The 72089-nt window shown below is 45.6% G+C and overlaps 1 protein-coding gene across 1 annotated transcript; it reads right to left on the bottom strand.

Annotated features, from left to right (window-relative positions):
• Positions 1-39075: 39075 nt before the first annotated feature.
• LOC100284615 (phospholipase C) lies at positions 39076-41973 on the bottom strand. Its single transcript, NM_001372207.1, has 7 exons — positions 41641-41973; positions 41400-41537; positions 40416-40514; positions 39988-40291; positions 39655-39878; positions 39469-39555; positions 39076-39356 (listed from the first exon to the last, which is right to left on the bottom strand). The coding sequence occupies exons 1-7, from the start codon at positions 41896-41898 to the stop codon at positions 39201-39203; spliced, it is 1266 nt and encodes a 421-aa protein (NP_001359136.1). The 5' UTR covers positions 41899-41973; the 3' UTR covers positions 39076-39200.
• Between the last annotated feature and the right edge of the window lie 30116 nt (positions 41974-72089).

Genomic DNA, 72089 nt, shown 5'->3' with positions numbered 1-72089 from the left:
ATGTCGTGGATTTTCTCATTTGTGAGATCGAGGACACCGTACTGGATGGTCTCCGTGCTCGTCGACAACTGCCTTATGCTCACTATCTGTGTCACATATTTGCTTAGCTGATTCGGCCCCCACAGTTCTAGGGTACTCTTGAGGCCTCTCGCCTCATCTTTGGGTCATACCGTCCAGCTCCAGAGGATCCTGCGCCGGCACCTGCTCCAGTGATTGATACTCAGGCCGAGGATACCACTTTTCACCAGTTTGAGACTCAGGACGCAGCAGTCCATGATGATGATGATGATGATGATGATGATAACTTTGGGGTTCCACCTCCGCCTCCGCCTCCTATGCCTCCACGCACATGATCATGAGGCTGGGAGTTCCAGTGGTGCTGCCCCTCCTGCCATTGACCCTGCTCTTGTGGTGATCCTCCAGACTCTCACTCAGCAGCAGGCTCACTTGGCAGCGGTCCAACAGCAGATGTCCGAGAGAATGCTCTCGATGTTTCAGACGATTCAGGATAGGCAGGATACTCTACAGCAGCAGCTTCTCCAGGACCGGGCTGAGAATAGGGCATTCATGACTCTCATGCTTCAGCATACTGGTGTATCAATTCCCCTAGTTCAGTCAGCACCGCCTCCACCTCTTCAGGCTCCTGTTGTGCCAGCTATTCAGGCAGGACCTCCTCTTCCTACATTTGGTCCTTCTTCCTCTCCGCTCTGGCCGGTCACCCTGGTTTTCACGTTGCCGGTCATCAGCTCTGTCAGCCCTCAGCCGCCAGTGCCACCAGCTTCTGCTATTACCACTGCTGCTGTGGTGGTGTCTGTGACTTCTTCGGCTTTGGCAACTCCTGCAGCGCAGCCTCCGTCTGAGTCAGTACCAGCTCCAGCTTCTGCAGCACATCCTGGATCCAAGACTGACTCTGACCCACAGCTGGCGTTCGCTCTACTGCCACGACCGCAACCGGATGCGCCCCCGCCGCCTCCTCTCTCTTCTGATGTGTAGGTTCAGGTTCCCTTTTGGTGTTTGACACCAAAGGGGGAGAGATATGAGTTGTGAGAGCTAGGGGGAGTTAGGGAGTTAGTAGAGAGTTATTTTGATGTAATATATGTGCTTGTTACTCTCTGTACTAGCTTCACTTTTGTATGATGCTTTTGGCTCACAAACTCTATTATATACTGTCGATGCTTATGTTGACTGTGTGTGTATTATGCTTTCACCTTATATGTTATCAACAGTATTCTAGTTCTTGTTCATTGATTTGATTTCTGAAAGGGAAACAGGCTCACACCTTTTCCTAATTGATTTTGGTGGTTGAATTGCCCAACACAAATAATTGGACTAACTAGTTTGCTCTAGATTATAAGTTTTACAGGTGCCAAAAGTTCACAACAACCCAATAAAAGACCAAGAAAGGTTTCAAATAAAGAGAGCAAAAGACAACCGAAGTGTGCCCTGGTCTGGCGCACCGGACAGTCCGGTGTGCCACCGGACAGTGTCAGGTGCACCAGGGAACTCAACTCCGAACTGCTCACCTTCGGGAATTCTGGGAGCCACTCCGCTATAATTCACCGGACTGTCCGCTGTAGCACCGGACTGTCCGGTGCGCCAGTAGAGTAACGGCTACTACAGCGCCAACGGTCATCTGCCAAAGCAGTTAAAGCGCTACAGTGCACAGAAGTGAGGCAGAGCCAGAAGGCGCACCGGAAAGTGAACAGTGACTGTCCGGTGCACCACCGGACTGTTCGGTGACCCAGATATCAGAAGCTCCAACGGTTAGAATCCAACGGCCGGGTGACGTGGCTGGCGCACCGGACAGTGTCCGGTGGCGCACCGGACTGTCCGGTGCGCCATGCGACAGAAGCCCTCGCCAACGGTTCTTTTGGTGGTTAGGGCTATAAATACCCCCCAACCACCACACTTCAATGGATCCAAGTTTTCAGCCTTCAAACACCTTACAAGAGCTATAGCATTCAATACAAGACACAATCAAAGAGATCAAATCCTCTCCCAAGTCCAAAGATCATTCCAATTAAATAGTGGCTAGTGAGAGAGAGATTCTTGTGTTCATTTGAGCTCTTGCGCTTGGATTGCTTTTCTTCTTCATTCTTTCTTGTGATCAACTCAATTGTAACCAAGGCAAGAGACACCAATTGTGTGGTGGTCCTTGTGGGGACTTAGTGTCCCGTTTGATTGAGAAGAGAAGCTCACTCGGTCTAAGTGACCGTTTGAGAGAGGGAAAGGGTTGAAAGAGACCCGGTCTTTGTGACCACCTCAACGGGGAGTAGGTTTGCAAGAACCGAACCTCGGTAAAACAAATCACCGTGTCATCCGCCTTATTTGCTTGTGATTTGTTTTGGTCCTCTCTTTCGGACTCACATTTAATTCTAACACTAACCCGGCTTGTAGTGTGTGCTTAAGTTTGTAAATTTCAGATTCGCCCTATTCACCCCCCTCTGGGCGACTTTCAATTGGTATCAGAGGTCGGTGCTTCATTAGAGCCTAACCGCTTGAAGTAATGTCGGGAGCATCCGCCAAGAGGGAGATCGGGATCGGCGACAAGTCCGCAAGCTAGGGGAGAACGCACTCAAGGGAGTTCGCCCACAAGCACAAGGAGGAATCCTCTTCCTCCATCAAGTCCCAACGGAAGGGTGACAAGAAGAAAAAGATGAAGAAGGTGGTCTACTACGAAACTGACTCTTTGTCACCCTCCACCTCCGGCTCGGAATCGGCATCCGCCACTTCTATGCGCCATGAGCGCAAGAAGTATAGTAAGATGCCCCTTCGCTACCCTCGCATTTCAAAACACACTCCATTACTTTCCGTTCCATTAGGCAAACCACCTATGCTTGAAGGTGAAGATTATTCTATGTGGAGTGATAAAATGAGGCATCACCTAACCTCACTCCACAAAAGCATATGGGATATTGTTGAGTATGGAGCGCAGGTACCAAAGAAGGGAGACAAGGATTACGACTCGGAGGAGGTCGAACAAATCCAACACTTCAACTCCCAAGCCACTACTATACTCCTCGCCTCTCTAAGTCGAGAGAAGTATAATAAGGTGCAAGGGTTGAAGAGCGCAAAGGAAATTTGGGACGTGCTCAAGACCACACACAAAGGAGATGAGGTGACCAAGATCACCAAACGGGAGACGATCGAGGGGGAGCTCGATCGCTTCATGCTTCACCAAGGGGAGGAGCCACAAGCGATGTACAACCGGCTCAAGACCTTGGTGAACCAAGTGCGTAACCTCGGGAGCACCAAATGGGATGACCATAAAATGGTCAAGGTTATTCTTAGATCACTCGTTTTCTTTAACCCTACACAAGTTTAATTAATTCGTGGTGATCCTAGATACACACTAATGTCTCCTGAGGAAGTAATAGGAAAATTTGTGAGCTTTGAACTAATGATCAAAGGCTCCAAGAAAATCATCGAGCAAGGCTCCTCCTCCACACCCGATGTGCAACCTGTGGCATTCAAGGCAACGGAGGAGAAGAAAGAAAACTCTACACCAAGTAGGGTCCCCATCGACGCCTCCAAACTCGACAATGAGGAGATGGCGCTCATCATCAAGAGTTTCCGCCAAATCCTCAAGCAAAGGAGGGGGAAGGACTACAATCCCCGCTCCAAGAAAGTTTGCTAGAAGTGTGGTAAGCTCGGTCACTTTATTGCAAAATGTCCTTTATCAAGTGATAGTGACAGGGGCGACGACAAGAAGGGAAAGAGAAGAGAAAAGAAGAGGTACTACAAGAAGAAGGGCGGCGATGCCCATGTTTGCCGGGAGTGAGACTCCGATGAGAGCTCCACAGACTCCTCCTCCGACGAGGACGCCACAAACATCGCCATCACCAAAGGGCTTCTCTTCCCCAACGTCGGCCACAAGTGCCTCATGGCAAAGGACGGCAAGAAGAAGAAGGTAAAATCAAGATCCTCCACTAAGTATGCGACATCTAGTGATGAGGCTAGCTCTAGTGATGATGAGGATGATTTATTAACCCTTTTTGCCAACCTAAACATGCAATAAAAGGATAAATTAAATGAGTTAATTAGTGCTATTCATGAGAAGGATGAACTCTTGGACACCCAAGAGGACTTCCTAATTAAAGAAAACAAAAAACATGTTAAGGTTAAAAATGCTTATGCTCTAGAGGTAGAAAAATGTGAAAAATTATCTAGTGAGCTAAGCACTTGCCATGATGTTATTTCCAACCTTAGAAATGAAAATGCCAAATTAATTGCTAAGGTTGAGAAATCAAATGTTTGTGATGATTCGATTGACAATCTTAGAAATGATAATGCTAGTTCAATTGCTAAGATTGAAAATTTGAATGCCTCTCTTACTAGCCTTAGAAATGAGAATGAAAAATTAATTGCTAAGGCTAAGGAATTAAATGTTTGCAATGTTTCCATTTCCAATCTTAGAGATGAGAATGCTATTTTACATGCTAAGATTGTTGAACTAAATTCTTGCAAACCCTCTACATCTACCGTTGAGCATGTTACTATTTGCACTAGATGTAGAGATATTAACATTAATGCTATTCATGATCACATTGCTATGATTAAACAACAAAATGATCATATACCAAAATTAGATGCTAAAATTGTCGAGCATGAGTTAGAAAATGAAAATTTTAAATTTGCTCGTAGTATGCTCTATAGTGGGAGACGCCCTGACATTAAGGATGACATTGGCTTCCAACAGGGAGGCAATGTCAAACTCAATGCCCCTCCTAAAATATTATCTAACTTTGTTAAGGGCAAGGCTCCCATGCCTCAGGATAACGAGGGTTACATTTTGTACCCTGCCGGTTATCCCGAGCACAAAATTAGGAAAATTCACTCTAGGAAGTCTCACTCTGGATCCAATCATGCTTTTATGTATAAGAGTGAGGCATCTAGTTCTAGGCAATCAACCCGTGCTAAATTGCCTAAGAAGAAAACTCTTATTGCATCAAATGAACATAACATTTCATTTAAGACATTTGATGCATCCTATGTGCTTACTAACAAATCAGGCAAAATAGTTGCCAAATATGTTGGGGGCAAACACAAGGGCTCCAAGACTTGTGTTTGGGTACCCAAGGTGCTTGTTTCTAATGTGAAAGGACCCAAGACCGTTTGGGTACCTAAGAACAAGGCCTAAACTTGTTTTGTAGGTTTATGCATCTAGGGGCTTAAGTTGGATCATCAATAGCGGGTGCACAAACCACATGACAGGGGAGAAGAAGATGTTCTCCTCCTACGAGAAAAACCATGATCCCCAAAGAGCTATCACATTTGGGGATGGAAATCAAGGTTTGGTCAAAGGATTGGGTAAAATTGCTATATCACCTGACCATTCTATTTCCAATGTTTTTTCTTGTAAATTCTTTAGATTACAATTTGCTTTCTGTTTCTCAATTATGCAAAATGAGCTACAACTGTCTTTTTACAGATTTAGGTGTTACTGTCTTTAGAAGAAGTGATGATTCAGTACCATTTAAGGGAGTGTTAGAGGGTCAGCTATACTTGGTAGATTTTGATAGAGCTGAACTCGACACTTGCTTAATTGCTAAGACTAACATGGGTTGGCTCTGGCATCGCCGACTAGCCCATGTTGGGATGAAGAATCTTCATAAGCTTCTAAAGGGAGAGCACATTTTGGGACTAACCAATGTTCATTTTCAGAAAGACAGGGTTTGTAGAGCATGTCAAGCAGGAAAGCAAGTTGGTGTTCATCATCCACACAAGAACATCATAATGACCGACAGGCTGCTCGAGCTACTCCACATGGACCTATTCGGCCCGATTGCTTACATAAGCATCGGCGGGGGTAAGTACTGTCTAGTTATTGTGGATGATTATTCTCGCTTCACTTGGGTGTTCTTTTTGCAGGAAAAATCTCAAACCCAAGAGACTTTAAAGGGATTCTTAAGACGGGCTCAAAATGAGTTCGGCTTAATGATCAAAAAGATTAGAAGCGACAACGGGACGGAGTTCAAGAACTCTCAAATTGAAGGCTTTCTTGAGGAGGAGGGCATCAAGCATGAGTTCTCTTCTCCCTACACACCACAACAAAATGGTGTAGTGCAGAGGAAGAATAGAACTCTATTGGACATGGCAAGAACCATGTTTGATGAGTACAGGACTTCGGATCGGTTTTGGGCCGAGGCGGTTAACACCGCTTGCTACGCCATCAACCGGTTATATCTACACCGAATCCTCAAGAAGACATCGTATGAACTCCTCACCGGTAAAAAGCCCAATGTTTCATATTTTAGAGTCTTTGGTAGCAAATGTTTTATTCTTGTTAAAAGAGGTAGAAAATCTAAATTTGCTCCTAAAGTTGTAGAAGGCTTTTTACTTGGTTATGATTCAAACACAAGGGCATATAGAGTCTTTAACAAGTCCACTGGAGTAGTTGAAGTTTCTTATGACATTGTGTTTGATGAGACTAACGGCTCTCAAGTAGAGCAAGTTGATCTTGATGAGCTAGATGATGAGAGGCTCCATGCGTCATGCTAAGGAACATGTCCATTGGGGATGTATGTCCAAAGGAATCCGAAGAGCCTCCACAAACACAAGATCAACCATCTTCCTCAATGCAAGCATGTCTACCAACTCAAGATGAGGATCTAGCTCAAGATAATGATGAAGATCAAGAGGAGCCACCTCAAGAGGAGGACAATGATCAAGGGGGAGATGCTAATGATCAAGACAAGGAAGATGATGAGGACCCAAGGCCGCCACACCCAAGAGTCCACCAAGCAATCCAACGAGATCACCCCGTGAACACCATCCTCGGCGATATTCAAAAGGGGGTAACCACTCGATCTCGTGTTGCTCATTTTTGTGAACATTACTCTTTTGTTTCCTCTATTGAGCCACACAGGGTAGAGGAAGCACTTCAAGATTCGGATTGGGTGTTGGCGATGCAAGAGGAGCTCAACAACTTCACAAGGAATGAGGTATGGCATTTAGTTCCACGTCCTAACCAAAATGTTGTAGGAACCAAGTGGGTCTTCCGCAATAAACAAGATGAGCATGGTGTGATGACAAGGAAAAAAGCCCGACTTGTGGCCAAGGGATATTCACAAGTCGAAGGTTTGGATTTCGGTGAAACCTATGCACCCGTAGCTAGGCTTGAGTCAATTCGTATATTACTTGCCTATGCTACTTACCATGGCTTTAAGCTTTATCAAATGGACATGAAAAGTGCCTTCCTCAATGGACCAATCAAGGAGGAGGTCTATGTTGAGCAACCTCCCAGCTTTGAAGATAGTGAGTACCCTAACCATGTTTATAAACTCTCTAAGGCGCTTTATGGGCTCAAGCAAGCCCCAAGAGCATGGTATGAATGCCTAAGAGATTTTCTTATTGCTAATGACTTCATAGTCGGAAAAGTCGATCCTACTCTCTTTACTAAAACACTTGAAAATGATTTGTTTGTATGCCAAATTTATGTTGATGATATCATATTTGGGTCTACTAACGAATCTACATGTGAAGAGTTTAGTAGGATCATGACTAAAAAATTCGAGATGTCTATGATGGGGGATCCACATTTAGTTTATACTCCTAAGTTTGGCCTTTGGTACCCTAGGGGATCCACATTTGATTTAATTGGTTATTCCGATGCTGATTGGGCAGGGTGTAAAATTAATAGAAAGAGCACATCAGGGACTTGCCAGTTCTTGGGAAGATCTCTGGTGTCTTGGGCTTCAAAGAAGCAAAATTATGTAGCTCTTTCTACCGCCGAAGCCGAGTATATTGCCGCAGGCCATTGTTGCACGCAATTACTTTGGATGAGGCAAACCCTTAGGGACTATGGTTACAAATTGACCAAAGTTCCTCTTCTATGTGATAATGAGAGTGCAATCCGCATGGCGGATAATCCCGTTGAGCATAGCCGCACTAAACACACAACCATTCAGTATCACTTTTTAAGGGATCACCAACAAAAGGGGGATATCAAGATTACATATGTTAACACCAAAGAACAATTAGCCAATATCTTTACCAAGCCATTAGATGAGCAAACTTTTACCAAAATTAGGCATGAGCTAAATATTCTTGATTCTAGGAATTTTGATTGATATTTTGCACCCATAGCTCATTTATATACATTTGATCATATCTCTTTCATGTGCTATGACTAATGTGTTTTCAAGTGAATATTTTTGCTAAGTCATAGATTGAAAGGGAAATGGAGTCTTCGGCGAAGACAAGGCTTCCACTCCACTCCATCGATTATTCATCTTTCGCCGTCGCTCTACACCACTCTCCAATTTGGTATAATCTTCACTCATATGTTATCTACCATAAGGGGAGAAAGTAGTTAAGAAAGGGCTTATATTTCACTCACAAGTATCCGTTTTTGGCGATTCATGCCAAACGGGGAGAAAGTATTAGGCCAAAGCAAAAGGACCGCACCACCACCAATTTCAAAAATTAGTCTTTCAACTTGTATTTAAAAGAGGTGTTTTTCAAATTGGTATCTTATTTATGATATAATTTCAAATTGGTTGACCCTTTTCAAAATTAATATCTAAAACCCTCTTGAACACTAAGAGGAGGATTTTATTAAGGTGGAGTTTTGTTTAGTCAAAGGAAAAGCATTTGAAACAAAAGGAGAGAATTTCATATATTGAAATTGCTTCTCAAAATCTTATTCACATACCTTTGACTATTTGCAAAAGACTTTGAAAAAGAATTTCCTAAAGAGTTTGCAAAAACAAAACATGTGGTGCAAGCGTGGTCCAAAATTTTAAGTAAGAAGAAAATCATTCCATGCATATCTAGTAAAAATAATTATTGGTTTCATTCCAAGCAACCTTTGCACTTACATTATGCAAACTAGTTCAATTCTGCACTTTTATATTTGCTTTGGTTTGTGTTGGCATCAATCACCAAAAAAGGGGAGATTGAAAGGGAAATAGGCCCACACCTTTTCCTAATTGATTTTGGTGGTTGAATTGCCCAACACAAATAATTGGACTAACTAGTTTGCTCTAAATTATAAGTTTTACAGGTGTCAAAGGTTCACAACAAACCAATAAAAGACCAAGAAAGGTTTCAAATAAAAAGAGCAAAAGACAACCGAAGTGTGCCCTGGTCTGGCGCACCGAACAGTCCGGTGTGCCACCGGACAGTGTCCGGTGCACCAGGGAACTCAACTCCGAACTGCTCACCTTCGGGAATTCTGGGAGCCACTCCGCTATAATTCACCGGACTGTCCGGTGTAGCACCGGACTGTCCGGTGTAGCACCGGACTGTCCGGTGTAGCACCGGACTGTCCGGTGCATCGGACTGTCCGGTGTGCCAGCGGAGTAACGGCTACTACAGCGCCAACGGTCGTCTGCCAGATCAATTAATTCGCTACAGTGCGCGCAGAAGTCAGGCAGAGCCAGAAGGCGCACCGGACAATGAACAGTGACTGTCTGGTGCACCACCGGACTGTCCGATGACCCAGATGTCAGAAGCTTCAACGGTCAGAATCCAACGGCCGGGTGACGTGGTTGGCGCACCGGACAGTGTCCGGTGGCGCACCGGACTGTCCGGTGCGCCATGCGACAGAAGCCCTCACCAACGGTTCTTTTGGTGGTTGGGGCTATAAATACCCCCCAACCACCACACTTCAATGGATCCAAGTTTTCAGCCTTCAAACACCTTACAAGAGCTATAGCATTCAATACAAGACACAATCAAAGAGATCAAATCCTCTCCTAAGTCCAAAGATCATTCCAATTAAATAGTGGCTAGTGAGAGAGAGATTCTTGTGTTCATTTGAGAGAGGGAAAGGGTTGAAAGAGACCCGGTCTTTGTGACCACCTCAGCGGGGAGTAGGTTTGCAAGAACCGAACCTCGGTAAAACAAATCACCGTGTCATCCGCCTTATTTGCTTGTGATTTGTTTTGGTCCTCTCTTTCGGACTCACATTTAATTCGAACGCTGTAATACCCAAATCTGTAAATCTTACGATAAGAGAATATTTCCTTTATTTATATGTGTGTACCATCTCTAGTTACTATCACATGTGAATAAACACCATCAACAGTGGATTTAATAACCAATAACACCTAAATAAGTCATGCATCATGCTGAGTTTTTATTTGATTGTGCATTTATAAACAATGGTAATATCAATAAAAATATAATTATGTTAATATTGTGATTTGAGACCTAATTTACAATCCTAGAAATTTGAGAAGCGAAGGAAAACTACTATACAAAATAAAAACAAAAGGTGGGATAAATAAAACCCTGCTATGATGGTTTGACCAAATTGCACAATTAAAATGAGTTTAAATTCGCAAAAAAAAGTTTGAATTCAAATTTGGATTTAAAGGAATTAAGGACAAAAGAAAACAGAAAATAAAACCAAAAGGAAAAGGGAAAGGAAATAGAAAACGCAGTGTGGGCCTAAACCACCGAGCTCGGCCCATTGTTTCATTCCGGGCGGCCCATCCCACTCCAGCGTTTGCGTAGCCAGGCTGGGGATCGGGGTGCCGACAGGTGGGACCCTCGGGTCAGCCTCTCGAGCTCGTCAGTTCTTCCGTTCCTCGCTGACTTGTGGGCCACGGTGGACAGGAGCCTCCGCTTCCCAGCTAGCAACGAAGTCGCTCTCGTTCCGGACTCGCCGCCGTGGATCTCGGCGTTCGTGTAACCGATTAGGGTTGTGTGGCGCAGTTCGGGCCATCGGGTACGATTAAATAGGTTGCCCTCCACTAGTCCGATTGGTCACCACGAAGTGCCCTATATCGTCCGCGCCGCCAAGCTCGGGTACCAGGAGGGGGCAGGATCTCATCGGAGTGGGCTGCTTCATCGACGGGGCAATTGCGGTACCATAAAACACGTCGTCGGCCGCGTGCGGGCACCGGGAGCTTGGGGCGGGCCGAATTGATTGCTGGGACGTCGGGGAGGAGTTCGTCGGCAACAAGAGTCATCGTGCGTCCGCTCGGCGTGGTGAACAACACTTCTGCACGCTCGATTCATGGTGAGTACCTAATCCACCTATTCGCAATGTCTCCCGCACCGCGTATCAGGTCTCGGATTGGAATATAATGCACGTTCGGGCATTGATTGTGTGGCTTCGGCGATGGCTCGCCGTGGCCACTGGGCGGCGCCGCCGTCGGGAGCCCTGGGTTGGCAAGATAGACAGGAACCGTCGATCTCCTGGTGAATGGATGAGATTAGTTCCCGGGGATCGATTCGATCTGGACCGTATATTGGATCGAGCGGTTGAGATGCGTTAGGCTTCATAAAAATCTAGGCCATAGAATCCCGATCCGGCGGTGGCGATCGTGTAACGTTTCGGGCCACTCTAGATCTAATCCGAGGCTCACATTTTTGATCCAACGGCTAGAACCCACTCATACCCCTTCAGCCTTGCACTCTTTCATAAGAGTCCCTGTGGTCTACTAAAATAAACCCGCGATCCGCATGATAGAAACCTGTGTCTTGCGGATTTTTGCGCCAGAGACCCTGCTATTCTCAGATATTGAGGCCCAATCCAGAACATAATAAAATCAGAGAAATTAATTTATAAAAGGATTTTTAATAGAAAAATAATTGCTAGAACTTGTAAAATTCATACTAACTCCAAATTAATCCATTCCAATTCCTATAATTTTGTAATTTTATCCTTTATCACCTAGAGCCTCTGTTATGTCATGAAAACAGTAAGAAATTTATTTATCACTTAATCCTATTTAAAGCACATAAAATCTTTGAAAATGCATAACTTAAATTATATAACTCCAAAAATTATGATTCCTGTTCCTAAAATTTTATGTTATTATGTAGAATATCTCTGTGTATTTTGTTTACATGCTTGGTGTAATGTTAATTTTCCCTGTATCCTGTGCTTGTTTGTATTGTGGCGAGTAGAAGAGCCCGTTGTTGAGGATCCTGGTGAGCAGCAGGTTGAGATAGCTGAGCAGGAGCTCATTGAAGGCAAGTTGTGCCCTTGACCACTTTTTACCCAATAATGTTCTTTAATATCACTTATCCATGCATAGGTTAATTTTGATGGGACCCAATAGGTCACCCTAGATTGTTTATCTCATTACCTTGTTTACCCCTGAATCACTTGGGTAGTTTGCTATTGCTTTATATGGTTTTGGGATAATCATTTATCACCTCTATGTTCCAATTCTTGTTGTTATTCTGTTTATGTTCATGTTGTTATCATTAATGTTAATTGGAACATAGAGCTTAACTTGAGAACCACGTGCCACCACAAGGGTTTAATGGGACGCCCTTGGCTGATTAACTAGGAAAGCTAGTGGAAGACTACCTTACCCGAAAGGGGCAAGGGCAGTAGGGGAGAGGTCAGTGCGGGGAGGTCCCTGGTTGATTTTGCTGCGATGGCGGTCAGCCAGGAACCCTGTACTGGATCTTCCCATAAACTGTAGCGGGTTTTCGGAAGCTAGTGGAACTTTGTAAAGGCCTCGTAGTGTTGCCCTGCCGCGCTTCCTAGGTAGAGGTGTATGGGATTCATGACCCCTTGGCAGATGGGTAACATGACTTGTGGGTAAAGGGTACAACCTCTGCAGAGTGTAAAACTGGTATACTAGCCGAGCTCACGGTCATGAGCAGCTCAGGACTCTCTGATGTTTAAATTATGGAACTTAAATTCAATTTTGTCATTTGCATATGCATGGGTTTATTATTAATTTGTTCAATTACTTTATTTAAGGTTTGGTATTTACTTACACTTAGTAACTGCTAATAAAATTTTGACCAACTACTTAAAAGCAATGCTCAGCTTTAACCCCTATCATTGATCAGCCTTACACTTCACATGAGCTCCCACCTTTGGTGAGTTCATGTCACATTATTCCCCACAACTTGTTGAGCGATGATCATGTGTGAGCTCACCCTTGCTGTCTCACACCCCCCCCCCCCCACAGGAGATGATCAGGTGGTTCAGGAGGAGCCGCCTAACACTGAGGAGTTCGATCTGATCTAGGTGGCGTTTCCCAGTCGACATTGGCGCCAACGATCCTTAGTTCGTTTTATGTTTATTCTTTTATTTTGTAAAAAGTCTTCCGCTATGTAATAAATACTCTGATGTTATTGACGTTTATCTCTATACACTCTGTTATTATATATGTTGTCTTCTTGGCGCATGTATGAGATGCACCTGGCTTTGTTCCTTAAAGCCGGGTGTGACAGAAGTGGTATCAGAGGAAATGTTGACCGTAGGACGAAACCTAGATAGAAATGGACAACCCCTTTTCTACTTACCTTACTCTGACTCATTCTATACTTATCTCATCTTGATCTTGTCTCACCTTTTGCTATTCTACTCTCATTAATCTTATCTTTTCCACTCTAAGACAAGAGGGATTTCACACCTTGGAATCCCTACCCCTATGACATTTTTAAGAGATAGGAAGCCTAAGACAAAATTAAAACTGTTTTCTCTATTAAAAATGTTGGTTGATTGTTCTGATGATCAATGCCTGATTTGCTTCTTTGATTGATTGAAATAGTATAGATGGACATCTTAGCATGTACCACTATAAGGTATTGTATTAGCTTTAGTAGGTGAAACACTAATCTACTTAGGTAATAAATCAACCGCAGTAACATTTCTCGTAATTACTCGCCTTGTCTACAATTCTTCCTTTCTACCCTGTATTTCTAACCCGGATGGACTACCCCTATAGTGTTAGAAGAGAGCACTATAGACGTGATCCTTGGTATGTCATGGTTAAAAAAGGCAAAGGCAGTCTATATACTGTGCTAAAGGAACCATAGAGCTCACTACCACTAAAGGAGAAAGATTTCAAGTTAATATTGCAGTAACCTCCTCATCCATGCGTGCAATGTTCTTTATGCCTGAGGAGTTTGTTGGTGACAACATCCGGGTGGTTAGGGATTTTCCGGATGTCTTTTTAGAGGAGTTACCAGGGATGCCACCTGATAGAGAAGTTGAGTTTGTTATTGATCTCATACCTGGAACCGCCCCTATTTCTAAACGGCCATATAGGATGTCCGTAGAGGAGTTGAAGGAACTTAAGAAGCACTTAATGGAATTACAAGAGGCTGGATACATTCGTTTGAGTTCCTCACCTTGGGGAGCACCGGTCTTGTTTGTACGGAAGAAGGATGGATCGCAGCGGATGTGTGTGGATTATAGATCTCTTAATGATGTTACAGTGAAGAACAAGTATCCGTTGCCCCGTATTGAGGATTTATTTGATCAGATGCGAGGTGCAAGAGTATTTTCGAAGATTGATCTCCGATCGGGATACCATCAGATGAGGATTAGGCCATCGGATATTCCCAAGACGGCTTTCTCGACTCGATATGGATTGTATGAGTTTACTGTTATGTCATTTGGATTAACCAATGCACCAGCTTATTTTATGAACTTGATAAATAAGGTGTTTATGGAGTATTTGGACAGATTCGTCGTGGTATTCATCGACGATATCCTTATTTATTCTCAGAGTGATAGCGATCATGAGGAACATCTGAGATTGGTGCTACAGAAGCTACGAGATCACCAGCTATATGCCAAGTTCAGCAAGTGCGAGTTTTGGATTGGCGAGGTGCCATTTCTTGGTCATATCATTTCTAATGGAGAAATAGCAGTGGATCCTGCTAAGGTTAAGGAGATAATGGAGTGGAGAGTACCCACTACAGTTACCGAGATTCGGAGTTTCTTGGGATTAGCAGGTTATTATCGGAGATTTATTGAAGGATTTTCTAAAATTGCTAAGCCTATGACTTCGCTTTTGGAGAAAGGAAAAGAATTTAAGTGGGACGAGAAGTGTCAAAACAGCTTTGATCTATTGAAGAAGAAGTTGATGCCGCCACCAGTATTGGTTATGCCAGATCTACAGAAAGGATTTGATATCTATTGTGATGCATGTGGCCAAGGCTTAGGATGTGTGCTCATGCAAGAAGGACATGTGATTGCTTATGCTTCTCGTCAGTTACGCAAGCATGAATTGAACTACCCTACTCATGACTTGGAATTGGCAGCTGTTGTGCATGCACTTAAGATTTGGAGACATTATATCATGGGGACCAAGTGCCAAGTGTATACGGATCATAAGAGTTTGAAGTATATATTCACTCAGAAGGATCTCAATCTTAGGCAACGCCGTTGGTTGGAGCTTATTAAGGATTATGATTTGGAGATTCACTATCACCCGGGCAAGGCAAATTTGGTTGCAGATGCCTTGAGTCGCAAGGAGCATGTTCATTCAGCTATTGTTGCCCAGCTACCCGATGAGATTGTTGAGGATTTCAGGAGACTTAACCTGGGGATAGTTGCTCATACTGAAGGAGTTACTATTGATGTGGAACCTACGTTGGAGCAAGAGATCCGCAAAGGACAAATTGGTGATGCTAAAATAAAAGAGATTAAGGACCTGATTACTGAAGGTCGAGTTCCGGAATTTACGGAAGATGAGCAAGGTACTGTATGGTTCAAGGACAGAATGTGTGTTCCTGATATTAAAAGCCTTCGAGAGACTATATTGAAAGAGGCCCATGACTCGGATTATTCTATTCATCCTGGTAGTACCAAGATGTACCAGGATTTGAAGCGAAAGTATTGGTGGTATGGATTGAAAAGAGATGTGGCTGCACATGTGGCTATGTGCGATGTATGTCAAAGAGTTAAGGCTGAACACCAGAGGCCAGCTGGACTATTGCACCCACTGAAGATGCCCGAGTGGAAGTGGGAAGAGATTGGTATGGATTTTATTACTGGATTGCCTCGCACCCAGAAAGGATATGATGCTATATGGGTGATTGTGGATAGATTGACTAAAGTGGCTCACTTTATTCCTGTGAAGACTACTTATAAAGGTTCTCAGCTAGCAGAATTATATATGGCTCGGATTGTGTGCTTACATGGAGTACCAAAGAAGATCGTGTCTGATCGAGGTTCGCAGTTTACCTCAAGGTTTTGGAGAAGCTTTCATGAGAACATGAGTACAAAGTTGAATTTTAGTACAGCTTATCACCCTCAGACTGATGGACAGACTGAAAGGACTAATCAAGTATTGGAAGATATGTTGAGAGCATGTGCCCTTTAGCATGGAGGAAGTTGGGATAAAAGTCTACCTTATGCTGAATTCTCATACAATAATAGTTACCAGGCTAGTCTGAAGATGTCACCGTTCGAGACTCTGTATGGCAGGAAATGCAGGACTCCTCTATATTGGATTAGACTAGAGGAAGACAATTCTTTGGACCTGAACTTATTCAAGAGGTAGAAGAATAAGTCTGTATAATTCGGTAGAATTTGAGGGTAGCTCAGACCAGACAAAAGAGCTATGTGGATAATAGAAGAAGACCACTGGAATTCGAAGAAGGAGATTATGTGTATCTCAAGGGTCACCACTTTGTGGAATGAGGAGATTTAAAGTCAAGGGCGAATTGTTCCCTCGATTTATTGGACCCTTTAGAGTTTTTTTTTGGCAAGTTGGAGAGATGGCCTATCAACTCAAGCTACATGATAATCTATCTGATGTGCATAATGTATTTCATGTATCTCAACTTAAGAAGTGCCTTGGTGTCCCTGAGGAATAGTTACTAATGGATGAGCTCAGTGTTCAGGGTCATTTGACTTACACGGAGTATCCCGTCAAGATTCTTGACACTTTGACTCGAGTTACAAGAAATAAAGTTATTAAGATGTGCCAGGTGCAATGGAGTCATCAGGGAGAAGATGAAGCTACTTGGGAGAGAGAGAAAGAGCTTCGCACGATTTTCCCCATCTTTTCCCTCGTTCCTCCTAAATCTCGAGGACGAGATTCTTTTTAAGGGGGATAGGATTTGTAATACCCAAATCTGTAAATCTTACGATAAGAGAATATTTCCTTTATTTATATGTGTGTACCATCTCTAGTTACTATCACATGTGAATAAACACCATCAACAGTGGATTTAATAACCAATAACACCTAAATAAGTCATGCATCATGCTGAGTTTTTATTTGATTGTGCATTTATAAACAATGGTAATATCAATAAAAATATAATTATGTTAATATTGTGATTTGAGACCTAATTTACAATCCTAGAAATTTGAGAAGCGAAGGAAAACTACTATACAAAATAAAAACAAAAGGTGGGATAAATAAAACCCTGCTATGATGGTTTGACCAAATTGCACAATTAAAATGAGTTTAAATTCGCAAAAAAAAGTTTGAATTCAAATTTGGATTTAAAGGAATTAAGGACAAAAGAAAACAGAAAATAAAACCAAAAGGAAAAGGGAAAGGAAATAGAAAACGCAGTGTGGGCCTAAACCACCGAGCTCGGCCCATTGTTTCATTCCGGGCGGCCCATCCCACTCCAGCGTTTGCGTAGCCAGGCTGGGGATCGGGGTGCCGACAGGTGGGACCCTCGGGTCAGCCTCTCGAGCTCGTCAGTTCTTCCGTTCCTCGCTGACTTGTGGGCCACGGTGGACAGGAGCCTCCGCTTCCCAGCTAGCAACGAAGTCGCTCTCGTTCCGGACTCGCCGCCGTGGATCTCGGCGTTCGTGTAACCGATTAGGGTTGTGTGGCGCAGTTCGGGCCATCGGGTACGATTAAATAGGTTGCCCTCCACTAGTCCGATTGGTCACCACGAAGTGCCCTATATCGTCCGCGCCGCCAAGCTCGGGTACCAGGAGGGGGCAGGATCTCATCGGAGTGGGCTGCTTCATCGACGGGGCAATTGCGGTACCATAAAACACGTCGTCGGCCGCGTGCGGGCACCGGGAGCTTGGGGCGGGCCGAATTGATTGCTGGGACGTCGGGGAGGAGTTCGTCGGCAACAAGAGTCATCGTGCGTCCGCTCGGCGTGGTGAACAACACTTCTGCACGCTCGATTCATGGTGAGTACCTAATCCACCTATTCGCAATGTCTCCCGCACCGCGTATCAGGTCTCGGATTGGAATATAATGCACGTTCGGGCATTGATTGTGTGGCTCCGGCGATGGCTCGCCGTGGCCACTGGGCGGCGCCGCCGTCGGGAGCCCTGGGTTGGCAAGATAGACAGGAACCGTCGATCTCCTGGTGAATGGATGAGATTAGTTCCCGGGGATCGATTCGATCTGGACCGTATATTGGATCGAGCGGTTGAGATGCGTTAGGCTTCATAAAAATCTAGGCCATAGAATCCCGATCCGGCGGTGGCGATCGTGTAACGTTTCGGGCCACTCTAGATCTAATCCGAGGCTCACATTTTTGATCCAACGGCTAGAACCCACTCATACCCCTTCAGCCTTGCACTCTTTCATAAGAGTCCCTGTGGTCTACTAAAATAAACCCGCGATCCGCATGATAGAAACCTGTGTCTTGCGGATTTTTGCGCCAGAGACCCTGCTATTCTCAGATATTGAGGCCCAATCCAGAACATAATAAAATCAGAGAAATTAATTTATAAAAGGATTTTTAATAGAAAAATAATTGCTAGAACTTGTAAAATTCATACTAACTCCAAATTAATCCATTCCAATTCCTATAATTTTGTAATTTTATCCTTTATCACCTAGAGCCTCTGTTATGTCATGAAAACAGTAAGAAATTTATTTATCACTTAATCCTATTTAAAGCACATAAAATCTTTGAAAATGCATAACTTAAATTATATAACTCCAAAAATTATGATTCCTGTTCCTAAAATTTTATGTTATTATGTAGAATATCTCTGTGTATTTTGTTTACATGCTTGGTGTAATGTTAATTTTCCCTGTATCCTGTGCTTGTTTGTATTGTGGCGAGTAGAAGAGCCCGTTGTTGAGGATCCTGGTGAGCAGCAGGTTGAGATAGCTGAGCAGGAGCTCATTGAAGGCAAGTTGTGCCCTTGACCACTTTTTACCCAATAATGTTCTTTAATATCACTTATCCATGCATAGGTTAATTTTGATGGGACCCAATAGGTCACCCTAGATTGTTTATCTCATTACCTTGTTTACCCCTGAATCACTTGGGTAGTTTGCTATTGCTTTATATGGTTTTGGGATAATCATTTATCACCTCTATGTTCCAATTCTTGTTGTTATTCTGTTTATGTTCATGTTGTTATCATTAATGTTAATTGGAACATAGAGCTTAACTTGAGAACCACGTGCCACCACAAGGGTTTAATGGGACGCCCTTGGCTGATTAACTAGGAAAGCTAGTGGAAGACTACCTTACCCGAAAGGGGCAAGGGCAGTAGGGGAGAGGTCAGTGCGGGGAGGTCCCTGGTTGATTTTGTTGCGATGGCGGTCAGCCAGGAACCCTGTACTGGATCTTCCCATAAACTGTAGCGGGTTTTCGGAAGCTAGTGGAACTTTGTAAAGGCCTCGTAGTGTTGCCCTGCCGCGCTTCCTAGGTAGAGGTGTATGGGATTCATGACCCCTTGGCAGATGGGTAACATGACTTGTGGGTAAAGGGTACAACCTCTGCAGAGTGTAAAACTGGTATACTAGCCGAGCTCACGGTCATGAGCAGCTCAGGACTCTCTGATGTTTAAATTATGGAACTTAAATTCAATTTTGTCATTTGCATATGCATGGGTTTATTATTAATTTGTTCAATTACTTTATTTAAGGTTTGGTATTTACTTACACTTAGTAACTGCTAATAAAATTTTGACCAACTACTTAAAAGCAATGCTCAGCTTTAACCCCTATCATTGATCAGCCTTACACTTCACATGAGCTCCCACCTTTGGTGAGTTCATGTCACATTATTCCCCACAACTTGTTGAGCGATGATCATGTGTGAGCTCACCCTTGCTGTCTCACACCCCCCCCCCACAGGAGATGATCAGGTGGTTCAGGAGGAGCCGCCTAACACTGAGGAGTTCGATCTGATCTAGGTGGCGTTTCCCAGTCGACATTGGCGCCAACGATCCTTAGTTCGTTTTATGTTTATTCTTTTATTTTGTAAAAAGTCTTCCGCTATGTAATAAATACTCTGATGTTATTGACGTTTATCTCTATACACTCTGTTATTATATATGTTGTCTTCTTGGCGCATGTATGAGATGCACCTGGCTTTGTTCCTTAAAGCCGGGTGTGACAAACGCTAACCCGGCTTGTAGTGTGTGCTTAAGTTTGTAAATTTCAGATTCGCCCTATTCACCCCCCCCCCCCTCTAGGCGACTTTCAATTTCACTTTTATATGAACAAGAAACTTACGATGTGTATGTGCTCATTCTTATTATTATGGTACACACTCCTTCTGTCAAACATTACTGAGTATAACTAACCATCTTCTCTATTGACAGAAATTTCAAAACAAACTACTCTCACAAATCTTGTAGGGTTGTCATCAATCACCAAAAGGGGGAGATTGAAAGCATCTAGGCCCTTGGTTGGTTTTAGTGATTAATGACAACGTAATGTTATATGTGACTGTTGGGGCCATGCTTCGTCGCCGAAGGTCCTGCAGGAAGACACACCTTCGGCAAATCCGTTTAAACGTAGTGCCGAAGCTACCACTCATGAAGCTTCGATATTATAACGTATCTGAAGACGAGGGTTCGAACCGACTTAAAGATGAAATGACTTCTTAGTCCATAAGGATCTGAGTCATAATTGTAATCTTTTGTAAGGGGCGTGATTGTAATTTCTCACAGGCTGCGTCCTGTGCCTATAAATAGATGAACAGTACTCCTTTACTATTCACGCAATCCTGTAATCATTGACGCATCACACTGGAATTATTGTTCTTTATCAAGGCAAAGGTATAAATGTACTTAAATATTATGTTTTAATATTTAAGTTTGTATAATAAAATATATGTTTAATTATATCTGTCTTTGGTATAAATTTCTTTAATTTTTCATATTCTAGCATTGTTTACATTGTTCTATAGAGCTAATCACGAAGGTAAGACCTTCATGATATTTTGCTTATGGTCTTCGTCTGAAGTTCATTATATCCTAAGGGAGATAATGCTTCAGCGGACGAAGGGCATTAACGTTTAACATTTTATGTTGCCTTGTTCTTAATTCATATCATTTGAGAACAAGTCCCCAACATTGGCGCCCACCTCCGGTGAACTCACTTCCAGTTTCTGAGCTGATGGCTTCGTTCAACAACAAAGCTAGTGTTGCTTCGGCTACTAAGCTGGTGCTCCCAATAACAGGCGGATCGTGCTCAGAACCGGTCAATAAGAAGCAGAAGAAGGAGGCACAGAGAAGAGTACAACATGTCGGGGTACAGGGACCCTTCATCAAGTCAAGATGGTCTCATATTCCAATCACCTTCTCCCAAGAGGACCTTCAGCTCAAGGATTACCCTCACAATGATGCTATGGTCATATCTTGTGTCATCAAAGGATTTCTAGTCCACAATGTTTTGGTTGACACAGGCAGTGCAGCCGACATTATATTTGCTAAAGCCTTCAGACAGATGCAAGAGCCAGAAGACAAGATTCATGATGCTACGCACCCTCTTTGTGGCTTCGGAGGAAGACAAATTGTAGCGCTTGGTAAGATTACCATGCCAGTGACCTTCGGATTTGTCAACAATACAAGGACTGAGCAAGTTGTGTTTGACATTGTCGACATGGAGTACCCTTACAATGCAATCATTGGTCGCGGAACACTCAATGCTTTCGAAGCAATTCTTCATCCAGCATATCTTTGCATGAAGATACCTTCGGATCAAGGACCTATTGTTGTTCATGGGAGTCAGGAAGCTGCCAGAAAGGCTGAGGGGAATTGGACAGATTCAAAGGCAATCCACAACATAGATGAAGCCGAAGCTTGTGAACAGTACAAGTACAGAAGGGAGAAGGCTGCTTCGGCCGATCAGCCGAAACCCATGCTTTTATGCGAAGATATCGCAGAGCAGAAGGTGCTGCTGGGATCTCAATTGTCTGAGGAACAGGAGAAAAACTTGATAAGGTTTCTGTTCAACAACAAAGATGTCTTTGCATGGTCAGCTAACAATCTCTATGGTGTTAACAGGGATGTTATTGAACACTCGCTCAATGTCGATCCATCCTTCAGACCCAGAAAGCAGAGGCTTCGGAAGATGTCTGATGACAAGGCCGAAGGTGCTCGAAATGAAATAAAAAGACTTCTCAGCGCTAAAGTTATCAGAGAAGTGAAGTATCCAGAATGGCTGGCCAACACTGTTATGGTAAAAAAGGTCAATGGCAAATGGAGGATGTGTATTGATTTTACTGATCTCAACAAGGCTTGTCCGAAGGATGAGTTTCCACTGCCAAGGATAGATTCCCTAGTTGACGCAACAGCTTCGTCAGAGCTTATGAGTCTGCTAGATTGTTATTCAGGCTACCATCAAATTTGGATGAAGAAAGAGGATGAGCCAAAAACCAGCTTCATAACCCCTAGTGGAACATATTGTTATCTTCGGATGCCTAAGGGGCTCAAGAACGCTGGAGGAAGCTTCAACAGAATGACAGCGAAGGTTCTCCATTCTCAGATAGGCAGAAATGTGCTAACCTATGTTGATGATATTATAGTAAAAAGCACCAAGAAAGAAAATCACATTGCTGATCTGCAGGAGACATTCGCTAATTTCAGACAGGCTGGTCTGAAGCTGAATCCAGAGAAGTGTGTCTTCGGAGTAAAGAAGGGGAAATTCCTTGGTTGTCTGGTCTCAACAAAGGGAATCGAAGCTAATCCAAATAAGATCGAAGCTATTCTTCGGATGGAGCCGCCAAGCACAAAGAAGGGGGCTCAATGACTAACAGGAAGACTGGCATCTCTCAATCGATTCATATCTAGATCAGCAGAGAGAAATTTACCATTCTTTGAAGTGCTGAAGTCAGCTGAAGTCTTTCAATGGGGATCAGCTGAGCAGAGAGCCTTCGAAGAGCTGAAGCAATATTTGATAGACCTAACGACGTTAACTCCACCAACGCCAGGGGCTCCTCTGTTGCTGTATGTGGCAGCTTCGCATTCAGCAGTGAGTGCGGCACTTGTTCAAGAAAAACTTGAGGGACAAACCAAAAAGCAAGCCCCAATATACTTTGTCTCCGAAGTCCTTAGTCTATCAAAGAAGAATTATACAGAATTGGAGAAGGTCTTATATGCCGTCTTAATGGCATCTAGGAAGCTTCGACATTATTTTCAAGCATATCATATAATTGTTCCTTCGTCACAACCTTTAAAGGATGTCATGAGGAACAGAGAAGCTACTGGAAGAATTGGAAAGTGGGCTGCAGAGCTCAATGAGTTCAGCATTGATTATGTGCACAGATCCTCAATACAATCCCAGGCGTTAGCAGACTTCATTGCCGATTGGACGCCAGGGGCTCAAGGAGAAGAAACAACTAAAGATACTGAAGTATGGACGATATTTTGTGACGGTTCTTGGGGAACCTTCGGGGCAGGAGCAGCTGCTATGTTGGTTGCACCCTCCAAAGTTAAAACTTGCTACGCAGCAAGACTTGATTTTAGCTGCACAAATAATATTGCTGAGTACGAAGCTTTGCTTTTGGGTCTTCGGAAGTTAAAGGCAATGGGGATTAGAAGGGCGGTTCTTAAAACCGATTCCCAGGTTATTTCTGGTCATATTGACAAGAGTTGTAAAGCAAGAGACCCGAAGCTTGAGAAATATTTAGACACGGTCCGAAGGATTGAAGCTTCCTTTGAAGGGTTTTCTGTCAAAAACATTCCTCGAGGAGAAAATGAACATGCTGATTTGCTAGCCAAGTCAGCAGCACAGGGGCTGCCCTTACCTTCGGAAGTATTTTTTGAAACAATAAAAGCACCTTCGGTTGAACTTCTTGAAAGAGCAGTCCTCAATATATCACCTATTCACAATGAAGACTGGAGAACTGAGATCATTTCTTTCCTTCAGGGTAATTTCCTTTCAGATGACGAAGCTTATAACAAGAGAATAGAGGCAAGAGCTCGACCATATGTTATAATAGAAGGGGAGTTGTACAAGCATGGAGTTTGTTCTCCACTACTCAAATGTTTATCCAGAGCCGAAGGTATAGAATTGATGAAGGAAATACACGCAGGCCTGTGTGGATCTCACATTGGATCTAGGCCTTTGCTGGGAAAAGTTTTTCGTCAAGGATTTTATTGGCCAAAGGCAGCTTCGGATGCAGCGGAACTAGTCCAAAAGTGTGAAGGCTGTCAGAAATGCGCAAGAGATCAAAAACAGCCTTCGTCTCTGACTCAGTTAATACAACCCACTTGGCCATTGCAAAGGTGGGGCCTTGATTTGTTAGGTCCGCTACCACCAGCACAAGGAAATTTAAAATATGTTGTAGTAGCAGTAGAATATTTTTCCAAGTGGATTGAGGCGAAGCCTTTAGCCACAATAACTTCGGTTACCATTCAGAAATTTTTCTGGCAAAATATCGTTTGTCGCTTCGGAGTGCCGAAGGCCATTACTGTGGATAACGGAACACAGTTTGATGCCAAAGCTTTTAAAGAGTTCTGTGGACAAATTGGCACGAAGATCTATTTTGCATCGGTTAGGCATCCAGAGTCAAATGGACTTGTCGAAAGAACTAATGGCATCATAATGATGGGAATAATGAAATTAATCTTCAATCAGCCCAGAGGAAAATGGCCAGATGAATTAATTAAGGTAGTATGGAGCCACAATACAACGGCATCAAGGTCAACAGGCTTTACCCCATTCAAGTTATTATTCGGTGACGAAGCAATAACTCCGGAAGAAGCAAAAGCAGGATCAATAAGAACAATGGCTTCGGCAGAAGACGAAGCTGATTACTCTGTGGACAAAGATTCCATAGAAGGGATCAGGCTTCAGACTGTGGAAAACATCAATAAATACCAAGCCGAAATAATAAAATGGCGTGATAGAAAGGTTCGGCTAAAGAATATTAAGCCAGGACATTTGGTGCTTCGGAGAGTGGCCAACCCAGACACAGTAGGCAAGCTACAGCTGAAGTGGGAAGGACCTTTTCTGGTAGTATCTTCGTCAAGACCCGGTTCTTACATATTGAAGGATACGGACGGCAACGACATTCCTAGATCATGGAATACGGATGAGCTTCGGTGATATTATGTCTAGCTTGATGTAATTTTTTCTATTCTTTCTTATGGCACCCTTTTCCTTTCCAAAGGGGGAGAAAGGTTTTTAATGGGGCCATAGCATGTAATTTATCTTTTTCTTATTTCAGCTCTATAAGAGCAATATCCCCCAAAGATGTAAATGTAAAAGCTGAGAACGCACCATCGAGTGCAAACAAAAAAGAAAAGAAAACAGGGAGAAGCTCAAAAGTCGTTCCTAAGGGAATGCAGAGTTTACAGTGAAAAATAAACGTTGATTCCGCCGAAGTAAAAGGCGAAGAAGCTCCTAAGGGAGGCTTACAGCGAAAAATAAACGCTGATTCCACCGAAATAGAAGGCGAAGAAGCTCCTAAGGGAGGCTTACAGCGAAAAGTCAGCGCTGATACACCGAAAAATAAACGGTGAAGCCGAAAAATAAGCGGCAAAGAAGATTTGAGTCATTCCCAAGGGAATAAAGGTTTTGATTATGGCTTCGAATATGTATTTGGACATTCATTTGCACGATACATTACATCATGACATTTGCATTCATAAACATTCATTTAGACATATATAGGATCATTATCATCATATCATACAGAGAAGGCAGATGCTTCGGCTATAAGGATAAAGCTTCGGGAAAAACAGAAAGAAGAAATTTTCATGCTTCGTTGTGTGCGAAAAGAAGGGAAGGTGTTTTTCGCCTTCGGCTCAAAAAGAAAATTTCGTCCACAGCAAAGCACATCATACACGGACAAAGGGGTAAAGATATATTACGAGGTACGCACAAATTTACATAAAATTCTTTACAATCATATTACAAAATTTTCTCTATAATCTTCTGCAGCAAAGTCTTTCTCTGTTAAGGCTTCAGCTCATCATTCTTTAGCTTCATCATCCTGTACATATTAAAACAAAATGAGAAAAGTGCAGAGTTCAAGGAGAAGGTAAAAGTAACAAGTATAAGTTTCTCACTGACTTAAAGTGGCTTTGAGCTTCGTCACCAGCCATTTTTCGCCCGCCGTTTATCCAAATTTGAGTCATAAACCTGTTTCCTATGCTTCGAGCTAGGCTGGGGATGTCAATCAAATCTGCTGGTGACAAAACTGAAGTTTGGCCTATTAACAATTTTCCCGTGCGTGCAGCCAGTCTTCAGGAAAGCAGTAGTTGTGCCTCGAGAAGCTAACAGGGCGCAGAAATCGGCATGCCCAGCGATAACTTCGTCAAGTGCATCAACTTCGCCCTCAATATATTCAAAGGTGCTTGGCAGGTTTTCAACTGAAGGTGTAAACTTATCAGAGCTGGCTCCAATTGAGTGAAAGACATCCTTTAGCCGCTGCACGCATCGGTTGCCGAAGTCTAAATATTTATCCTGAAGCTCCTTCAATGATTTCTGCAAACTTGAACTCTTCTCAATTTCGGTTTTGAGATTCGTTTCAAGATTTTTCTTTTCTTGCTCAGATTTTTCTGATTTTATGAGTAATTCGCTGTTTAATCTGTCAATTTCGGCTTGAGCTTCTGCTAGCGAACCCTCCATAGAGTGGATGACAAAGTCCTTTTTCTCCAAAGCAGCTTCGTGATCTTTGACTTTATTTTCTAGATCTTGAATGATGAAGTCCTTTTTCACCAAAGCAGCTTCGTGATCTTTGACTTTATTTTCTAGATCTTTAATTGTAGCTTCGTTTTTCTCGTCTTCGAGATCTTATTGCATCCTCAGCACTTTATTTAGTAATATACTCTGCCAAAACAACCTTCGTCAGAAAACATCTTAATTCAAAAAATAATAAAAAAAAGTTAAGAGTTTTACCTTAAAATTAGCATAGAACAGGCTACCGGCAATATGCTATCGCCGGTACCTGCAGAGGTCCGCCTCAATCTTCGGCAGGCCAACATTCTTCGAGAAAGTCCTAACGACCTTTGCCTCGGTTTGATTCCGAAGGCACCTCAATTTCCCTTCATTGACTCCACCAAACAGCAAAGCCCCTGGTTTGTACCCACAGGATACAACATATTTCTTCAGTTCTTCTTTTTCAGTTTCTGATAACTCATGCCCTAGTATATCTTGAAAATTGAAGTTTTCCTCTTCCAAAGTATCTTCAATTTGCTCTTTTCCTTTCTCAATTGTTGTGTCCATCGCGGCCGCAGCAGCTTCTTCCTCAACCATTTTTAGAAGCATGTTATCAATATCACCAAGTGTGGTTTCTAGATCAGAATCTTCGGCGGTCTCAGCTCTGGCACCTTCGGCTCCGGTGGCTGCAGCTTCGGCACCACCGGTGCCTTCAGCGGCGCCAGCGCTTTCAATAATTGGTATTTTTGGCGCTGATGCCGGCGGCGGTGTCTGATGAATAACATCGGCCACTTGGATAATTCTCCGTTTTTTCAGCTTAGCAGGACTTTCCGTTGCCGAAGGCTCGTTTTCCTTAGAAAAAAGCTTCGTCAGTTGTGGCGCCAGCGGACTTAACTTGATAGGCAAAGGTTCAGTCATTACCTTTAGAATTTCTTCCACATCGGCAGCAGAAGGCGTCGCAGGAGCTTGTCCCTCTTGGCCCGACGTTTTTGGTTTCGGGGTCGTAGCTTTCCTTTTCTTTGAAGTAGCTATCTTCGGCTCAGGGCTCGGTTTTCTTTTCTCAAAAATTTCTTTGTCCTTTTTAGCTAATTTGGTAGCTTCTTTGTCGAGGACGCTAGCAACTCTTTTTCTTTTCTGGCCTTCGGCACCTCTGCCTAATTGCTCATAGTCAGGATAATCAAAATTCAAGGCATCCATCACCCGATTCATTCTTTGCTTCGGACGAGTACCGAAAGCCGCAGTCATTAACTGATCTTCTTTCTTAGAATAGTTGCCAAGGATCTCGTTGCACATAACCTCAATTGTGTCCAACCACTCTTGGCAAGGTTCTTTAAAATGTTTTTTAAACTTGTAATAATAAGGTAGCCGAACAAGCTCTTTCTTCTTCTTCTCCCCTTTCAGCTTCGGTATGTCCCATTCCCTCAAAGTTGGGAATACTCTGAAGGCTAAGAATTCTTCGACCAGTTCCCTGGTGCCAATGTGCTCTGCAACAACTTGAAATTCGCCCAGTGCAATCTGACATGGACTATCTGGAGACATGACGCATTGGGGTCTAGTTTCTTCGAAGGTTAAACTCAAAGGGCTCTGAACTAGTTTCTCCTTCTTCTCATCTACTTTGACATAAAACCATTCACTCTTCTAGCCAGCTGGCCATTTCGTACGATAGCTGATAACTGGATACTTGGCATCTTTCCGATATACAAAATTGTAGCAGCCGAAATTATCATGCAGCCCATCTTCTCTAGCTTTTGTCTGGTAATGAAGCTCGTGTGCCCAGCAAAAACCTTCGGCAAGTGGCTCTGCCTCCTGGCTTCGAAGTGCCCAGATGTAAACACTAAGCCTAACAATGGCGTTAGGAGTTAACTGATGAAGGTGAATCTCAAATGTCTCTAAAACATCTGCAATCATCCCATGCAGGGGAAACCTTAACCCTGCTTTGAAGAAGCTCTTAAAAACCACCACCTCATCTTTTTCTGGCTTCGGGGTAATTTCCTCTCCCCCGAAGCGAATCAGCTCCCTTTTGTCTTCGCTAAAATAGCCTAGCTTCAGTAACTTAGCCATATCACCTTCGGTAATAGTAGACTTCCCAAACTCTAAGTGGCTGGGTTTAGATGGCGTGGCAGATGTATCCCCTGATGTTGCCAGCCCAGACCGCCTCATTGCTTCGGAAATTGGAACGGTTTCAGTGGCTTCAGTCTCATCTCCCTCATGTTCAACCCTAGCAGTGGAACGCACTCTAGCCATTTGATTATGAACTTCTAGAAGTTTTTTGAAATTAATGACCTTTTTTTCCAAAGCTCTTCTTGTGACGAAGCAGAATCCGAGGTGGTGCTTCGTTTGAGCGCAAGGGTCAAGCTTCGGCTATGGTTAAATTCCTGGCAACAAAACAGTGCAATAGCAATGAATGTTGTGGTAACTTCACACCTACTCGTCTGTTTATATAGTGCTGCAGGTAAGAAGGTGAATCGTCAAGTCTCCTACACCGGACGAACAGTCGCTCGCACCCACTGAACGGTGGGCCACAAAACCCGAGAAGGTGAATCTGCATGGTGGGACCACTCCGTGCTCGGAAATTTTATCATTTCCCGGCAACGAGCTCAGGGAAGATGTTTTTCGGACCTTCGGCTTCCCGAAGCCTAAGAGACTTTTTCACGGATCAAGCTCGTTACGAAAAATGATCTAGCACCGTGAAGGGGCTACTGTTGGGGCCATGCTTCGTCGCCGAAGGTCCTGCAGGAAGACACACCTTCGGTAAATCCGTTTAAACGTAGTGCCGAAGCTACCACTCATGAAGCTTCGGTATTATAACGTATCTGAAGACAAGGCTTCGAACCGACTTAAAGATGAAATGACTTCTTAGTCCATAAGGGTCTGAGTCATAATTGTAATCTTTTGTAAGGGGCATGATTGTAATTTCTCACAGGCTGCGTCCTGTGCCTATAAATAGATGAACAATACTCCTTTACTGTTCACGCAATCCTGTAATCATTGACGCATCACACTGGAATTATTGTTCTTTGTCAAGGCAAAGGTATAAATGTACTTAAATATTATGTTTTAATATTTAAGTTTGTATAATAAAATATATGTTTAATTATATCTGTCTTTGGTATAAATTTCTTTAACTTTTCATATTCTAGCATTGTTTACATTGTTCTATAGAGCTAATCATGAAGGTAAGACCTTCGTGATATTTTGCTTATGATCTTCGTCCGAAGTTCATTATATCCTAAGGGAGATAATGCTTCAGCGGACGAAGGGCATTAACGTTTAACATTTTATGTTGCCTTGTTCTTAATTCATAGCATTTGAGAACAAGTCCCCAACAGTGACTAACGTGTGTTTTGCAGAGACAAATGGTAAGTTAGGTCGCATTATAGGTAGAAGTACTACAACGGTGAAAACAATCCCAGAGATAAGAACTCGAAGCGATGGCTAAAACGACGAAACAAAAAGTGAAGGACTACGTAGTCCGAGTGTCAAGGAGTTGTGGACACTCATGATTTAGTTAGGTCTTTTATTCTGTTTTAGCCGTACTATAAAGAGGGGTTGTCGATGAGTAGTTTGACAAGAGAGTTCTAGTGTAGTGTTGGTGCATATTCACACTCACATATAGTGCTAGGTGACACTCTAGAACACACTCACAAGTTAGAACGAAAATCGATTTGAAAAACAGCATAAAATAGAAAATAGGGTTTCTGGCTTTGGGGCACCGGACTGTCCGGTGCACCCTTTGCCAGGTGGGGCCAAGCTAGCCCAGGGGAAGAGTTTCCCCCACGCAGAAACCCGAGAGCGCCAGGTTCCCGAGTGAAATTTTAGTGGCGCACCAGACAGCGCACCGGACAGTGCACCGGACAGTGATTGTTCACTGTCCGGTGTGCCATCTGCCCAACGGCTAGCTGTCAGAACTAGTCGTTGGAGTCGGCCGTTGGTGCACCGGTGGCGCACCGGACTGTCCGGTGCGCCCATACGCAGAACAATGCCTGTAACGGCTAGTTTGTGGGTGAGGGCTATTTATACCCCCTCCACCCACCATATTCAATGTCTTGCTGCCCACATTAATTCCAGCACATTGGTAGAGCATTGCAAGCACCAAAAGCCTAGTGAGGAGATTAGAGAATCTTAATCTCGCATTTGGTCCTCATTAGCGCTAGCGAGAGACACCTAGAGCACACACCACTTGCATTAGGCTTCTCTTGGTCAAGCGAAAGTCTATGGCTTGTTACTCTTGGTGATCAGCATCACCTAGACGGCTTGGTGGCGTTGGGAGCTCGGTGATCACCGTGGAGATTTTGTTGGTGACCCGACTCAAGTTTGTAAGCGGTCGTGAGGGATCCACCGTGCCGGAGTGGAAAAGGATCATCTCGTAGTGAGCACTTGGTTCTTGTGAGGACCAAGGGGGAGCGATACCCTTGCGCGGGTGCTCCAACGAGGACTAGTGGAGAGTGCCGACTCTTCGATACCTCGGGAAAAATTAGAGGAGTCTTCTAAACTTTACTTTACATTCTGCACTTGATTCAAGCATTTTACATTGTGTATTTGTTTAGCAAGTATTTGAAGTATTGTCTTAGCATTGTTGTATTTCTAGTATTATTATCTTAGTGCTAGTTGTTGGGGTGAAGTTGGGCTCTTGCTTAGGTTTTAATTAGTGTTGATTTTTAGAAAAGCCCAATTCACCCCCCCCCCCCCCCTCTTGGGCATCGTGATCCTTTCAGGCCCGATCGGCTTCGACGATATCGCCTGTAGAGGATGTGGTCTGTATCGACTGCCGATTGGTCGGTGCAGACTAGCGCATTGGGTCTGCGACTGTTGTCGAGTGTACGTGGTTGGTACCGACGCCTGGTGTCCACGTGGCAGCCTCTGATTCATCTATTCATTTTTCAATTGTTTGAATTTGAAAAAAAAACCAAAAAACTTAAAAAAAACTAAAAAGTTCATAAATCCCTATAAATAGAGGAAGGACTCACACTTCATTCCCGCACTTCCACCTCCCATTCTCAAGTCTTCCCCTTCAATTATACACTTCCATTCTTTATTTATGGTTTGTTTAGGCTGCCTCCAACAACTTATCCATCATATATTCTATCTTATCCCATATTTTAAACTTCACTCTATGAATATTATAGTCTATAGTGTAAAATAATATTTTGTACGACATATACATGATCTGCTTTAGACAGTGAAAGGATCACGATGCCCAAGAGGGGGGGGTGAATTGGGCTTTTCTAAAAATCAACACTAATTAAAACCTAAGCAAGAGCTAAGCAAGAGCCCAACTTCACCCCAACAACTAGTACTAAGAATATAATACTAGAAATGCAACAAAGCTAAGATAATACTTCAAATACTTGCTAAACAAATACACGATGTAAAGTGCTTGAATTAAGTGCGGAATGTAAAGCAAAGTTTAGAAGACTCCTCCAATTTTTCCCGAGATATCGAAGAGTCGGCACTCTCCACTAGTCCTCGTTGGAGCACCCGCGCAAGGGTATCGCTCCCCCTTGGTCCTCGCAAGAACCAAGTGCTCACTACGAGATGATCCTTTGCCACTCCGGCGCGGTGGATCCCTCGAGACCGCTTACAAACTTGAGTCGGGTCACCAACAAGATCTTCACGGTGATCACCGAGCTCCCAACGCCACCAAGCCGTCTAGGTGATGCCGATCACCAAGAGTAACAAGCCGTAGACTTTCGCTTGACCAAGAGAAGCCTAATGCAAGTGGTGTGTGCTCTAGGTGGCTCTCACTAGCGCTAATGAGGAACAACCGCGGATTATGATTCTCTAATCTCCTCACTAGGCTTTTGGTGCTTGCAATGCTCTAACAATGTGCTGGAATAAATGTGGAGTGCAAGACATTGAATATGGTGGGTGGAGGGGGTATAAATAGCCCTCACCCACCAACTAGCCGTTACAGGCATTTCACTGCGCAATGGCGCACCGGACAGTCTGGTGCGCCATCGGTGCGCCAACGGTGCGCCACCGGTGCGCCAACGGTCGTTTCCAACGGCTAGTTCTGACAGTAGCCGTTGGACTCATGGCACACCGGATAGTGAACAGTTCACTGTCCGGTGCACACCGGACAGTCCGGTGAGATGTCCGGTGCGCCACTAAAATTCAACTCCCAAACCTGCGCTCTCGGGTTTCTGCGGAGGGAAAGCCTCTGCCGCGGACCAGCCTGGCCCCACCTGGCAGAGGGTGCACCGGACAGTCCGGTGCACACCGGACAGTCCGGTGCCCCAAGGCCAGAAACACTAACTCTTGTTTTCAGCTGATTTTCAAATCGGTTTTCGTTCTAACTTGTGAGTGAGTTCTAGAGTGACACCTAGCCCTGTGTATGAGTGTGATTGTGCACCAACACTACACTAGAACTCTCTTGGTCAAACTACTCATCGACAACCCCTCTTTATAGTACGGCTAAAAGAGAATAAAAGACCTAACTAAACCGCGAGTGTCCACATCTCCTTGACACTCGGACTCCGTAGACCTTCACCTTTTGTTTCGTCGTTTTAGTCGTCGCTTCGAGTTCTTATCTCCGGGATTGTTTTCACCGTTGTAGTACTTCTACCTGTCATGCGACCTAACTTACCATTTGTCTCTGCAAAACACACGTTAGTCACATATAATATTACGTTGTCATTAATCACTAAAACCAACCAGGGGCCTAGATGCTTTCAATCTCCCCCTTTTTGGTGATTGATGACAACCCTACAAGCTTTGTGAGAGTAGTTTGTTTTGAAGTTTCTGTCAATAGAAAGAATGGTTAGTTATACTCAGTAATCTTTGACAGAAAGAACGTGTACCATAATAATAAGAGTGAGCGCATACACATCATCAGATTCTTGTTCATATAAAAGTGAAGTTAAAACAATGAAACAAGAACTAGAGGACTGGTGATAAAATATAAGGTGAAAACATAATACACACAGTCAATCATAGGCAACGAGAGTATATGACGAGTTTGTGAGCCAAAAACATCAAGCTAGTACAGAGGGTAGCAAGCACATATATTACATCAAAATGACTCTCTACTAACTCTCTAACTCCCCCTAGCTCTCACAACTCATATCTCTCCCCCTTTGGCGTCAAACACCAAAAGGGACCTGAAGCTAAACATCTGAAGCAGGAGGAGGCGGCGGGGGCACATCCGGTCGCGGTCGAGGCAGCAGAGCGAACGCCGGCGGAGGGTCAGAGTCAGTCTCGGATCCAGGATCTGCGGTAGAAGCTGGAGCTGGTACTGACTCGGACTGAGGCCGTGCTGCAGGAGCTACCGGAGCAGAAGCGGTCACAGATACTGCCACAGCGGTAGTGGTAACAGCAGATACTGGTGGCACTGGCGGCTGCGGGCAGACAGAGCTGAGAACCAGAGAGGTGAACACCAAAGTGACTGGCCGGAGTGGAGAGGTACCAACAGGGGGTCCTGACAAAATCGATGGCACCACTGGAGCGTGAAGCGGAGGAGGTGGAGCAGACTGAACCAGAGGTACTGAGATACCAGAATGTTGAAGCATAAGAGCCATGAATGCCCTACTCTCAGCCCAATCCTGCAGTAGCTGCTGCTGAAGTGCATCCTGCCTATCCTGCATGTTCTGAAACATCGAGAGCATCCTCTCGGATAACCGGGCCTGCTCGGCCGCTAGGTGGGCCAGAATCGAAGCAAGAGCAGGGTCCATAGCCTGAGGAGGAGGAGGGGCAGCACTAGAACTCCCAGCCTCATGATCATGTGAGCGTGGAGGCATAGGAGGCGGAGGAGGAACCCCAAAATCATCATCATCATCATCATCATCATCAGCTGTTGTACCCTGAGTGTCAAACTGTCGAAGAGCTGCATCCTCGGCCTGAGAGTCAAACACAGGAGCAGAAGCTAGCACAGGAATCTCAGGTGCAGAACGGTAGGATCAAAAAACGAGGCGTGAGGCCTCAAGGGTGCTCTGAAATCGAGGGGGCTGAATCAGCTGCGCAAAGATGTGGCACAAGTAGTGAGCATAAGGCAACTGCCGACGAGCACGAATCCCATCCAGAACGGTGTCCTCGATCTCACAAATTAGGAAGTCCACAACGTCAAACTCAGAGTGGGAGACCAGGGCACCAAGGAGCCAAAGCTGTATATGAGTGGTAGCCTCCCTGTATCCCATCCTAGGCAGAAGAGTCCGTCTGATGAGCTCATATAAGTACTTTGCTGTTGTAGTAAAATCTGCCGGTGAACGTCGCGACCCATCTGAGAAGGGCGGGCGGAACAGAGCTGCGACGTGAGCTGTACCCGGAGCCACACCGCCGTGAGGGCGACGAGGAGGGTCAGAAGTGTCGTAGCAGAGACTGTGAAGACGAGTCGTCGACTCGGGAAATCCAAAAAGTTGGCGGATCTGACTGGCAGTAATGGTGACATCCTCGCGCTCAAAGCGAAACCTCATCCAGTGATGATCCGGGTCAATCCAAACAGAGGCGTAGAAGACTCATACCCATTCCTCAACATACCTGCCGCTGGTAGTTAGAAGGGTCTGAAGGCCAGGCAGATAAGTGAGGTGCGCCTCAGAGTCAGCACCGGCTGCAAGCAGAAAGGCTGGAAGATCCAAAAGCCGGTGCACTCGCAGAGCTATCTGAGCAGATATCTGAGCTCTGAAAAACGACTCCTGAATACGTGTGCTGAAAAGGTCACCTGCTGCAGGGTCTCTCTGAGCTGGTAGCCAAGACTCCACGGGTACATATCTGAACCTACGTACCCGTGCCGCTGTAGCACGCTGAAGGTCAAACAGTCGAGGATCCGTAGCCAGGGGTCGAACCTCAGTCTCATCGCGCTCCCGGAATCGAGGTGGAGGGACAGGAGGAGCTGAGGCGGGAGCGGGAGGAGGAGGAACAGTGGAAGCTGGCGTAGTGGAGGTAGCGGGTATGGCTGTGGAGGTGGATGGGGCAATAGGAGTGACGGGAGCAGGCAGAGTGGGTGGCGGAGTGGAAGCGGAGGTGTGAGTGGAGGAGCGAGGCCGGGAGGTGACACGACGAACACGGTAGGCGATCTGATCTGACGGAGTCTGCGGCTGATCTCCAAGCTCGGCCTGCGCAGCGGCTGCTGCAGCCGCTGCCGCTGCACGGGCTGCTCTGTCCGTACGCCGCTTCTTGCGGCCTTCCTGCTGCTCCAAGTAAACAGTCTTGCCCTTGACCTGCCTGAAGGGGCGACGAGGATCCTCATCATCGCCTCCCCCTGGCGCCGACACATTCTTCGTGCGCGGCATCCTGAACTGATGTCTGCAAATGAGAGAGAGTGACTAAGCACAGAGCAAAAATGACCGATAGATTTAGCAAAAGATGAGATGACTACCTGGAAAGCTCACACGAGAGGTGACGATCCAGGCAGGACGGGAGACGGCACACGATCAATCAAGGTCACTGAAATGACAGAAGAGGTGAGCACGTATTAGTCACATAGTCATAAGTATATGAAATGTGAATAAGTACATACACAGAGAGATATGGCACAGAAAACACGAGACGAGACGATCGATAGGTCAAACGGCGTGAAAACGACGTTTGAATGATAAATAGTGCCATAGGAGGTTTGGAATTCGAATTGAGACACAAAACGATATGGAATTGAGCCGAAACTTCACGAATAGGTTTATGAGGGTGAATATGAGTGAAGTGTGTGCTTGGTTTGAATTTAGGCGAAGAAAAAGAGATTTGGGCACTCGGCTCGGAAACGATCGCTCGAAACGGGGAATTTGGTGAAATTTAAGCCTGGAAACTCGGATTGGCGTGAAATTTGGCAAGGATGTTGCTGGAAGTGTTGTGAAGATGCCTGAAAAATTTGGGTTCAATTGGAGCATTTTTGGCTGGTTTGGGCATTTTACCGAACACGTGGCGTGCGAGGAATTAGGGTTTCGGTGAAACGGCTATTTGAGGTGGGAAAACCCTCCCGAAGGAGCTAAGAACCTGCAGGGATACTCAATACACACAGAGACACACATACCACAACAGGGATTCACTAGATTTCTCAGGATTTGGAGTTTTTGCACAAAAGGGAGAAGTGGGAGCCTCTGCTCACCAGAACAGAGGGAGAAGAGAACTGAGGGAGTGGTCTGCTCACCAAGGAGGGAAGGAGAGGGACACGAGGTTGCCGGAGCCCAGTCGGAGACGGTGGCCGCCGGTGGAGGGAGATCGCCGGCGGGGGAGAGGGAGGTGCCAGAGAGACAGAGAGGACGGCTGGCGGGGGAGTAAATGAGCCTCTGGCTCGGATGCAGGCTGGAGGCCTTTTTTTAAAACGCGATATGGGCGCACCGGACAGTCTACAGTGCCTGTCCGGTGCACCAATTGAAAGGATCACGATGCCCAAGAGGGGGGGTGAATTGGGCTTTTCTAAAAATCAACACTAATTAAAACCTAAGCAAGAGCTAAGCAAGAGCCCAACTTCACCCCAACAACTAGTACTAAGAATATAATACTAGAAATGCAACAAAGCTAAGATAATACTTCAAATACTTGCTAAACAAATACACAATGTAAAGTGCTTGAATTAAGTGCGGAATGTAAAGCAAAGTTTAGAAGACTCCTCCAATTTTTCCCGAGGTATCGAAGAGTCGGCACTCTCCACTAGTCCTCGTTGGAGCACCCGCGCAAGGGTATCGCTCCCCCTTGGTCCTCGCAAGAACCAAGTGCTCACTACGAGATGATCCTTTGCCACTCCGGCGCGGTGGATCCCTCGAGACCGCTTACAAACTTGAGTCGGGTCACCAACAAGATCTTCACGGTGATCACCGAGCTCCCAACGCCACCAAGCCGTCTAGGTGATGCCGATCACCAAGAGTAACAAGCCGTAGACTTTCGCTTGACCAAGAGAAGCCTAATGCAAGTGGTGTGTGCTCTAGGTGGCTCTCACTAGCGCTAATGAGGAACAACCGCGGATTATGATTCTCTAATCTCCTCACTAGGCTTTTGGTGCTTGCAATGCTCTAACAATGTGCTGGAATAAATGTGGAGTGCAAGACATTGAATATGGTGGGTGGAGGGGGTATAAATAGCCCTCACCCACCAACTAGCCGTTACAGGCATTTCACTGCGCAATGGCGCACCGGACAGTCCGGTGCGCCACCGGTGCGCCAACGGTGCGCCACCGGTGCGCCAACGGTCGTTTCCAACGGCTAGTTCTGACAGTAGCCGTTGGACTCATGGCACACCGGACAGTGAACAGTTCACTGTCCGGTGCACACCGGACAGTCCGGTGAGATGTCCGGTGCGCCACTAAAATTCAACTCCCAAACCTGCGCTCTCGGGTTTCTGCGGAGGGAAAGCCTCTGCCGCGGACCAGCCTGGCCCCACCTGGCAGAGGGTGCACCGGACAGTCCGGTGCACCAAGGCCAGAAACACTAACTCTTGTTTTTCAGCTGATTTTCAAATCGGTTTTCGTTCTAACTTGTGAGTGAGTTCTAGAGTGACACCTAGCACTGTGTATGAGTGTGATTGTGCACCAACACTACACTAGAACTCTCTTGGTCAAACTACTCATCGACAACCCCTCTTTATAGTACGGCTAAAAGAGAATAAAAGACCTAACTAAACCGCGAGTGTCCACATCTCCTTGACACTCAGACTCCGTAGACCTTCACCTTTTGTTTCGTCGTTTTAGCCGTCGCTTCGAGTTCTTATCTCCGGGATGTTTTCACCGTTGTAGTACTTCTACCTGTCATGCGACCTAACTTACCATTTGTCTCTGCAAAACACACGTTAGTCACATATAATATTACGTTGTCATTAATCACTAAAACCAACCAGGAGCCTAGATGCTTTCAAGACAGCCTTATGGTTTAGGGCACCTCTGTTTCCATATGGATCTGGAGTGGAGTCTCAACTACGAAATTTTCATCTTCATTCAAGAGCTAGTTTCTATTGTACCACATGGTTTAGAGCGTGTTTGGTGTGTGGCGTGTGGCGCCACGCCACGCCTAAGTTGGGGGCGGTCGAATCGGCCGCCACAACTATGGCGGGAAAAGTGTGGCTGGTGGCGGCGGCTTAGGCCAGGTACCAAACACGCCCTTAGTCTTTCAACCACCCTAACAAGGCCATATGATACAACCAGTTCTTGGATATTGTTGTGGTTGTCGTACTGTATAAGTACTTTGTTTTTATTGTTTTTGAAATTTAATGAGCTTTATATAATTATGTAGTTTCCTTTTTAGAAACCTATGTGTTTTTAATGTTTTTCCTTATTCACTAATGTGGTTGTAGGCTGAAGGTAAACATTGTGCACTAAAAAATTTGCATAGATAAATGCTAACGATGGTTGATATAGCTTATGTTTGGTTAGGCTATGAGTGTGAAAAAAATTGTTGTAGTCGATGAGTTGTGAAAAAGGTACTTTGCAGCCTCTCATATTACCACTTGATGATCTATATAAATAAAAGAAAAATAGATTACTAAAGGGTTAAATTGCAAATTTTGATATAATTTTTTAGTCGTCAATTGGTAGATGTGAGAAGCTGCAAAAGAGGCGTTTAGTGTGAGATCATGATTAAACGCAGTTTTCCGCATCTGATTGTTGATGTTGTGTTAACCTTGTATATGCACTCTGTCTTATACACAGACTACCATGGACTAAGCTGCTAGCTGGCTTCAACCAATCTGTCATCTGTGTGTATATATACACAACAAAATGCGCTCGGTGCCTGCAACCAAACCGATCCGTATCGGTCTATACAACAAAATACGTAGAATTCACAGGCCCAGAAGAAGAGCAAGGAGAGAAGGCAGCAGGATGAGCCTCTGCCATTGCAGCACCGGCGGCGGCGGCCTCCACGCCGCTGCGTCAGATGAGGCGTTGAAGATGCCTCTGGGCGTCCTGCCGTGCCGGGGAGTGCATGTCCCGTTGGCCTGCTCAGAGTAGACACACACACGCACAGTGTTCCATCTCAGCAACTTACACGAGAGAATTTTACTAGCTAGTAGAGAGGCTCATGTGCAGCGAGGAGCTGGCATTACGTACGTTGCAGGCCGATATGCTCCCGCAGCCGCAGACTAGGCCGCCGTTCGCCTTGTCCGTGGCCTCCGCCGCGCCGCCCCGGTCGCTCCTCTGCGTGCAAAATCCACAGCCCAGGTTCAGACTTCAGAGTTGAGCTAGGAGCTACGGAGGAGATGAGACGACGGAGTACGACGGGCGGAGCTGACTCACCTTGTAGAAGTCCACGGCGATGAAGTTGGGCCACCGGTCCCCGGACTTGTCGTGGCAGGCGGTGACCATGTCCAGCAGCTGCGCCGAGTTGTCCTTGCACGCCGCCGGCAGGTTCGGGAGGTCCCTGAAGTAGTTGACGAGCACCAGCGACCTCGACAGGTCGTTCATGGCGGCCGACTCGGCGCGGTTGTGGCACGTCCCCTTCACCATCCCCTTGGTCCCGTCTGCGAGCAAGACCCGGACCCGGACCCGGCCGTCAGAATCTGCCATCGCTCATGTTTGTGTATACTGTATAGAACAGAAGGACAGGGACACGGTGACGGAGCAGCGTACACTGGTTCTCGACGACGTAGCGCCACTCGTAGGCGACGCCCTCGGCGGCCTCCTTAGCGGCCTTGGAGGTGAAGACGAGCAGGCGGTGGTTGTCGCGGACCATGTCGCTGAGCAGCGGCCAGTCGCCGCCGCTCTTGGGCATGCGCCAGGCGGGGAGCACGTAGCGCGCGAGGCCCGACGCGTTGAGCACCCGGGTGAGCCCCATGGGCGACTCCACGTAGTCCTCCACGAAGATGGTCACCACCTCGGCGGGGTTCCGCGACAGGAAGCGCTCCACCTCGCGGAGCACGTTCACCGCCGGTTGCTGCCAGTGCCATTGTTGCCGTCGCCAGCAGGGGAACTCGAGGTCAGAGACAGAGCTGGTCTACTTTACTCCGTGGAGGCGAGCGATCTAATGGCTAATCAGTGGACAGGGAGGGAGAGCTTACAAACGCGGTGAAGTTCTGGCAGATGCCGCCGTAGGAGTGGCAGAGCCAGACGTCGTTGCGGAAGTCGTACATGTCCAGCATCAGACCCCTCACGCCGTTCTGCACGACCGAAGCGACAATCTCAGCTGAAGGACAAAGAATTCACGCGGGGGCAAATCTACGCGCTGCACGGGTCTAGCAACCGCCAACCAGAGTCATTCTAAAGCTTTTTTTAGCTAGGCAAACAAACCAGAAGAAGCGCGATGTTTGAAGGCGAGGTAGCACCCTCCCCAGCCCCCCAATCCGTCTTTGTCGAGGTGACATCATGGCGAAGCAATGAGATGAGAGTATGAGACATTGACTGCGGTGAGATGTCATGACACATTGACGCGCAGGCCACAGAAACACGCAGGAGCACATCCAGCGCGCGTGCCTACCCGTAGTGCAGTGCCATGTGTGCCGCGATCACGCTTCAAGCAAACGCAGCCGCAGCAGCAAGCCCGGCGTGTGGTGTGAGCTTCGCTGCTCTACCCCGACACCGCGGGCGTGCACGCAAACCCGTGTTCGCTCGCAGTCGCCGCCTGGAGCGCGTGCGTGCACGCGTCGGCACCCGGAGAGAGCGCCCGCGACACCTGTTGGCTGTCGCGTCGCGCCCGCTCGGCGGCACCCCACGCCCACGCCTACCAGCTGGACGGTAGACACATTACTAGTTGTAGCCTAGCAGGAGTATTCTCATGCCCAATTATTCCTTGGCCTAGTGCCCGTGTCTCCAATCAGACCGTGGAAGCAGGAGGAGCTGGCAAATTCAGCTCCAGGATTCGACGGAGCCGAAGGAACCAGCCGACACCGTGCCGTACGCCTTAACTGCACGTCCTACGTGGAAGCTAACGTTTGCGTGCGTGGCTCGCCGCGCGCCGCCGGCCCGCCCCCACGGGTCACCCACCCCCGGACGTGGACTGCTGCATGGGCGGAGGAGAGACAGGATGGAGAGTGGAAAAAACTCACGTTGAGCTGCTCGGTGACGGTGTCCTGCTGGTTCCACGGCGTGGCTATGGCGACCCCGGTCTGCGACCGCTGCCCGAGCCGCGCGAACGAGTTGTGCGTCGTCAGCCACGCGTAGCGGTTGAACGGCAGATCCCGCGCCTGCCACACAGCCCACGGCGAGGAGCAGCGGCGACACGCCACAACTGTCAGTGTCGCCGGCGGCAGCAATCAATCCAATGGCAGTGGTAACGTGCGTACGTACCTTGGTTTGTGGGTCGACGGGAGCGACGCGGGTGCAGCGCGGCCGCACGTTGCCGTCGGCCACACACGTCTCGCAGTGCAGCCCGGCGTCGCAGTTCCGGTCCAGCGCGCACGTCTCGCCCACCTTCCGGGCCGACACCACCACCACCGCGCCGGGCGGCCCGGGGGAGCACAGCGTCAGCATCAAGAGGACGGACACGGCGGCGGGGACGCGCCGGAGAAGACGCGCCGCCGGCCCATCCCTGCCCCCGCCCGCCATCTCCTCGCTTCCTTGTTTTCTCCTCTCGCCGCCGCCCGCTACTCTAGCTCCGGCCGAGCTGTATCTGTATGTTGTGCTCCGTTGCTGGCCTGAGCACGGAACTTTCAGCTTGCAGCCAAAGAAGCCAGGAGGAGGAGGAGGAGCAAGCAGGCTGGTGCGTGGGCGGCGTCGCTTCGCTCCGCTCGCGTCTCCGAGTGGTGCTTGTTGTGTGGCTTGCAAGGCCGGACATGCCAGTGGCGTCGGCACGGCACCCCGCCGTGCGTGGTTTTTCTCGGACCCGGTCGCTCTAATTTCGTCTTTCCTTCCGCCCCGCGCCCCCCGCGGATGTTGGCCGTTTGGTGGGGACTGGGGAGTGCCTCATCCGCCGTGGGCCCCGCTCGTCGTGTCACGGGTGGAGCCTGGTCCTGCTGTCCTGGAAGCGGAGGGAGGTGGCCAGGTGGGCTCGGACGCGGCGGCATCCGGCGGCTCCAGGCTCCAGCCCGAGCTGACCGTTGCGGTGGTCCGGTGCGCTGCCGCCGCGGCCCGCGGGTCATCAACTGCCAGGTGAGCTGGCAGCAACCGCAGCTCGTTGAGGCCATGATGGCATGATTTGTTTGTTATTGGCATTTCTCGTGCTGTTGTGATCCCATGAGGCGTTGTATCTCTGTTCGAGAAATGGGCTACATGCCTCCTTGTGGACTCCATTTAATTTAATTTAATGTGGAAATGATGTATTTCAGCTTTCTAAAATTTTGCATGTGATCGGACGGGCTATTTTTGTATGTAGATCAAAGTCGGACGGGTTTGGAGCTTCTCCTTCCTTCGGATATTTCACATGCGCTCTTGCGCGCCGGGCTAAGAATTTTTTTCAACATACATCTTAAACTCGGGATCATAAATGTATATGAATGGTCTGAAAACACTTTCAACATACATCTTATATGATTCCTTTCTTTAGTTTTTTTTCATTGGAGGAAGTTATGTAGTTATTATTATTAAATTTTCCTCGCAACTAGAGAATTCACAGAAATCAGAATTATTGAGAGAAGCATGGATGGGGAAATATAAAATTGGATGGAAGAGGTTCACGCACAAAAACAATCGCAAAAAAAGAATAGAAATATGAATACTCGAATAAGAACACACGAATGACAAAAAACACACTCCCTCCGTTTTTTATTTATTTCATTTTAGTTTAAAAATGAACTAATCGGCAATAAATATTTGAGAACGGATATAATATTTTTGATTAGCATGCAATGTTATCACTTTGTACTCTCTACCATGTGACCTTGTAACCAAATCGCTACGATGATGTCAAGATGGAGTGGACTATGTGTTGAGCAAAAAAATGACAGGCGGTCTGTTCGGCTCTAGGCCCGGACGTCCGTGGTGACGGTGCAGACGGTCTGCACGTGAACATAATGAGATCTGACTTGTAACTGGTTCATACCTCCCTCTTATATAGACAAAGGGGTACAGCCGATTGATTCCCCACAATCGATCAAAACAAATTTACCTTATCTGCATTGTTCTTTCCATTCATTAGGAGTATGAGTAATCTAGCCTTAATTTAGCCAAAGTATTTTGTCATACTCGATCTATTTTTCCACCTCTCTTCTGCTCGACATCGTCTAAAGACGTCTTGGGTGGTCTGCCGACCTCAAGACAACACTTGGATATCTCCTTCCCGACAGGCTTCCTCCTGGGAGGCGATATTTAAGTTCCTGCGGAGAAAAAAGACTATGCACCATCGTGGAATGTCTAAAAACACGCAGGGAAGAAGTCGCTCCTGCGGCAAGGTCGCGGACCGTCCAGCCTAGGGCCACAGACAATATTGCATAAATAATTATGATTGAATTATTCACTAGTTGGCAAGAGCTTGTTCATTATGCTCTTCTCCATGACAGGGGGCTCATTAATGGCCTATTTCCTCTATGTTAAACTCTTGCTCTATCACAACCAATAGGTCGTGTTGGATCAACATTGTCGAGTGATGTAGAGCTATAATCGTCGTCCAAGTTTGGCGAGATCTTTTGCTCTAATGCTAGTCGTCGACATTATGTCGTGTGCACCACTATGGCTGATGGCGAAGAGAACGCCATATGTACTCGAGCTTGAAGTCGACTTTCATTAAGCTTGTTGCAGAAGCTCTTCTTTGTCACTTCGAGAAGCATAGCATAATCTACTCCGCTCAGGCGGGCCTCATACAAGCGATTATAGATGCCACTGAGAAGGATGACCTTGTGGTTGCTTATCGACCATTGATTCTTTAGTTGTTTGGGGCTACAGTGGGGAGGTTCAGTGGTGATAAATGTGATTGATAAACCATTATTGTTTATCTGGTTATGTAATAAGGCCATGTTCTTATATATATATATATATATATATATATATATATATATATATATATATATATATATTTGCACTCGCCACTAAGTGTGTAGCTCACTTTTGATAGGATAACCATTGCAAAATTAATGAAAAATCTTGAAGAAGGACAAACCATGTTATATGCATATAGACATAGTTTAATTCAAGTCAATTATGAATAAAGTTTAGAATAAGTTCTCCCTGTATCGAGATGATCTTGGTGGCAATTGTTGTCTTGAAGGAAGTTTTCACAAATCATCTCCACCCCTTTAGAACCTCCCATATTTTTCACATGTTACATCTTTTCACCCTACTGCCACCTTAAATGGTAATTTATGACAAAGAGGAAGAAGTTTAAATTTGATATACAAAACTAGTACTAAGGGGTAGAAGTTTAAATTGGGGGAGAAAATTGAGAGAAAATAATGATATGCAAAAAGGGAAATAGGAAAGAAGAATCAATAACAAAAGGAAAGCACAAAAAAATACGGGGAGAAACGGTGATGAACTTGGTTCTTGCATTTGAAATATGCATTTCCATATGTTGTTGACTCTTTTAGTACCTTACTTATCATCTAGTGGTATATGTTCATTGTGATGCATGATAATTTGATAAACATACATAAACCAAGTAGTAATCTAAACTTAAGAATATCTATTTCATTTGTCAAGCGGTATCTAGACACCCTCGCGATAATGTTGATCTCATAAAGATTTCTAGCATGTGTAGCTGTCCAAAGTGCTAAGGATGAGAATTTCCAAGTGGTATTCGAGTAAGGATACTTTCTTCAAAGGTATATCACATAAACCTTAGCATAATCCGGTAGTATTTGCTTCTTTCGCAAATCAAAATCTAACATATGCACAGGCTCAAAGTTTGGACACACATCACATATGCGAGGGAAGCTAATACTACCAAATAGGATTTGTGAAACTTTCCGAAATGGTTAAAACGGTTTGGACAAGCAAAACAAATTCGAACCAAGTTAGTAATTCATATCTGTATATAGCACTAGCTTTGGATTCAAAATTTAATTCATATCTTTGTATGGTTGTCATCAATTATCAAAAAAAAGAGGAGATTGATGTATGGAGCTGTCATCGCCTAAAAAAATTAAAAAAAGAAAAAATCACAGTTTTAGCAAATCCCTAATTCTCCTATTAATTAACCATCACAATTGTTGAGTACGCATGCGTTGTACACGCATATCTAGGCTTGGCATAAAAGAAGAACGCACTCGTACATGCCAAGTCGTGAGAGTGGTTGGTTGAGCTTTGAAGGCAGCAAAGGAACAAAAAGACTAGCGAGAGGATAGTGTTGTGGTATACTCAGTAGTAACGAGATTGAGAGAGAGACAAATGACAGTTGTAGATCTTTATTGCAGAGAATCTGGTTTATATACATGTGGATACAGTGTCTCCCAAGGGGTGTGTCCCTTGGGAGAAAACTGTCAGGGGAGAGGGTTGATCACATGACAATATTTTGTAACACTCCCCCTTGATCAATCCAAGTCCACTAGATCATCTGCAAGTTTTCTTCCAATATATCATCTCCTCAAAAACCCTGTGGGAAAAATAAGGAGTACACAATGTCTTTTGGATTATGAGTAAAACTCATATTGAACTCCAAAAGAATATGCTTGTAATCATCAAGCATAAAAACCCCTGTGGGGAAAAGTCAATGATGAAGCATATAGCTTAGTTGATATTACCTCGTTAAAAACTTTGGATGAGAAAACCTTAACAAGGCAAAACTCATACAAAGAAAAGAGTGTAATATGATGGTATAAAACAGGTCGAATATCACGGAGAATTACTCCCCTGATCTTGCAAACACTTGAGTCTTCTCATACCAATCACCTCAACGCATTTCTGAAAAACGTTGAGTATGGTAGAGATTTTGTGAATAGATCAGCAAGATTATCACAAGACTTTGCAAGATGTTAATGTTTCCATTTTCCTGTTTCCAGCTGAACAACACAAGCTCAATTATCCTTATGGATAATGGTCCGCGGTTCAATTGAACCACAATACGACATTGTTCTCCAATGGACCTCTAGCCCAAAGAACAATAATATGTCTATAGTCATCATCTCAAAAACCCCAGTGGGGAAAATAAATGATGAGACATATAACTCAGGCTAATATTTATCCAAGATAATCTTGCCAGAAAATCTGAGAAATCAACATATTAGCTGAGTCTCCTTAAAAACCCAGTGGGATAAATAAAGATAGTAGTCATACTCTATTGTTGATTCATTTGAACTCTAGGGAGATAAACTCATAACCTAGTTCAAATACAACAATAACTATGTCATAATGTATCATCCTTGAAAACCTCTACGGGAAAAATAGATGATACGACATAGACCTTGTGTTGATGTTGTCTCGTTAAAAACTTTGAATGAGAAACCCAAACAGGGGGAAAACTCATGCAAAGAAAAGAGTACAACATGATGTATAAACAAGTTCTTTCGATCAAGAGGAAACTCCCCCTGATCTTTGCAAATTACTAAGTCATCCCATACATGCTCTCAAACACATTTAAAATGTGGAGTAAGGTAGAGACTTAGTTCGTAACTTGTTTTCATCTAAACAACACAAAGTAATATTATCTCCATAGATAATAAGGTCAATGATATAAAATCATGACGACCACATACCTTCAGTATGTAGTATATCATTCTGTACAATCCCACGAAGTGTGCTACAGAATGATTAGTGTAAGTGACCACTAATCTCTGTTGATAGACATTTATCAAATAGTAGGTCCAACTCACCAGAAGTATGTCATTGATCTTGTATCTGGGGATCTTCTATAGATATCCAAGATCAGTATATCTAAACATAAGGAGAGCATGAGTACACCTGGAAATCATAACTCGATCTCATGTGCTGCTAGCTAGCAAATCTTTGCAAAGCAATATCCGGCCGGATGCTCTTGCAAGATACAATAGCACATCTCATGATCTGAAAGAATCAAATAACCATGATTCTTTCATATTGAATTTCTTCAATATATGTTGGATATAGACAACTTTGTATCTAAGATACTCAAGATAGTTTACTTTGAATTGAAAATCTCTTTTAATTCATATCCCCTATCTCGAACTCCGTCGATAAGTAATGTATGTTTAGAAATATGCTGCACATATTTACACTAAACATATCATTCTTCGTGTATCCCTTCAGAAGGAAGGATTCACTAGGTCAAATGTACCATATTTGACCTGGATGCTCTAAGTCACAAAGACTTTTCGAGCATCACAAATTTGTGATTGATGATTATGTATTTGGAATCCTTCAAGACTCCACAAATACCATAATCCAGTGACCACATAAGCATATGTTGTCACTACATCTACCAACTGCAAAGGTAGATGATTTACTGCCCATATTATTGTATCGGAATTTAACTACTCACAGTAGAGGAGAATTTATAGCATTAAAATAATGTTTGGGTTTGCGTATAAACCAGTTGCTACTAGCCATGCTTTCTCACCACCTCATTGTTTCCAAGTCCATGAAAACAAACTTGTATCCACAGTAAGATACCTTGAAGTGAAAATAAGTTAATACTTCTTTCCGGTGAGCAAGGCTATCTCTGCAACATTGTATCACTCAACAAGATCCAGTTTGAGCATACTCATGCTCTGCTATGGCCATAGTCTTTTGGATCACTTGGAGTGCATATACAATTTGCTGAGATGTATGTGTCGACACTTGTAGCTTTTAAATAACACAATTCTCCAGTTGACATAAAGTCATTTTTATGTACCCTTATGATTCCTCGTGAAATCCCAAAACGAGAATCAAGGGCTTCCGATAACCTAGCCTCATCAGTGCGCACTGAGCTAGGTTGTGAATGTCTTCCATTCACAGGATAATCAATATCCTTTAGGTGTCCACCAACACTAGGTTGGTTACCAACGAATAGATGGTTTGCATTTACTATCTCAGAAGGTCTAGCCTTCAGCTGCTTGCAAGCATCTTAATCCCAATTTGTGACCATACTTCTCCCCCTCTTATTTACAACATCATTGTAATAGGGAGTTAAGTGGTTTTCCATGTAACCACTCTTTCTGGCACTTCTACATAGGATTAATTTGAGTGACACCTCATAGTAAATGCACATGGCAGTCAGTTTGCAACTTCTTGCAAATCATTCGAACCCAAAGGTTCAGTTTTAGTACGTGATCCTGAGCTTGAAAGCTTACTACATTCATTATAACTTCCTGGCATTCTTTTTGGTACTTGAAATCTCCCCCTAATGCCTGGAAAAGCTCATGATTCAAGCTAGCGTACGGGCCATAAATAGATTCTCAAGAAGAGATTCTAAAACTTAATGATCGACGAAGAATGGATTCTCACATAGATCCCCAGCTTTCTGTGTGCCCATACATGTACGCTGCGGTGGTGAGATTGGGAACATACCCAATGTACGCATGGGAAATCTTTTATGGATTCCCACGTACTAAAAAACATAGAGGAATTTGTACATGCAGTACGTGCAGTTAATCACAAGTCAGGAGCATGCAGAACTGCCTGACGCCAACCATAACTAGTTGGAAGTGACAATTCATTACTGATGGTCATCAACGATCTAATTTTTTTCGAATCTATCCCAGATTCATCATATCCTTTATGGATATCATTTTGAATACCAAGACAAACAATCATCATTGTAAGCACATTTGGTAAATTCAATTTAGTGTGGAGGCTAATGTGCTCAAGCTTGAGACATTATTACTTAATGGTCATGTGTTGTCCGAAGGACACACTTCAGGTCATCATATAAATGCACCAAGGAACCATATAAAGCCTTCAATGTCCATACCATTTCTGTAATGGACCACACTCGTTCTTTTGAAACAATTCAAAGAACTTAACCAAATCAGATCAGATTTTAAGATAAGAGGGACTTAAAATCTCATTCCCAATGATACTCATCAAGTATCTATCTTATGGGGAAAACATGACCAAGAGAATTGTCCATAACTTTTCATTTCATCCCAACAATGGGATGACCAATTCAATCTTACCCAGCATGGTAAGTATCATCACTTGAAAAGTTATAACATATGCAACACTTTGTATGGGAGGATGTATGTAGAATACATTCCATAAGAAATGTTTGTGAGAAACATATGCAATATCCATAACTTTCACCTTGTATTTCCACATGATAGTAATTTTATGGATATCTCTATAATTTGGTAAGATAAATTAGGATATATCAACACATCCTTGATACTTCCATTACCAAAAGGGGACTAGATATTAACATATCATGATATCGCGCGAAGCGATTGTTAAAATATTCTTTCCTCTTTCCAAAGGAATATGAGAATATTTTGTTTCCTCACTTATAGAGTTTGTGGCTCAATTCTCCACATTGCATGTTTCTTCCTCAATTGGAAGAATCCCTGTACAAGTTTGCACAACTCAAATCAATGAGTCTTCAACTCCCTTGATGAGTTGGTTCAACTCTAATCGATGAGTTTGTTCAACTCAAATCACATGAGTGATCAACTTCAATCGATGAGTTTGTTTAACTCAAATTCATATGAGTTTTTACACTCAAATCACATGAGTGTGTTCAACTCACACCGCATGAGTTGAACCTATCACAACATCAATTATGAGATTATACCAAATCTCATGCATCATTTAAATATTACTCAAAAGCAAATCATCTAACAAAGTGGTCTTCTCTTAGAAAAAGAAGTGTTGTTACATGATTAGTCCAAATCATGAATTACACAACTAACCACTATTATCATGTTAGATGGAAGATTGAAGTACACTTCATATCTTAGCTTTCATGAGTAGTATGCATCTATTGGGATTTCATATACATGATTAGATGCTTAGGCATACAACACTATACCATGTATAGTGTAATGACAAAAGAGTTTGTCATACTCATTGCCCTTCCCTTTTTAATGTGCTTATATATTTGCTTTCAAGCAAAAATATTTGAATACAAAGTGTTAGTCTACAACATAATGTAGACACATACTCATAAGTCCATAAGTCTTATGATTTTCTTTGCTATTCATTTTGCGCTTGCATATCAAGCCGCAAAAGCACATAAGTTCTTTTCATAAGAACCGTAAGAGAAAAAGAGCATCTCATTTCCTCCAAAATGAAGAGGTGAATTCCCATGTCATGCAAAAATGAAATGAACATATCCAATGAACATTAAGGATAATTAAGCCCATTAGGCGAGTTCATCAAACTCTATTAAATAATTATCCTTCAAATGGCTTAACCATTTTCGTTCGTTGTTGCAACTTTGCCGCAAAATATATTATATCTTTATATGTTGGAGAATTCCAGGTGTCACATAAAGTGTACCACAAATTTTTGAAAATTGGTGTACACAACGTAGATAATCTCCATGTAATTAAACAATGGAGTAGATCTCCCAGTAGTGGGCAAAACATTTTGCTGCCTGAAAGCATGGTCTCTGGGCTGATATATTCAAGGAACACACCGCAGCCAATGTTTAGGTCTCCACTACCCTGTGCTTGACCAAAATTTCAAAAATAAAATAGAAATCACCATAAAGGTGAATAACCAACATCACATCTCCAACATATCTACTTGGAAGAACACATAGGTAATCATCATAACCATATGATGTAGACCTCTTACCGATGGGCAAATAACATTTTGCTGCCTAAAAGCTTGGTCTCTGGGCAAATAAATTCAAAGAACTTATTGCAGCCAAAGCCTAGATCTCCATGATGTGTTGAAATATTCCAAATTCAAGATATGTGTCATATTTTGCAAGAATTCATCGTTTAATTAAGTAGAACTTAATTAAAAGAATTCTTTTAGCAGTCAGCATGACTGCAGCGTCCAGCCTGGCTCCATAGCCCGCGACGCCTGCGTGGTCCGTGATCTTTTTGGATAGCACGTATAGGTAATCATCTCGAAAGATGTAGACCTCATAGTGATAGGCATTTCAAATGCGGCCTAAAGCACGGTCTCTGGGCTACTAAACTCTATAAAGAATTTAGCGCAGCCAGTGCTTAGGACTCCATCACCCTATGCTTTTCCAAAAAAAATGCAACCTTGTTTTGCATGAGGACCGTTAAGTTTCGACTTAATTATGTGCTATGTTTTCTATGCAAACATAAAAGAATGCAAAAACAAAAGCAAGTCGAAAAACTTGTGAATTATAAATGTAAATAAAATATAATTCACTAACATGTCTGCATTTTTCATAATAAAACAGACAAGTGTGTACAATTACATATGTCGTGAGTAGTCTAAATATTTAAATATTTAAATTTAGATACTCAACATTGTTGAATAATAGTAATTGAATTAACACACATGTCCTCTCACTATAATTGCAGAAAATAAGAGACAAAAATAATAAATTTTATAGATCCAAAATGGACTATAATGTCCAACCATGCCAAGACGGCCCATGAGGCCCATCTTAGCGAAGCCATAAGGGGCTGGCAGTTAGGGTTGAACCCTAACCGGCCACCCCATCACAGGCGGCGGCGGCGGCCAGGCGCGGCAGCAGCCGGCCCCGGTGCGCGGCCCCCTGGCGGCGCGGTGGGCAGTGAGGCACTGGCGGCTTGGGCATCGGCGACACGGCGCGAGTGGGGCTACTCGGCCTCGGTGCACGGGCGCGTGACCCAGCCAGAGCGAGGGCGCGCGGTGCGGGCGAGCCCCCCCGGCGGCGACGCGCGGCATAGGCAGTGCGAGGGGCGCGGCCCCGGCGGCACGGCTACCCGACGGCGCGACGGCCCCCCCGGTCGCGCGCGGGACCGACAAGACGGGCGGCCTCCGACTGCGGCGCGCGGTCCCCCCGGCCCCTGCGGCTCGGGCACAGTGCAGGCGCGGCCCAGGAGGCGCATGGGCAGCGGCCCCGGCGGCGCTGCTCCGCGTGCAAGCAGCCCCGGTGCGGGCCACGGCGGCGCGGTGCCCCCGGCATGACCGCGCGAACGCGACCCTCAGCAGCGCGGGGGCGAGGACCCCGGCGGCATGGCGCGGCCGCGGCCCTGGCGGGCAGACGACGCGCGGCCCCTGGGCGGGAACACCACGATGCGCGCGTCAACAGCGACGCTGGATCTGGTGGCGAGGCGCTGCCTCGGCGCGGTCTTGCTGGTGGCGTTGGCGGCGCGCGGGCGCGCCGGCCAGACACGGACCCGGTGAGGGAAGCCCCTGCGCAGGCGCGCGACCAGGCAGCCCCTTTCCTCGGCACGCGATCCCGGCTGCGGCGCGTGCACGGCCGCCCGACCATGGCGCGCGCGAGCGGGCGTGGCCCCCGGCCTCAGCCCCGGTGGCGCGAAGCGCAGCCCTCCGGCGTGCGGTCGCGCAGTGCGCGGCCCCCAGCGACCCGCGGGCGAGAAGGCCATGGCCGAAAAAACACCAACCGAGGACAAAAAAAATCTAAACAACGTTGCCTGAGCAACGTAAGAATGCAGATCAATTTTTTTATGTGCATTTCTGTCGCTAGATACTCACAGACAGTCACATCGAAGTCCAAGCCATCGAAGTCCAAGCACATGGCAGATACAAGTTCATGCCAGAGTTCTGCATGGAAGAATCATCGTCCGCCGATGTCTTCTTCGTTTTCCTTTCTCGCTTCTTGATCTCGCGAGCCGTGCTGATAACGTGTTGTGGTATACTCAGTAGTAACGAGATTGAGAGAGAGACAAATGACAGCTTGTAGATCTTTATTGCAGAGAATCTGGTTTATATACATGTGGATAGTCTCCCAAGGGGTGTGTCCCTTGGGAGAAAACTGTCAGAGGAGAGAGTTGATCACATGACAATATTTTGTAACAGATAGGACGATGGGATGCATTCCTGTTGACTGTTGTTGGGTCGTATATTATACACATACAATGGGTCTGTTTGGTTCAGCTTTTTTCTGACCAGCTTTTCTGAAAATCTGGCTGTGGGGAGAATCTGGTTGTGGGAAGAATCTGAGTATCATTACGATTACGTGTGGAGGAAGATAAAGTTGTCCATAATGCTCAGGATCTAAAAAGTGATGGATTCCTACTATTACAACGACTCAACCGATTATGTGTTTATGTTGATTTTGGATGGTTTTTGTCCCAACGAATTTTATAGAAGCTGGCTGAAAAGCTAAGCGTTTAGCAGTCCGCAGCAACTTTTGGTGACCAGAAGCTGCCAGAAGCCGAAATAAACAGGACTGACTTGACTGCTCTGCCGCGGCAATTCTGATCATCTGATGTTTAATGTGGACGCATGTGCGAACGTGCCACCAACCACTCCAAAACTTGAATACTTGATGCTGTATGGTATAATAAAACTAAATAAATAGATAAATAATTGCAAATTGCAGGCATGTGTTTTCGTGGACGCCAGGTTGAAGAATGAAGATATAGCCAAAACAAAACATGCAAGCAGATGGGTGTGGTGGTGTTGGATACCGTTTGTTATTTGTGTATGGGCACAGGACAAACTAGAGTTTTTGCATTTGGACAAAAGCGTGTCTGTGGCTGTCGCTGTGGCCGGAGAAAGCTGATGGCGCTCCTTCAGTTGCAAAGCGGGTGTACGTAGGCAGAAGAAGCAGATCCCTGCCCCCTCCCCGTAAACGCACCATTTTTTAGGCTCCTTTTGGGCACGCCTGCCTGGTGCGGTACCCGAGGCTGAGAGGAAGTGAGGAGGTATGCGAGACCGCAACGACAACGGCGTGGCGACAGGGAGCTGGCCGCTCGGGTTTGCCGTCTGCGTGTGTTGTTTCTGTCAGATGCAGTGCTAGTGCTAGCACTAGCAGGCCTGCGGCTTGCTGTCCCCGCGGTCCACTGTGTCTGGGGTTGCCAGAGCATATAGGAATGGGGTTATTGCTGTGCCTGGTGGACTGAGGTCTGAGGGTGGTGCAAGTGGCTTGGCACCTGTTCGTTTAGGTTTTTCGTAACTTCTCGCCACCAAAAGCTGCTGCGGACTGTCAAATACTTAGCTTTTTAGCCAGCTTTTATAAATTCGTTTGGGTAAAAACCATTAAAAATCAACATAGACATATAATCGGTTGAGTCGTCGCAATAATAGTAATCCGTCACTTTATAGATCCTAAGTCTTATGGACAATTTTATCTTCCTTCGCACGTAATATTAATGATACTTAGATTCTTTACACAGCTAGATTCTCTCTACAGCTAGATTCTCGAAAATGCTGGTCAGAAAAAAAGCTGAACCAAACATATCCTTGGTCTAGTCGTTCGTCTTCCGCTGTGCAGCACGTACTCACGTACTCAGATAGTCAGATCCCTTCCGTCGCCTCAGAGGACAGAGGGCGTCCAAGACTAGTTTCATAATTATCTAACTTTAATTATATTTTATATAATTTTAAAACAATTAGATCGTAAGTTCGTTGCCATGTTTCATGAACATGGTATTCGAAAATTTCGATCTATTCTTTAAATATTTCGTAACTTTTGCTAAAATAACATTAATATCATTTTTGCATTCAATGTTTTATATTTTTCGAGTGACTTGCAGTTCAAATCTAAATTATCCGAAGAAATTCAAATAAACAAACTAAATCTAATAGTTATAACAAACACTTTGGTAAACGTGCCAAAATCGAACATGTAGGTCCGGAGACTACACGGACACACCACAAAAAAAGTTGGGCAAAAAGAAAAAAGAAAAAAAGACAACCAAGATTTGCCGAGTCTCAAGAAAAGACACTCGACAAAAAATTCTTTGTCGATTGTCTCGATAGGTGACGCTCGGCAAAGAGTTTATAATAAATAAAATATTTCTTTGTCGAGTGCCTCTCGTCAGGGCACTCAACAAAGTAATTAAATAATTAAAAAATTTCTTTGCCGAGTGCCAGATCGCGGGCTCACTTGTTCACGCCACCACTGACAGCCTTCTCCGCTCCCGCCCTGCCGCCCCGCTCTGTTGCCCTGACATAGACGGCGCCGCCACCGTCCCCTTCCTGGCCACTGTCGTCGCCCCCAACGCCGGAATCCCCGCATCGTCGCCGATCGCCGTCCAAACCACCGTCGCCACTAACCCTCGACACCGCCCTCTACACCGCCAGTCCCAAGCCCGAGCTCACCCCGGATCCGTGTCCCATTCTCTACGTAGAAGATCGGCAGTGGTTGAAGCCCCAACACCAAGGTGAGAACCTCTTGTCATTAGAACAAAACTCTATAGTTGTATTTTATTCATAATCTAGCTTGTGTAGTGCTTGTTGCTTGCTTAGTTGAGTAGTGGTAGCTCTCTAGTTTACTTTAACCTAGTTTTGCTAGTTAGTCCTAACTAGTTGTTTGCTTAGTTGAGTAGTGGTCGCCTATTATACTAATCACATTTCTCTAGTGATTTGTGTTTTTCTAGAAAAGTTTTATAAACTGTTCATCCCCTTTTTAGCTATCTAGATCTTACCAATAAGCTATTCATCCTCTCTTTAGCTATCTAGATCTTACAACTCTTTAGCTAACCTAATAAGATGTTAGAATATTGCACTAGTAGTAAGATGTACAATTTGTGCATCTATGTGGTGGATTTGAACTTTAATCTTGTGTGGTAGTTTTAATATTGTGTGGATAGGGATGTCGATTAGATATACATATCTATGTGGTGGATTTGATATATTCTCCGATATCGATTGAAAATATATTTGTGATTGGTGGCCATCTTGTTGTTTTATATGTGCGTGCCAGCGATCGTGTGGTTACTTCTATTTGCAAGTTTTGGAAACCTCCCCGTGCGGGAGAGGTGCTGCCAATATTTTTTGTTGACGGGCTTGTGTTTATTATATGTTGCAGAGGTTTTCCTAGCCATCGCGGGTCTGCCTACACCGTGTCACGTCGCCACTGCACCGATACGCCACAACCCCGCTAGCTTGACACCATCATCACCCTAGATATAACCTCTATTTCTACATCATGGTCGTAGATCACATAACTCAATTAGGTGTCTCCCTTCGAAAGAGATATGATGTAGACATGCAGATCTTTGTATATCTATAAATATATTTGTTTTGAATTGTTCATATTTTCTAGTCAGCTCCCGGTTGCGTAGATGGGGGTTAGTTTCCTTGCTATACTCTGGTTCGAGAGAGAGTTTCAGTGTCACTTCCCTATTATTCTCCGGATACACACTCCCCGTGTCGGATGTGTACTTGGAGAACAGCGGAGAGGTGCTGCTGAAATTCTATATCGAATCGGAGTAGAGCATGGAAACTAACCCCATCTACACAACCGCAGGTGCGGTTAGGATCTATCCTCAGCTATTAGAAGGTAGGGACGTAGTATGCATGCATTACATGTTTATATTACACTATACTCGGTTATACATGTTAGAAGACGGAAGACCGTGAATGGATGTACATGGGCCGCATAGCAAGGAATGATGTCACCACTGAATGGATTACAAAGACCGGTGCTTTCTTAGAATGGGCACTTGACAAAGTTGCTAAAGGAGCGAGTCTAGTCCCATGTTCGTGCAGCAAATGTGCCAACAGGAAAAGAAAAAACAAAGAAGGCCATGTGAGAACATATTTGGAAGAATGGATTTACGCCAGACTATACTCGGTGGATCTTGCATGGTGAAGTACATCGTATGAGAGAGGAGGTGATGAGATAACACGTAGAGGATTATGATGCTGATGCTGGGGTAGCAGACATATTGAACGACTATCACAAGGCACAGTTCCCCGAAGGACGTACAACGGACGAGCCAGAGGCGACCGCAAAGGCGTTCTATGACATGTTTGATGTGGCACAGAAACCCCTTCACGCTAAGATAAAGGTTTCTCAACTGGATGCCATTGGACGTATAATGGCATTCAAGTCGCAGCACAACCTGAGTCAAGACACCTTCGATGGATTGTTGACAGTTATTGGCAACCTGCTTCCAAAGGATCACGTTCTGCCAAAGAGCATGCACGATAGTACGAGGCACAAAAACTCCTTTGTGCACTCAAGATGACGTATGAACATATACATGCTTGTCCGAAGGGCTGCGTCCTATTTAGGAAAGAATACGCGGAGGCAAAGTATTGTTCGAAGTGTAAATCGTCTAGCTAGGTTCATGGAGGTAGAATCTGGTGATGGATAGAAGAGGAAGCTCCACATCCCTGTCACAATCCTACGCCACCTTCCATTCATACTGAGGATCCAACATCTATATATAACTGAGGAATCCGCGAAACAGATGACATAGCATAAAAATGACAAACAATATAATCGTGACAAGATGGTACATGCATCCGATGGTGAAGCATGGACCCACTTTCATGCCATTCACCATGAGAAAGCTAAACAGACTCGCAATGTACATGTTGCGCTGGCCAGAGATGAGTTCAATCCCTATGGAGTTACCGTTGTCCCATACACATGTTGGCTCGTGTTCGTTATCCCCATCAATCTCCCCCGGTGTAGGCTTTCAAAGACAGAACATATTTGTGTCATTGATAATTTTTGGACATCCAGAGAATATAATGAGCATCTACATGAAGCCTTTGATTGATGAATTAGTTCGTGCTTGGGCGGAAGGGATATGGACGTACGACTGAGCTACGAAGAAAAACTTCAAAATGCATTTTTGATACCAGTACTCCATGCATGACTTACTAGGCTATTCTGCGCTTGGTGTGTTCAAGGTAAGTTCCCATGCCTAGTTTACAAGGAAGCTCTTAGGTTCATTAAGTTGAAGAAGGGTGGCAAATATTCATCGTTCGATAAACATAAACAATTTCTCCCTCCTGACCATGCATTCCGACTAGACATCAAGAACTTTATAAAAGATGTTGTAGTGACAAACTGTCCACCTTCATTGATGACTCATGCTGAAGTTTGTCAATAGATAGATGGTCTTATGGTCAATCTAGAAGGTGGTTTTGTGGGTTATGGTGAGCAGCATATGTGGACCCATAAGTCGGGCTTGACTCGACTCCCCCATTATGATGACCTTCTCATTCCACAAAACATTGATGTGATGCACGCTGAAAAGAATGTCGTCGAGGCACTTTAGGCAACAATTATGGTTTATGGACATTCTTGATAAGTTAAAGGATAACGTAAAGGCAATAGTGGATCGGGCATCGTTATGTGATAGGCCAGACCAAGAGATGAAGATGCCTAGTGGTGAAAAGACATGGAGAACGGCCCAGATGTAGGAAGTACTACAGTGGATCAAGATGTTAACATTCCCTGATGGGTATGCAGCTAACCTAAGTAGGGGTGAACTTATCTACTATGCGAGTCTTAGGGATGAAGAGTCATGAATTCAACATATAGATTGAACGAATTCTTCCGGCGATGGTTTGAGGCTATGTCCCTGAGCATGTCTGGCTAACGCCTACAGAGTTTAGCTAATTCTTCCACCAGCTTCGTCCAAAAGAGTTATCTTGGACCGTGATTGCGGACTTAGAAAGAATGACACATGTGTTACCGTGTAAGCTGGAGAAGATCTTTCCACCTGGCTTCTTCAATGTGATGCAACATTTTATTTTTCATCTATATATGAGGCACGAATGGGTGGCCCGTCCAAGGACACTGGTGCTATCCAACCGAGAGATGTCTAAAGACTATTCGAAAGAAATGTAGAAATAAATGCAAAGTCGAGGCTTCCATTGCAGAGGCATACATACTGGAGGAGGTGTCGAACTTCACAACAACTTACTGTGGGTGTATTTATAGCCACCAATCACTTCCTAGCTGTTGCCTCCTTTCTGCCAACCGTGGACGGTCCGCGCTCCTGGTCCGGACGGTCCGCCCCTGCATATCAATGGCTATTAGTGCATTAAACACGTCGTCAGATGTCAGATAAAGTTGTCACGGACGGTCCGACCGTGCACTCCAGATGGTCCACGCGGACGCTAAAAATGGATTTTACCGAACCCGTCACCTTCGGTTTTTCTAGTTTTCAACAGGCGGACGGTTCGCACGTGAGGCCGGACGGTCCGAGCTTGGTCTTAGACGGTGTTCTCTTCTTCTTCCGACAATCCATAGTGTAAATGCGAGTTTTGCATATTTCCTGTCCGAGGCACACCTTGGTGTTGCGGACGGTCCGCGCACAGTTGAATTTTCCAAAAAGCTTCTCCTATCCAGAATAATCTACTATATTTCGGACAGTCGACTTTTATATAGATGGACTTATGCACATGAGAATTAATGTAACACCCTGAATTTGGGGTATAAAATTTCTTTTCTAAATATCTATCAAATTCGGGTGTTACCTCCTTGTTCCTCTTTCTTTTCGCTTCTTTATTCATTTCCTTCCAGACAATAGAGAATTTTACGTCAAAATATAGTTGTTAATAAAACCCTATGGGGAATAATGATTGGTGCATCCTATCGGAATATGTTTGTTTTGGTCTGATGTTTTGCTTGGGAGTGTATCCATTTGTTATGTGGTTTTTTTCTATATAAATCGGATGAGTGTAATATAAAAAAAGGAGAAGAAAGAAAGAAGCCCAAGATCCCCGCTGGCCCAACCCTCCTTCTCCCCCTTCCCTTTCCCCTGGCCGGCCCAGCCGCGCCAGCGGCCCACTAGGCAGCCCAACGCATGCATGCGCGCTTGCCCTAGTGCGCTCGGCCAGCTGCCTGCGCAGCCGTTTCCCCAGCTGCCGTCTCCCACCAGGGAGTTCCCTGGCAGCCACCAAGGGGACGCCAGCAGCCACAGCGGAGTGGGCACGCCTGCACGGCAGCCCTAGGAGCGCCGGCCTAGCGGGCGCGGGCCCTGCGCGTGCTCGGGAGCAGCGTGGCGGACTCGGCCCTAGCGGCTCGGCAAGAGCGCGGCTGCCCGGCGCACGCGCGCGGCTGCATGCGTCCCCCCCGGCGACGGCGCAGGCATGGGCGCGGCGGCCCCGTCCTCGGCGCGGGCGCGGCTCTCGGCGCGGCTCCCCAGCGCGCTCGCTGCACGGCCATGGTGCCCCAGCTCGGCGCGGCCCCGCCCCTTCCCTCGCGCCCTCCCCGGCCCTAGCGGCGGCGCGGCTCCCTCGTGCTCCATTGGCGGTCGTGGCACCTCACGTGGCGCAGTTCCCGGCATGGCCGCCCGGCGTGCGGCCATGGCGCGTGGCGCCCGCCCCCCTCGCGTCCCGCTTCCCTGGTGCCGCTTGGCCTGGCTTGCCGTGCCTCAGCGCGGCCCGACGCGGAGTGCGCGGTGCCCCGGCGCAGCCGGTGTGGCCCGCGGTGTGCAGCTCGCGCGGCGGCGCGGCGCACAGCCGGCGCAGCCCGCCTGGCACGTCCCTTGCGCACGTCGGAGCGACCCGCTACTCGCGGTCAGGCGGTGCTCCGGTGTGGCCCATGCTTGTGCCCCAGCGCGGCCTCATGCTCGCGTTCGGTGCGGCCTGCGTGTGGCTGGCGTGTCCGCGATTCGCTCGCGTGTGCCCGACGCCCTCGCGCGGCCAGCGCGGCTCGAGCAGCCCCGGCACAACCACTCGCGCCCTTGCACGTCGCGCAGGACCAGTTCGTGGGTGATATGGGTGGTGGCTGCATGAGATTCCATCGTTTTGGACCGTGAACTAGTATGTATTCAATGTGTGTGCATCGCAAATACATTTGATCCTGTTCCGATTGTGGTAACTTTGTAATCATGTCAAGTACACGTTAATAATAGTATTTTGTCGCATCATAGGATTTAGCTATTTAATTGATTATTTGTTGGTCCAATGATTAATAAAATAACATTCCAATTTAGGTATGGCTCTAACCTGTTCTCGTATAAATACCCGTTAATGTGATTACGTCGATGCAAATGTTATAATTAACACTTTCTTAATAGGGATGCGGGATCGGTTAGCGATTCTAGTTTATCGTTGCACGGTTTTCGCGTGTGGCCGCGTGTTGTTTCACGTGATGTCGCGCGCGTCGTCGCGTGTCGTCCGCGCGTGTTGTTCGCACGCGTTGTCGCACGTCGTTCACGTGTGTCACGCGCCTTGCCGCGTGCGAGACTAAACCATTTGTTTATAATTACTCATGTGAATTAATTAGTTACTTATTTGATCATCAACTATTAAAATGGTAAGTTAGACAAGAACTAAGTAGTAGTGTTAATTTACATTTAATTAATATCAATTAATATAGAGATATCAGATTAAATATTCCAATTAATATTTGCTTAGCGTAAACCCGTTGACTTCTCGACCATATCTCCAACTATCGCGTTTCTTTGTCCTCGTGTGACCGTAGTAACACACTCTATTTTATTTTGCGTATTTTATTATGTTTTACTTGAATGGTGTAATGTTCTTATGCATATACATGGTTGTTTATTTGTGCCTGTTTGTATTCGTTGTGCGTCGCAAATAGACTGCGATCCATTTCCGAGCTTCGAGGAATCGACAGTCAAGCTTCGGCGACCAAGTGATCTAGCTCTTCGAGTTCCACGAAGGTAAAGACCCTGAGCATCTGTTTGGTGAAGGCAAGTGTCCGTTGACCTATCTTTGTCCTATACATTCTTTAATTCACCTCCCGCATTTCACAGTTATACCTAAGGATTGACTAGCTTTTGTTATCCATGTCCTTGTATACCTATTTGGGTTGGATCATTATTGTTTAGCTTTATGCTATTGCTCAACTCTAATCAATGAACATGATGAGGATTATCAATGATACGTTGTTTCCCTCCTTTCTTATGATGTTATACTTGTGGTATTCAAGGGGGCTCGAGCGGTTTCTCAAGTGCCTCTCCGTAAGGACCTGTTCGTTGGATGACCGCCCGAGAAAACAGTGCAACCATGAGGGTGAAATGGGATGCCCTTAGCTGAATAATTAGAGGAACTGGGGTGTAGTTCGCTTCGCCGTCGTGTCGTTAATGGGGCTCGGTGTATGCGACTCTCTCTGCCAAGGTTGGTTCGCCCCTTGTGGAGGAGTGTGGTGCATTTAGGAAACCTAACGGGCGGCTACAGCCTCAGGGAATCTTTGTAAAGGCTTCGTAGTGAATCCCTAGCCATTCACCTTGGGAGTGAATAAGGGTCTTGCAAGCCTGAGCTAGAGAGGTAATCATGACTTGTGGATAAAGTGCGCAACCTCTGCAGAGTGTATGAAACTGATATATCAGTCGTGCTCGCGGTTATGAGCGGCCAAGGGAGCTCCATTGATTAGAGATACTTGATCAGAGATGTTTGGATTACGGGTGGTGATGAGGATGATGTTTATGACTATGGTAATGGTAAGCGGTATTCTTTCCGTTTGGAAAGGGTACTTTGGGTTAACAACTTGGGTTAATGCTAAAACCTGGCATTCTACTAGTAATAATAACCTGACCAACTAAAAGCAATTGCTTGACTTAACCCCACATAAAGCTAGTCCACTTCAGCCAAACGGGACATTTGCTGAGTACGTTGATGTGTACTCACCCTTGCTTTCACAAAACCCTAGGTTGCCTTTGGTGCAATCTATGCTCAGGTAAAGAAAGAGAAGAAGGCGTCGAGGCGGATCTCCAGGAGTCCCAGGACTTCGACGAGTTCGAGGATTAGGCTAGCGACCTCCCCCAGTCAGCTGCCTGTGGTGGGTTGTTTACGTTGGCTACGTTTCGATTCTGTGTACTTTGATTTATATATTATGTAAATGGCTCTAGTCTGTAATATTATTACTTACTCTTTATTGTAATTCGAAGCATTGTGCTATGATGAGTCATTTATGTAATCGCTGTGTACGTGAATTACTGATCCTGGCACGTACATGGTTCTCATTCGGTTTACCTTCAAAACTGGGTGTGACATAAGTGGTATCAAAGCCGTGCTGACTGTAGGACCGCTGACCTAGAGTAGCATTGGTTGTTTTAAGGACTTATTGACTATTACTTCACCTCATCCTTGATTCTGCTTCAAAATATTAGTCACCTTGACTAATTCTATGTTGTGCTCCTATATGCCTCCTTGCCAAAAGTATTTTTTTCTAGTATGGTTTATACTTCTCTCAATCTATTAGATCTGATCTCACTCTTGTGCTTGCGACATCTTTGTAGATGCCCCCTGGCCATAGCCTTTAGTTTTTTGAGACTCTTTCCTCTTCCATTATTAAATTGCTACCATTTGACCTCTATTCCATTTTGTTATTGACATGCTCGTATCCTTACATTTTAATACCCTTATCCCTTGATCCAAAGTACTTACCCTTGTACCTCTGTTGCCTATTTAAACAGTTCAGTTTATGTGTCCATGATCTTCTTGTCTTCTGAGATCCTTTCTTATTTTGTTGTTAAGTCGTTATCTTTCGGCAATTTCTATGCCCTTGGTCTTAGTATGCTCGTATCCTTGGAATCTTGCATACTCTTATATTCTTATGTATGCTTATTTTCATACCCCAATGTCTGTTTAAGACGTTTCAGTTAACATGCCCTTGACCACCCTTGTTTCTCAATGATCCATGAGCGGTCATTTTTTTTATTTGCATATCCTTGGTAATCTCGTTGTCTCCTTGTAACTCCACTTAATTTTCTTTACTTCAACCATTCAGTTGCAACCCTACCTATCTTACCCTTGATTGTTTTCTCCACTTCACCACCTAGCGAGTCTTGCCTGAACTCTATCCTTATGCTTTTCATTATTATCACCTTTACCTTTGACACCTCTATATCTTACATTGATGTTTATCTTATACCTGCCCTTTAAATTCTCCTCTTTTCCATCTCAATCTGGGAGTTATATTTTACCTATTTTCCCCTTGGTCGTATCCTCCTCTTTGTCGCTTGTGAGTTCTCAACTCCATCCTTTGTTGTGCTTCTGTTTAGTGTTGCCTTTACCTTTCCCATCTCTCGACCATACCTTGGTGATTACATTATGTCTGTTATCTAAAATCTCCAATCTCTTATCCTAATTTGAAAGCGGTATTTTACTTATCTCACCCTTGGCAATATCCTCTTCTTCACCGCGTGCAAGCCTTGACATAACTCCATTCTTTGTTGTACGTACACCACTAGCTCTTCAATGCCTTCGTTTTTTCCTCATACCCTTGTCTGTTATTGCCTCTGACCCTTGTGATATTTATGTCTTCTACCTAGATTCTTACCTTGAACTTATCCTTTAAAAAGCCTCCCCTTTCTTTCAACCCAGATTGAGAGTTGCGAGTTACCCATCTCTCCCTTGATTTCTTTTCACTTCTTGTTGCCTTACAAGTCTTGTCTTAATTCCATCCTTTGATGTGTCTTTATTTGCTATCATCATTACCTTGTCATCCATCGATCTTACCTTGACACTTATCTTTACGCCTGCTCTTCAAAAATCTCCTCTCTTCCACCTCAATTTGAGAGTGGCAATTTACCTATCTAGCCCTTGGACATATCCTCTTCCTTTCCACTTGCAGGTCTTGTCTTAACTCCATCCTTGGTGGTACTTATATTCTTGGTTCTTCTGCATTTACCTCCTCTCCTACATCCTTGTCCGTTATTACCTTTAAAACTCTCGTGATATCCATGTCCTTGCCCTCCTGCTTATCTTGAACCTATCCTTTGAAGCCTCCTCTTTTTTATCCCTATTTGAGGATAATGCCTCATCTACTTCACCATTGATTGCTTCCCCTTCTTTGATGCCTCACAAGTTTTGTCTAAAATACATCCTTGGTTGTGTTTGTCTGTTAGCACCTTAACCCTTGTCTTACCATGATGCTTATCTTGCACCTGCATTTTAAAGCCTCCTCTCCCATTTCATTTCAAGAGTGATGTCTTACCTATCCCGCTCTTGTTCGTTCCCTTTTTCCTCTGTCGTGTTGCAAGTCTTGTCCTAACTTTATCTTTTGGTGTGTTTTTGCCTTTCACCTCCCTTTCCTTTGTAATCTCTAGATCTTTCCATGATGTTATCTTATACCTACCTTTTGAAATATCATCTTTCCCATCTCGATTTGAGAATGGTGTTTCACCTATCATGACCTTGGTTACATTCTCTCCCTTATTGGTTACATTCATTGCTTTAGCTCCATCCTTTATTATGCTCATGCCCCTACCCTCCATGTCTTATTATCCCCCTTGCCTTTTGTTGGCCTTAGAGTAGTTTCCCTTTTTTAAGGAAAGACTGAGAGCACCTAGAGGGGGGGGGTGAATAGGTGATCCTGTTCAACTTAAACTTATAGCCACAAAAACTTGTTAAGTGTTAGCACAATAATCGCCAAGTGGCTAGAGAGGAGTCTCAACAAAACACAATACCACAAGAGATCAAACACAGAGATGACACAGTGGTTTATCCCGTGGTTCGGCCAAGACCAACGCTTGCCTACTCCACGTTGTGGCGTCCCAACGGACGAGGGTTGCAATCAACCCCTCTCAAGTGGTCCAAAGACCAACTTGAATACCACGGTGTTTTGCTTTGCCTTTCAATATCCCGTTTGCGAGGAATCTCCACAACTTGGAGCCTCTCGCCCTTACACTTGAGATTCACAAAGAAATACGGAGTAAGGGAGGGAAGCAACACACACAAATCCACAGCAAAATGTGCACACACACGGCCAAGAATCGAGCTCAAAAGACTATCTCAAAGTTCTCACTAGAACTGAGCTCGAATCACTGAGAATGACAAACGAATGCGTAAAGACTGAGTGTGGATGATCAAGAATGCTCTTTGGTTGCTTTTTTCTTCTTCTCCATGCGCCTAGGGGTCCCTTTTATAGCCCCAAGGCAGCTAGGAGCCGTTGAGAGCAAATCTGGAAGGCCATTCTTGCCTTCTGTCATCGGGCGCACCGGACAGTCCGGTGCACACCGGACACTGTCCGGTGCCCGATTTCCTTCCAAAAATGGCGCAGTCGACCGTTGCAGATCTGGGAGCCGTTGGCGCACCGGACATGTCCGGTGCCCCCTTCCGACCGTTGGCTTGGCCACGTGTCGCGCGCGGATTCCGCGGCCGACCGTTGGCCCGACCGACCGTTGGCTCACCGGACAGTCCGGTGCACACCGGACAGTCCGGTGAATTTTAGCCGTACGCCGTCGGCGAATTCCCGAGAGCGGCCACTTCGCTCGAGGCAGCCTGGCGCACCGGACACTGTCCGGTGCACCACCGGACAGTCCGGTGCCCCAGACCGAAACAGCCTTTTGGCTGTACCCAGCCAACTCTTCTCTTTTCTTCTTCTTTCTGTTTCTAATACTTAGACAAGTATATTAGTACACAAAACCAATGTACTAAGACTTAGAAACATACCTTTGCTCTTGTTTTGCACTTTGTCCATCCATAAGCATGAATTCACATTTAAGCACTTGTGTTGGCACTCAATCACCAAAATACTTAGAAATGGCCCAAGGGCACATTTCCCTTTCAAAGACCACCATTTAATTAAAAGGAACGTATAACAACGAGATGTTTGTTGTTGTGTGCTCATGATGTTTGTCCTTCTGCTATGACTGATTTGCTTCTTTGGAATGAGTGTTGATGTGTTGTGCCCCTTGGTTCGCAATGGCATCTATTTACTAGGTGAGTGCCATAGAGTTAAGTAGTTGGGTTCTCCCCCTGCTCTCTCTAATCCGTCTATACTTACCTTTTCTCGCTATTCTTTCCTCTTGCACCTGTCCATTTGGCAACCTCCAACTCCTCCAAATAAGTCAAGATCAGAATCGGCAGCATCTTCATCAAGTGTGTATCAATGCTCCTGGTAACGGGGTTAGCCGCTAACCCCAATGAAGACAATGCGATCAACATCAACCAACAAAAATCAAAGTGCGCAGCGAAAGCGTGTGTGGGTCCTAACCCACAGGTCCAAGAGATCCTCAAGAATTGCATCAATCGGTCTCAAGCATCTGAAGGTCGAAGCAACCAGTCCGCAAGTTAAAGTTGCCAGAGTCAAAGCTGGGTTAGAAGAAGCTATGAAAGACTAATGAACCAATCTCATTTTCTTGCTAGCCTCTTCTTGAATCTCGAAAACGAGATTCTGTTAAGGGGGTTAGATTTGTAACACCCTGAATTTGGTGTATAAAATTTCTTTTCTAAATATCCATCAAATTCGGGTGTTACCTCCTTGTTCCTCTTTCTTTTCGCTTCTTTATTCATTTCCTTCCAGACAATAGAGAATTTTACGTCAAAATATAGTTGTTAATAAAACCCTATGGGGAATAATGATTGGTGCATCCTATCGAAATATGTTTGTTTTCGTCTGATGTTTTGCTTGGGAGTGTATCCATTTGTTATGTGGTTCTTTTCTATATAAATCGGATGAGTGTAATATAAAAAAAGAGAAGAAAGAAGGAAGCCCAAGATCCCTGCTGGCCCAACCCTCCTTCTCCCCCTTCCCTTTCCCCTGGTCGGCCCAGCCGCGCCAGCGGCCCACTAGGCAGCCCAACGCGAGCATGCGCGCTTGCCCTAGTGCGCTCGGCCAGCTGCCTGTGCAGCCGTTTCCCCAGCTGTCGTCTCCCACCAGGGAGTTCCCCAGCAGCCGCCAGGGGGACGCCAACAGCCACAGCGGAGCGGGCACGCCGGCACGGCTGCCCTAGGACCGCGGGCCTAGCGGGCGCGGGCGCGGGCGCGGGCCCTGCGCGTGCTCGGGAGTAGCGTGGCAGACTCGGCCCCAGCGGCTCGGCAAGGGCGCGGCTGCCCGACGCACGCGCGCGGTGGCACGTGTCCCCCCCGGCGACGGCGCAGGCATGGGCGCGGCGGCCTCGTCCTCGGCGCTGGCCTCGTCCCCGGTCCGGGCGTGGCTCGCGGCGCGGCCCGCCTCGGCGTGGCTCCCCAGCGTGCTCGCTGCGCGGCCGTGGTGCCCCGGCTCGGCGCGGCCCCGCCCCTTCCCTCGCGCCCTCCCCGGCCCTGGCAGCGGCGCGGCTCCCTCGTGCTCCATTAGCGCGGCCGTGGCGCCTCGCGTGGCACGGTTCCCGGTGTGGCCGCCCGGCGCGCGGCCATGGCGCGTGGCGCCCGGCCCCCTAGTGTCCCCCTTCCCTGGTGCCGCTTGGCCCGGCTCGCCGTGCCTCAGCGCGGCCCGGTGCGGAGCGCGCGGTGCCCCGGCGCAGCCGGCGTGGCCCGCGGTGTGCAGCTCGCGCGGTGGCGCGACCCGCCTGGCGCGTCCCTCGCGCACGTCGGAGCGACCCGCTGCTCGCGGTCAGGCGGTGCTCCGGTGTGGCCCATGCTTGTGCCCCCGGCGCGGCCTCGTGCTCGCGTTCGGCGCGGCCTGCGTGTGGCTGGCGTGTCCGCGACTCGCTCGCGTGTGCCCGACGCCCTCGCGCGGCCAGCGCGGCTCGAGCAGCCCCGGCACAGCCACTCGCGCCCTTGCACGTCGCGCAGGACCAGTTCGTGGGTGAGATGGGTGGTGGCCGCATGAGATTCCATCGTTTTGGACCGTGAACTAGTATGTATTCAGTGTGTGTGCATCGCAAATACATTTGATCCTGTTCTGATTGTGGTAACTTTGTAATAATGTCAAGTACACGTTAATAATAGTATTTTGTCGCATCATAGGATTTAGCTATTTAATTGATTATTTGTTGGTCCAATGATTAATAAAATAACATTCCAATTTAGGTATGGCTCTAACCTGTTCTCGTATAAATACCCGTTAATGTGATTACGTCGATGCAAATGTTATAATTAATACTTTCTTAATAGGGATGCAGGATCGGTTAGCGATTCTAGTTTATCGTTGCATGGTTTTCGGGTCTGGCCGCGTGTTGTTTCACGTGATGTCGCGCGCGTCGTCGCATGTCGTCCGCGCGTGTTGTTCGCACGCGTTGTCGCACGTCGTTCGCGTGTGTCACGTGCCTTGCCACGTGCGAGACTAAACCATTTGTTTATAATTACTCATGTGAATTAGTTACTTACTTATTTGATCATCAACTATTAAAATGGTAAGTTAGACAAGAACTAAGTAGTAGTGTTAATTTATATTTAATTAATATCAATTAATATAGAGATATCAGATTAAATATTCCAATTAATATTTGCTTAGCGTAAACCCGTTGACTTCTCGACCATAGCTCCAACTATCGTGTTTCTTTGTCTTCGTGTGACCATAGTAACACACTCTATTTTATTTTGCGTATTTTATTATATTTTACTTGAATGGTGTAATGTTCTTATGCATATACGTGGTTGTTTGTTTGTGCCTGTTTGTATTCGTTGTGCATCGCAAATAGACTGCGATCCATTTCCGAGCTTCAAGGAATCGACGGTCAAGCTTCGGCGACCAAGTGATCTAGCTCTTCGAGTTCCACGAAGTTAAAGACCCTGAGCATCTGTTTGGTGAAGGCAAGTGTCCCTTGACCTATCTTTGTCCTATACATTCTTTAATTCACCTCCCGCATTTCACAGTTATACCTAAGGATTGAGTAGCTTTTGTTATCCATGTCCTTGTATACCTATTTGGGTTGGATTATTATTGTTTAGCTTTATGCTATTGCTCAACTCTAATCAATGAACATGATGAGGATTATCAATGATACATTATTTCCCTCCTTTCTTATGATGTTATACTTGTGGTATTCAAGGGGGCTCGAGCGGTTTCTCGAGTGCCTCTCCGTAAGGACCTGTTCGTTGGATGACCGCCCGGGAAAACAGTGCAACCATGAGGGTGGAATGGGATACCCTTAGCTGAATAATTAGAGGAACTGGGGTGTAGTTCGCTTCGCCGTCGTGCCGTTAATGGGGCTCGGTGTATGCGTCTCGCTCTACCAAGGTTGGTTCGCCCCTTAGGGAGGAGTGCGGTGCATTTAGGAAACCTAACGGGCGGCTACAGCCTCAGGGAATCTTTGTAAAGGCTTCGTAGTGAATCCCTGGCCATTCACCTTGGGAGTGAATAAGGGTCTTGCAAGCCCAGGCTAGAGAGGGAATTACGACTTGTGGATAAAGTGCGCAACCTCTGCAGAGTGTATGAAGTTGATATATCAGTCGTGCGCGCGGTTATGAGCGGCCAAGGGAGCTCCATTGATTAGAGATACTTGATCAGAGATGTTTGGATTACGGGTGGTGATGAGGATGATGTTTATGACTATGGTAATGGTAAGCGGTATTCTTTACGTTTGGAAAGGGTACTTTGGGTTAACAACTTGGGTTAATGCTAAAACCTGGCATTCTACTAGTAATAATAACCTGACCAACTAAAAGCAATTGCTTGACTTAACCCCACATAAAGCTAGTCCACTTCAGCCAAACAGGACATTTGCTGAGTACGTTGATGTGTACTCACCCTTGCTTTCACAAAACCCCAGGTTGCCTTTGGTGCAATCTATGCTCAGGTAAAGAAAGAGAAGAAGGCGTCGAGGCGGATCTCCAGGAGTCCCAGGACTTCAATGAGTTCGAGGATTAGGCTAGCGACCTCCCCCAGTCAGCTGCCTGTGGTGGGTTGTTTACGTTGGCTACGTTTCGATTCTGTGTACTTTGATTTATATATTATGTAAATGGCTCTAGTCTGTAATATTATTACTTACTCTTTATTGTAATTCGAAGCATTGTGCTATGATGAGTCATTTATGTAATCGTTGTGTACGTGAATTACTGATCCTGGCACGTACATGGTTCTCATTCAGTTTACCTTCAAAACCGGGTGTGACAATTAATCAACTAGGCAAACTAGTTAGTGCATAAGATTTGTGATGGTCGTCAAGCACCAAAATCAATTATAGAAAATGGTTGAGTCCATTTCCCTTTCAACAAGCACTCGTCAAAGGCTACTTCTTTGCCGAGCGCCAGCTGGAACACTCGGCAAAGACTCCGTCACCGTCACTTGACGCCGTTACAACAACTTTTCTTTATCGAGTGTCTGACAAAAATTACTCGGCAAAGAGGTCATTGCCGATGTATAGTTCACCGAGACCTCTTTGGCGAGAGTCACACTCGGCAAAGATTTTGCCTAGTGTTTTCTAGGCGGCCTGTTTCAGTAGTGAATGCCTGCATGGCGCGCTCAACATTACGTCGGCGCCGTCTCCAACTCTACACCTCCAACTCTACAGACATGATTGGTTGGGGGGCCCTCCGTCACACCTAGGAGTGGTAATTGATCATGATCCAAATGTTTCTTCACAATTTGTTAGGGCCCTAAATTATTTTTAGTTCAAAAATGAATAGAAATAGAGCCTAATCCTAATTTCCTTACATTTTGTGGTCGTAAAGTTTTGAGCCCATTGTCACCCCTAGTCACACTTAAGGCCTTGTTCGATTATTCCAATTCCATGTGGGTTGGAGTGTATTGGAATGAATTGAGCTGAATTTTGACTTGATATGGATTTAAACCAACTCAATACCAACCAATTCACATGGTTAAGGGTGAAACGAACAAGCCCTAAGGCTTTGTTCGGGTACTCATATTCACCCTAATACACATGTATTGAGATGGATTGATGTATAAATTGGTCTATATATGTGGATTGGAGTGAATACTATAGTAACCAAACCTTTTTTGTATCCTTTAAGAAGCACCCCGAGCAAGATGACTCTAGGTAGAGACAGCCCTGAGGCATGACAACCTCGGGGTGGTATGGCCATGGTGTCCCTACTCACAATGATCACGTGGTATAACAATACTATTCCATATATGTCGGGGACCATAATTAGGGGTACCCCCAAGACTCCTAATCTCAGCTGGTAACCCCCATCAGCACAAAGCTGCAAAGGCCTGATGGGTGCGATTAAGTCAAGGCTCGGTCCACTCAAGGGACTCGAACTCGCCTCGCCCGAGCCCAGCCTCGGGCAAGGGCAGCTGACCCCGGAGGATTCACGTCTCGCCCGAGGGCCCCCTCAAGCAACGGACACACCTTCGGCTCGTCCGAGGCCCAGTCTTCGCCAAGAAGCAACCTTGGCCAGATCGCCACACCAACCGACCGTATTGCAGAAGCATTTAATGCAAGGATGGCCTGACAACTTATCCTGACGCGCGCCCCTCAGTCGATAGAGCCGAAGTGACCGCAGTCACTTCGTCGCTCCACTGACTGGCATGACAAGAGGACAGCGCCGCCTGCGTCGCTCCGACTGCTGTGCCGCTCGAC

The sequence above is a fragment of the Zea mays genome, chromosome 2 (assembly GCF_902167145.1).
Source record: "Zea mays cultivar B73 chromosome 2, Zm-B73-REFERENCE-NAM-5.0, whole genome shotgun sequence".
Classification (NCBI taxonomy): Eukaryota; Viridiplantae; Streptophyta; class Magnoliopsida; order Poales; family Poaceae; genus Zea; species Zea mays.
This window is presented reverse-complemented; position numbering and strand designations above follow the sequence as displayed.

What these genes read in the sequence shown, in the direction of transcription:
- LOC100284615 (NM_001372207.1), bottom strand. Translation starts at nt 41,898, where the DNA reads ATGGCGGGCGGGGGCAGGGATGGGCCGGCGGCGCGTCTTCTCCGGCGC. An exon ending in CTACGTCGTCGAGAACCAGT is followed by an intron (nt 39,879 to 39,987) that starts GTACGCTGCTCC and finishes TCTTGCTCGCAG; the next exon opens with ACGGGACCAAGGGGATGGTG. An exon ending in GGAGCATATCGGCCTGCAAC is followed by an intron (nt 39,357 to 39,468) that starts GTACGTAATGCC and finishes TACTCTGAGCAG; the next exon opens with GCCAACGGGACATGCACTCC.